The sequence below is a fragment of the Camellia sinensis genome, chromosome 10, assembly GCF_055761805.1.
Source record: "Camellia sinensis isolate YWXY chromosome 10, ASM5576180v1, whole genome shotgun sequence".
In the NCBI taxonomy this organism is placed as follows: domain Eukaryota; kingdom Viridiplantae; phylum Streptophyta; class Magnoliopsida; order Ericales; family Theaceae; genus Camellia; species Camellia sinensis.
This window is the reverse complement of record NC_138970.1, coordinates 164,793,478-164,865,566: the sequence shown is the minus strand read 5'-3', so window position 1 is coordinate 164,865,566 and position 72,089 is coordinate 164,793,478. Positions and strand designations below refer to the sequence as shown.

Here is a 72,089-nt window from a genome sequence, read left to right as displayed (position 1 = left end):
ACACAGATATAATTTAGAAAAAAAATTGAACAGATAGATAGATAGATAAGAAGAAAAATTGAACAGAAAGTTAAAAAAATTTGAACAGATAGATATAAATTTGAACAGATAAACAAAAAACTTGAACAAATATACAAAAAAAAATATATACATATTGAAAATAATTTGAATTGATAGAAGAAAAATTTGAACAGATAAATAGAAATTTGATAGATAGTCAACGAAAAATCAAACAAATAAAACAAGTTAAAGGGTAAAATTAGAAACAAAATATCCTCCAGGACTTCTCACCAAACTATTTCACAAAGTGTGGATTTCTCACCAACAAAAAATATAGATTAAATCTAATGCCTTATACTCTTCTTAGATTGGATTTATCACCAATTTTCTCTACATATTAAACTTTAAAATAAAATATTATTTTTTATCTTATAGTATACCCTAATCACTTATATGTATTATTCACATTCAAGTCTCTTTATTTTCTTTCTCAAATTTTGATTATTTTCTCTTATTCTTCTTATTCTTCTTTCTTATTTCAAAACTCCAATCCACTCCACCTGTAGACACTCTATTTTTGACGGCCTTTCAAAACTTGGATGTTCTTACAGGTACATCTGATGACGAGTCTATTTTCTCGCCGAGCGCTCGAAGGCTTCAGTAGAACGCCACAACTTTGAGCCTTTTAAACCCTGCATCCATTTTGTCTCATTTTTGGACCATGCCTTAGTCTTTCTATCCTACAATCTCTGGGGGCCTGCCGGCCATCCTTAGAGGCTGCTGGCCGTCACTTAATGTCTGTCGGCCATTGACGTGCCTTGCCGGCCATCACTGATGGCCGGCCGGCCACCAGTGTTTTCTGCAGATATTTTATGCCAACTATGCTAGCTGTTTGCACAGATACTTGCATTTGTCCACACGTGGAGGACTGGATCTCCTTGTATAGATTTCATGTTTTCTATATATAAGGATCCCTTCTCTCATGTTTTGAGGTTAGAAAATTTTAGACTCAAAATTTTCCTTTCTCTCTAAAATTCTCTCTCTCTCTCTCTCTCTCTACAAGTTTCCTACACTTTTGCCTACAATTCCTGTACTCTTACCTATACACCTTTAACCAAATCCCCTAATCTCAGAGCTGAGGTGTTCTTAGGCTTGGTTTGAGCTTTAGAATGTGGTATTTGCTTGGTTTGTTTCCTAGAATTACTCTTCCCTTCAAGAGGTATAGCACTTGTCTTGTATACTTTATTTTGCATACTCATTTTGCTATATATTTCCCACTATTTTTGGCTGCTTTTGAACTGTAAAAAAACCTATTTTGGTGGACTAAAAGTGATGGTTTGAGACCATTTTAATTTAGGGGGTGCTTCACTCTTCTTTCTCTCTTATTTGAAAGGCTTTTACACTTTTGTTTTCCACTTTCAAACCAACTTTTTTTAGGCTTTTAACCACTGAATTTCAGAGTATTTTCAGTAGCAAAAAACATGTTTTGAAGTCCAAAATTGGAGGGGTTAGCCTTTCCTTCTTCTATCTTGTTTGCTAACCTAGTTAGTTCTATATGTTAGCATGATTTTCTAGCTTTTTGTAGCTATATTCCAACATGTTTTTTCCTTTGTTTTAGACTACTTTAGCTTTGTTTTGGGCTGTTTGGGTCAGTTAGGCCTTGTTTTCCATGGTTGTAGTGTAAAAGTCCTCACAAGCTTGACGTTTTAAGCCATTAGACACCCCTTGTTTGAGTTGATTGCATGTTTTGGTGTTGTTTTGCACTTCATTTCAGCACCTAAAGTTCTGCAACCTCCCTCATTTCTTGACTTTTTTTAATTTTCTTTGAGGGTTGTTTCAAACTTGAAATTCTTTAAGCTTGAGATTGAGGTCCATGCTTAATGGTTTAATCCTCTTTTGGGGGTTCATTACCAACGACATGAAACTTCTCTCACGCCTTAAACTACCCCTTGTTTGACGCTTCCTTTTCTTTAGAGGACTTTAACTTACCGTTTGGACTTAATTAAAGAATGGTTTGTGAAGTTAAAATAAGTAATTAAAACTTGGAACTAAAAGTGAGCCAAGATAAGAATTTGGTTGTGTTTTTGATGTGTTCAATCGGACGTTAATTGAACACGTGGAACTTTAACCATTTCGTACTTGTTAGTGACGAAATGATCCAAGTCTCCAAGATCAACTTCTTCCCTTGATATTTCATGAAAGGAAGGAGGTTTGTGTTTCATTTTGCATTTATTGAATTTGCACCTCTTGAATCACAAGTCATCATGCAATGAAATTGCTTAAGTTGGTGGTTTGAGGTTTAAGTTCATCATTCCGTTTGCTCATGAAAAGGAGCAATGGTTATGCAAACAATTTGTGGGAACACCCTCTTTTTGCTCTATTTGTTCTCTGTTGCAGTAAGTTTAACCAGTGCATCAGTGGCTGGTAGGCCACCATCCATGGTCGACACAGGTGGTCGACAGAGCACCATAGATGGTCGGCATGTGGCCGACAGTCTTTACCAGTGGCCGGCTGGCCACTGATGCAAACCTCAGCAGAATGTTGGTAAGGTGGAGGAAAATGGTTTTGGAAGTGTGAAACTTTGCAAATAGAGGCTTTTGAGAGCAAAACGGAGATCTTTTCGTGGTGATATCTGAGCATGTGCATCTTCCATTTCCCGAGGCGGACTAGTGGCAGCGTAGTTAGAGACTTTAATTACTAAGTTTGCTTACATTTGTGTTGTAACTTAATTAGTTAACTTTCTAGTTAGTTCATTCAATTGTTGTAATAATTAGTTAATTAGTTTAGCTATTTATTTCACTTGATTTGTAATAATTAGCTTAATTAGCTTAGCCCTAATTAGTTGGTAGTTAATTTTGCTTTATTCATTCAGACTCTTTTTCGTGAGAGCAAAATGTAATAATGTGTATGTCTTCCAACCCCACGTCTTTCTCACTTTTGTTTAATCGCTTTTGATGGTTAGATTAGGGGCATGTTTCAATTAGCATACCTTATGCTTACATACATTCATCTTGTCTTGCATGCACCGAGACTCGGTGCATCATTCAAACTGCATTGTCATTTTAATAATTCTTTGAATACGTATTTAACCGCATGTTATGAAATTGCTTCATATCCCATATTAGTAGCCAAGCCTATTAAATTGCATTCTTTGCATGCGTTGCATTATATATCTTGTATAGATAGAAATCATGCATATTTTTCTAACTCATATTTTCTTAGCTTGGAGTACTAGGTGTGTTTTTAGTGCTTTAGCATATTTGCATGAGTGTGAGTGATTGTCATGACTAGCATGCTTGCCATGAGGCTAAATGCTTATTCGATAAAATTGTTTGCATGTGGATGAAGGCTTGTTGCTTGAATTGGGACGATTTAACGAATGTAAGCTTTAAGCCCACTTTGTTGAGTGGCAAATTAGTTTTAAGCCCACTATGTTTGGTGGCAAATTCGCAAACTTTAAGCCCACTTGAGGTGGCAAATTCAAACCATTTTTGCAAAAACAAACATGAATTTGAATCGTTCCAATTTGAGCAAACTAGTCTATACTTGCTTGTGTGCATCATATAGTAATGCTAGCCTAATAACCGGAACAAGAGCGCATAATGTTTATAAAAAATCATATCATGATTAGTAGAGGTCGATCTTGGATCGGGCGAGCGGGGGTGCTCAATTCATGACCTTCCCTTCTCGTACCCAAGTTCTCGAGCTAAGGTAACTTTGGTGATGACGGGCATGTGGCCTTTGGCACGAGTCATGGGTTTCCTAAATTTTTCAAAAATAAAATATTTAAGTGGCGACTCTGTAATTTTGGCATTTTTTATCCTAAAATCAATTTTCCAAACGATTTGTTGAATTTAGACTCTTTGGTGTTTATCAATTTCACATTGCACTTGTGAGATTAGATTCAGAATAACGGGTGTCCGAACTGTAGGGCTTTCTTTCAAACTTCCGAAAGGGGGAGCGAAAAAGCTGAGCTACAGTTTCTGGCGACTCCACTAGGGATGATGGAGAACTTGACTCGAACTCATGATATGTTATTTTATCTACACTTATGTGTTTCTTTGCTTTTGCATTTGCATTTGCATTGGTGCGCCTAAGTCACTGTGTTTGCCATCTGCTATTCCTGAACGGTTTGCTGGAGGCTTTCTTGGAAAAGCTTGCCAAAAGGCTGATCGGTTGCGGGCTCTGCCACGATGGGAACACAACCCTTGGATCTAGGCTACCACTGTACCGTTTGATCATCCTTTCACTTCTCAGTGTTAGGTGTGAGAAGTATATTAGGTAGTCTTGCTGAGGTACCCTTTTTGACCAATCGGCCTAGTTGCATATTGAAAGCCGTAGAGACTGTTCCAAACTAGGACAGGTTTCTTATCCGAATGCAGGATTGTGTGAAACCACTTTGCTTGAATAATTAACCCTAGCTCCTGACAAAACTAGGACAAGGTAACCCTACCCCATCATAGAGGTGTTTTGGCTCTCACTTAACTGGTATGTGCTTTTAGAATGAAATTTTACAAGAATGTATGTTTCAGTTGCAAGTTTGGGTATCAATTTTTGGGGGCAGAAATCAGTGTTTAGTGCAGTTCTGCAGCTTATGATTACAACTGTGTCTTGTTCACATCTGAGCTGAGGTGCTGCGCGGTTTCTGAGTTTTGCTTTCTTTTACTTTATTTCTCTTTGCAAGGTAGTTTATCACAATTGCTTCAGATGATTTTGTTACCCTCCCCCCCAAGCACTCTGGACTCGTGTAAGAAGGCTTTACCGATCAGGGGATCTTGTTAGAGGACAACCAGTGTTTGCTTCACTCCCACCGGTTACGAGACGGAGGAGGGTTAGGCATAATTCACCAGTCCAGCAGTCACCTTTTACTTCACCTGCGCCCAATGAGGCTCAGTCTTCTACTTCCACTCCAGTGAAAGATTATTCACCAGTTCTGATGGCTCAACATCCCCCGTTGGCATGGAAGACATGCTTCATCATCTCCGGCGGACCATCGAAACCATGTAGGTAGATGCTACCCGTCAAGCTGAGGTTACAGCCCATCAAACAGAAGTGATAAATAGGCTGCAGCAATAACAACCATCGCAAGCAGCGACTTCAGCTTCCCATGCACCTTCTGTGGGTATTCTAGCACCCAGAGTCATTGTCAATATTCAAGAGAATATGGGCATTCCAGTAGATCCGATCCCACCGCAAACCTCTAAGGTACCAGTGTACCAAACTGAGGCGCCATTTGAATTTGAGGTTGACTCCACTACACTAAAAATCAACAAGCTAGAAAAGTTTTTCAAGCAAACACAGGGTGTGAGCTCAATCCTTTACATTGAAGATGGATATACTGACTCAGCAGTGACTTTGTCGGACAGATTCACGATGCCATACATAGACCGGTTTGATGGCTCCGGGGATCCCATAGTCCATTTGCGATTATTCTCAGATATTTTGCGGCCAATGGGCCTCACCAGACTTCAAAAGCTGTCGCTTTTCAGCCGAACCTTGTCAGGGATAGCAGCTATCTGGTATGCAAAACTAGAAGACTCTGTCAAATGGAGCTGAGAGGAAATGGCTGAGGTCTTCATCGCATAGTACTCCTACAATACCCAGATTGAGGTCACAACCCGTGATCTTGAGGCAACTCGACAAGAGCCAAAGGATGGCTTCTCGAACTTTGTAACGAAATAGAGGGCTAAGGTCTCTATGATGACTATCAGGCCGTCCGAAAAGAATCAAATCAGAATGGTAGTTCGCAACCTGCAAAGGAGATTATTGCAGAAGATAATAGTCTTGCCATTGTTTACATTCGCCGAGCTCCATAAGATTGGGGTTCAAATTAAAGATGCAATGAAGCAAGGATTGATCGCCGATGAGAAGGAACAGCCCAAGAGGCCCTTTACATGTAGTTCCAATGCAACCACGAGTGGTAAAACCTCTACATGGCCTTCGGATGTGAGTATGGTCACCACCACACCCAAGACTGCCAACCTTTTTGCCAGTACATCCAATACAACTCCACAAACCTCAACCAGCCATGCTCGATCTCAAAGGGTCTTTACCCCGCTCTACATGACTTTATCCAAAGCCCTATGGGTCCTGATAAAAAAAGGGCATCTTAAGCCACTAAAGCCTCGCCCTCTACCCGATCATTTTCCTTCGAACCACAACCCGGCCAAATACTGTGCTTTTCACCAACAGCACGGTCATGACACTGATCAATGTTATAGGCTGCTTCATGAGATTCAAGATCTCATCGACAATAAGGCGATAACACCTTCCCAAAAACCCAATGTCACTACAAATCCTCTCCTACCACATAATCAAGTCCCTCCACCCCGGCATATAAACCTCATCCACACACTGGCCATCCCTTATGACCCTAGTATATATATCACCCCTTCTCACCTACCTAAACCGGCATTGCTCATCCCTGAGAGCACAGGCTTGTGCATGATGAACACGTCTACACTTCAACCTGAACCCGTGGTGGTGACAGTGGTAGATAAAGGGAGGTTGGCCTTGGTGGAAAATGTCAGTCCGTTACCCGAGGGCTCTAAGGACTTATTTGAAGGGGTGTATAACCCATACTGCTATATTGTGCCAATCAATCAAGCTAAGCCGAAAGTGGTGTTGCTAGCTGGGATGGAGGTCAGTGTAGTTCGAGAGGATGGCCCAAGTCAGGGATGAGATTATCTGGCCGACCTAGAGGAGGACATAGATAATTTACAGTTCTTTGATGAGCAAGATCAAGGGGATGTGCATATTGATTGGTTTGATCTGAACAGGTTGACAGACAATTCTAGGTGGTTAAATGATGAACCCGATAGAGATGAGGGAATTGAATTGAAGCCAGAAGAACAAAAAGTGGGAACTACTGCAATGGCCAGAATGACCGATGGGAAAAGTAAACTGTCAAAAAACACTGGTGTAGAACAATTGGCTCAAGAATTGGACATTGTTAGTACTATACATACAGAGCAAGAAGCCACACTGAAGCGTTTTGAGCAAGAAATTGGTGAAAACAACCAGAAAGTTGGAAAAGCCTAACACCCTGTGGGAGAGATTTGTGACGAGAAGATAATCCGAACGGAGCCGGACAAATGCTTGTCGGCTGCCAAAGGAATCTGGTAGGATGACGATGACCTACATCTGGCTCATACTGATGAGGATTAGGGTAAAGACCTTCCTAACAACACTTGGTATGTGGAAGAGGTCAACCATATGACGAGAAGTGGCCTATATTTCAAACCACCACAGCTGGACCAACCCGACACATCCGGGAAGGATAAAGAAGTCGAGAAGCAGAAAGAAAAATAGTTGGAAGAAGAGGCTGTGTTAAAACAGTTGAAGAAGATTCGAGGTGATATATCTATCTAGGGTCTGCTTATGGTTTCACAAGTGCACAGACAGGTTGTACTGTTAGTGATGGATAAAGCTAAATTGTCCATCGACACTACCCCGGAACAACTGGTAGGATTAGTCTTCCCGGGAGGCGCTGCGCCAACTCTAACCTTCTTGGACAAGGAACTACAGCCGGAAGGCTCTACACATAATAAGCCTCTATACATATCAATGGAGTGCCAAGAAAAGTAGGTACCAGTGGTATTGGTCGACATCGGGTCAGCAATCAACGTATGTCCTTGTCGTACTGCTTATGCTATTGGCTTGAGACCATCAGATTTCATACCTACAGCCTTGGCGATCCTGGCGTATGACAATACCAGCAGAGAGGTAAGGGGAATAGTACAGATCAAAGTACAGGTCGGCCTAGCTCAACAGGATATCGAGTTCCATGTCCTGGATGTTCTGGCCACTTTCAACTTACTACTTGGGCGACCCTGGCTGCACCAAGTGAAAGATGTCTCTTCCACCCTCCACTAAATGCTGAAGTACCCCCACGGGAAATGGGTGGCCATAGTCTTCAGGAATTCATCTATTCATCCTCTGCCAGAGGTCACTACACCTGTGCTAGAGATTGTGGCGAAGATGATGTTTTCTTTTCAAGGTTTACCTTGGTTGAGGCTCGGTAGTGCAGAATATCTTGGCTGTTGATGAGGGCTTGTATGTCAGTGCCCAATCAATCTATTTCATGAACAAGCTCCAACATATGCCAGGAATGGAACTGGAAAGAAGTGACCGAAAAGGCATCACTGCATTAGCCGATGTGCTACATAATCTACATGCCTTTGGCCTTGGCTATATGCCCACCAAAGAATACTAGATTAGAAAAGGGAAAGAGATGGTAGGAAGAGCTAGAGCTAAGCAAACCGGTAAGTGCTATGAACTTGTGCATAGACCAATCCGGGGAACCCAGAATGGTTATTTTGTTTGGGAGGGAGAAGACTTCCCATTTTGTAGTTTCCTCGAACCCTGGTTCAATTCTGAGAGGCAACGAGTTCCTAGCTTTGAAATTTTCTTTGACTTGCAGCTGCAAGATAGTGATACGGAGGAAATAGTTGAACCGACTGTTGAAGCTGCGAGGAGCATAGAAAATGATTTCGACCGTAACGAGCTTGAAGTAGGAGCAGCACTGGTATATCTCCTTTCGGATCCTCCGATCAACTCAAAGAGCTTGGGGGATAACCACCGCTTCCATGATCGGGGACTAACTGGGTGCAAACCTTTCTAGCAGCATCTTGGATGCATCTGATGTACCATCCCTTATTTGGCAGCTAAATGAGGGCTACCTATCTAGTAGTTCTGAGTCGGGTAATGAACCAGAATCTGATTCCACAGTGTCTGTAGAGTCAGAATCAAATTCCGGTTCTTCTGAGTCTAGGTTCAGTATTCTTGGGGTTGATTACCCGAATGCCAAGGTTTTTTCCAGGTCGTCATTTTCTTTTTCCTTTGAGTTGGTTGTAACCGAAGAATTGGATGAGTTTGACTTTGTGAATGAGAATGTCACTGTAGATTCTGAGTATTAATCTGTGCCGCTTATTTATTGCATTGATCAGTACTTTCAAAATTTTAATAAAAACGATAAGGAAAGAATTCCTCTGGTTTTGAAAATTTTGATTAATCGAGAGAATGAGAGATTTGCAAAACCCCTTGCTGATGAAATCATTGCTTTTAATGTGGGTACTAAGAAGGATCTGTGTCTAGTCCAGATTGGGTCCACGTTGTCTTCGGAGGAGCGCGAGCGCTTCATCGCTTTATTAAAAGATTTCAAAGATGTTTTCACGTGGTCCTACGAAGACATGCCTGGAATCGATCTTGAGATTGTACAACATCAGATCCCTCTTGACCCTGAGGCCCAACCCATCAAACAAAAGTTGCGAAGAATATGCCCGGATTGGGCTCTGAAGATTAAAGAGGAGGTCACCAAGCAGATAGACACAGGGTTTTTGCTAGTATCTGAGTATCCAACTTGGTTGGCCAACATTGTCCTAGTACCGAAGAAAGATGGCAGAATTCGGATGTGTGTGGATTTCAGAGATCTAAACAGAGCCAATCTGAAGGATGACTTTCCATTGTTGCATATCGACGAATTAATGGACTTCTGCGGGTCATGCATTACTCTCCTTCATTGATGGATTTTTTGGGTATAACCAGATTCTAATGGCACACGAGAACAAAGAAAAAATCTCCTTCACCACACCGTGGGGAACCTACTGCTATCGAGTGATGCCGTTTAGGCTGAAGAATGCTGGGGCTACCTATCAAAGGACTGGAACCACAATTCTGCATGATATGATCCATAAAGAGGTCAAGGTGTACGTAGACGACATGATTGTCAAATCCAAAGAAAGAGAGGGCCACTACACCGCCTTGAAGAAATTCTTTTAACGGATCAGAGAATACAAACTGATGTTGAATCCCCAAAAATGTACTTTCGGCGTAACAGCAAGGAAAATGCTGGGTTTCTTGATCACACAGAGGGGCATCGAGGTAGATCCTTCCAAAATCAAGGCCATCCTAGAAATACCACCACCAAGGACTAAAAAGGAGGTGTGAGGCTTTCTAGGTAAAGTGCAATTCATAAGACGGTTTATCTCTACATTATCTTTGACTTGTGAACCACTATTTGATCTCCTGAAGAAAGGAAAGAAGTTTCGATGGGATGATCGATGTCAATTCGCTTTTGAGCAGATCAAACAGTACCTTCAGAATCCACATGTGTTGTCGCCGCCAGAGTTGGGGAAGCCTTTGATTTTGTATCTGTCAGTAACGGACACAACGATGTGATGCATGCTTGCTTAGGAATCCGATGATAGGGTGGAGAAAGCCATCTATTACCTGAGCAAGAAAATGCTGGATTATGAGACCTGTTACACCCTACTGGAAAAAGCTTGCCTAGCCTTGGTATGGGTTACCAGGAAGTTGAGGCACTACTTGTTAGCTCACTCCGTAATTCTGGTTTTGGGATTAGATCCCCATCAAATATCTCTTTGAGAAACCAACGCTTACGGGTAGGCTAGTCTGTTGGTTGCTTCTTCTCTCTGAATTTGATTTGAGGTATGTCACTCGCAAGTCGGTCAAGAGGAGAGCAGTAGCGAAGTTCCTGGAAGATCACCCAGTGGAAGGGGATGAAGCGGTAGAATACCGGTTCCTAGATGAAGCTATTCTGCAAGTTAGGGAAGAGATTTGGACAATGTACTTTGACGGAGTGTCTAATCAATACAGTTATGAGATAAGGTGTTGCTAATAACACTTGACAATTCCCATATACCCTTAGCCTTCAAACTCCGGTTCAAGGTATCCAATAACGATGCAAAATACGAGGCATGTATCGCTGGTTTGGAAGCCGCCCTGGAACCAGGGGCAAAGAGGTTGGATGTCATTGGAGACTCGAACCTAGTTGTGTCTCAAGCAAATGGAGACTGGAAGGTCAAAGAAGAAAAGATGAAGATCTATCACCAAACCCTGGACGTTCTGATTCCTAGGTTTGAGAAGCTGACGTTCACGCATCTACTAAGAGAGAACAACAGATTCGCTGACGCCTTATCAACTCTATCATCTATGATAGACATCCCGCTTGGAGTCCAGATGCGTTCGATCATCATTAAGCAAAGGCATACGCTGGCCTACAAGACTATTGCCGCAATAGATGAAGCACAAGAATCAAAACCCTTGGTTCTATGATATCTGGAACTTCTTGGAAAATGAGGTTTATCTGCCAAGGGAAAATGCCAAAGATAAGAGGGCAATATGGTAGATAGCCATTCAATTTATCATTTGCAGAGGTAAACTGTATAAGAGAGGTTATCTGGGAATGCATAAGTTATGTGTCGACGCAGAGGAATCAAAACGCCTGATGGACACCATCCATGGAGGAGAGTGTGGAGTGCACATGAACGGAGTAATCTTAGCCCGGAAGATTTTCAGGCAAGGTTACTACTAGTCTACTATGAAGGAGGATTGTATTGGTTTTGTTCGGCGATGCCACAAATGCCAAATTCATGCCAATAGCATAAACATCCCGCTATCGAAGATGTACACCATGACTTCACCATGGCCTTTCTCAGTCTGGGGAATCGACGTCATCAACGCAGTCACACCGAAAGGGTCGAATGTGCATGAATACATTCTGGTGGCAATTAACTAATTTACAAAGTGGGTGGAAGCTTAGTCTTATGCAATGTTAAAAGTAGCACATGTGGCTAAGTTTATCCGAAGTAACATCATTTGTCGATATGGAGTCCCAAATGAGATCATTTCAGATAATGGCTCTCACTTCAAGAAAGAAGTGATAAACTTGTTGGAGAAATACAATGTGGCTTTTCATAAGTCATCTACATACCGGTCGCAAACTAACAGAGCTATTGAGGCCAACAAGAACATCAGGCATATTCTACAGAAGATGGTTGAGACTTACAGGGATTGGCTAGACAAATTGTCATTTGCACTATAGGGCTATAGAACTTCAATCCGGATATCTACTAGGGTAACTCCTTGTTCTCTTGTCTATGGGATAGAAGTTGTTCTGCCAGTTAAAATAGAAGTCCCGTCGCTGCGGGTTATGGCTGAGTGTCAAATAGCAGAGGCGGATTGGCAATAGAGCAGGTTTGAAGAACTGATGTTGTTTGATGAGAGAAGGCTGAAAGCATTATACCATGTTCAGGGTTATCAACGTAGGATTGCTAGGGCTTTTAATAAGAAGGTTAAGTCCTGGAATCTCAAAAAAGGGGATTTGGTGCTAAAAAATAATCGAGCTCCCATCTATGATCCTAGAGGCAAGTTTAGACCCAATTGGACTGGTCCTTAAATCATCAAAACTATCTGGTCGGGTGGAGCTGTTATTCTTATGGACTTGGATGGCCTAGAATTTTCCCAACTGATCAACATGGACAAGTTGAAGAAATAATATCTCTGAGAAGCTCGCTAGGCCGAAAACTCGGAAGGGCGACCTAAGCAAAGGTCAGAGCACAAAAAAAATTAGAAATAAAGAAAAACTAAGCTCGCAAGGTTGAAAACCCTAACGGGCTGCCTTGGCAAAAGTTAGAGCGCAAAAGGAGAGTGTTAATACTCGAGTGAACCCAAATCAAACTACGTAAGGCTTGATTCCCATTTTCGGGATATGTAGGCAACTTCATCCTGAAGTTCGACCGCAAACACCTCCAACTCAACCGTCCTATTCATGTGTTTGATCAGGTCATCTTTGTCTATTCTTTATCTGAATGTTCGGTTGTGATCTTCTCTGAAAACTGGTTACAGTGCTGAGCAATGTTATTCGAACAAGGGGCAATTTGTGATCTTTGCATTCAGGGTTGTACATCTCGAGGGTTGATTCCGTGTGTGTCAAGTGGTGATCCTTATCGAAAATGGTTTTGAAAAGTTTTGATAAAAGTTGATTTTTGTTCAAATTTTACCTTTTATAACTTAGACCATTTTTGGACCAAAAGGAAAATTTTTAGTGCTCACAACTTTAATTTCATTGATTTCAATACAAAGGTCTCTAACTCTAGATACAAATCAAAGTTGCTTTTATTACATTCATAAAACTTGAAAAGTAAGATCAAAGCAATAAACTAGGGGCATAGATAAGTCAGGTGTTCCTGCGTCCCCCGCTTGTGCTTGTGCTTGTGGAAGTTTCCAATGCCAAAGTGGGCCCAATTTGTGCCTTATCTTCAAGCCAAGTTAGGCATTCGCCAGAAAAGGCATAGTTAAAACTAGAGGTAGCAGCTAGAAGCTCTCTCATCCTCCAAGCAGTGAGGTACCTAGCCAAATGTGAACCTTGGGCGGGGAATGAAACCGGGTACTCTACCCCCTCCTCTGGGCAAGTCTAATTATGTCCAAACTGATGCCTGAACCAGAATGGAAAATAAAATACACAGTGTGTCAGGCCAATCAGCTCAATGCCAGGTTGCCCAGTCATGCTGTAGCTCATTTCGGTCAGATTAAGCCAGGGGCAATACTAAACAATGTCAGCAGCAGACCTATTGTACATCCAGTGGCACCATCATCTTTCATTCGGGAAATCTACTAGCTGTTGGTGGAAAAAATGTGCCCGAGTTGAGTATGCAAGGCAAGAGTCTACTACCTTCATCTTATCCATTAGCCACACCTAGAGAGGTATTAAAAAAAAAAAAAAACAGATTAAAGAATAGAGAGATGTATGTTGAGAGAAAAGTAAGAAAATGGCTTTGAGAGAAAAATGGAGCGTGAATGCCGAGTGATGTGAGAAACATATATTAGAAAGGGTGGGAAACATTACCTGAAGAAGTAGTGGACTCCCTGCGAATTTATTTGTCTCTCGTCGATGGAAGGCGTCTAAGCCCATCAAAGTCTCGGCCAACACTAAAGCAATACAACTCTTGCCCTCTTTCAAACCTTGGGCCACTTCAATTAGTCGAATACTAGACCCGTCGAAACTAAGGGCAAGAAGGAAATGAGCCAACATTCACAAACAAATGGCGTGTTGCCGAAAACCCTGCCAAAGAATATTACCTCGGTCGCCAACCTCAGAAAATCGATGAATTAGGCTGGGAATATCCAGCTCTCCGTTATGAACCAAAGATCGAACCTCATGTGGAGTAAGCCCGCACATCCGTCCCAAAGCTTGGATGTGGTCGAAACGGGGCTGACGTATGATTTCCTCATCGCGCCAGGATTTCATTAGCACTTGAAATTCTTTGATTGTCGGGCATATTTCTTGTCCCCCGAAGTTAAAGATGTATGTAATCGGGTTCTAACATCTAGCTGCGATGTGAAGGAACAGAAAACAAAGCAGAGAACGACTCAACGGGAATAGTGCATTTTACGCCGAAACCCCAGAAATTTACCTTTTCCCAACCATCCAAAGTCGCAATCCAATTCGAAAGTTTTTCGGCAAAAAATGGCTCCATTTGTGAAGAATTTGCAGCTGAAATGAAGAACCTACGAGGCTCAACCTTTTGTAGAAGATAAGGCAGTGAGTGGAAGCCAGCTATCAACAATCTGGAGGTCCTGTACATTGATGACCGGCAGGTGGCCGACAAGCTGCATTGATGATCGGCAAGCCACCCCTCATGGCCGGCATGTGGCCCACAACCTTTGTTTATGGCCAGTAGTCTCTCACTTTGACCTGTTGTCCCTCTTTGTGTTGAACAATGCTGAAAGCAAGTGTTTTGTTATGCTTTTAGTCTATTTTAAGGTCTTGTTCTCAGTCCTTTCAGCTTTATCAAGTTTGTTATTTTGTATTTCATTTGTTGTTGCGTTGTTTTGCTTATCGAGTTGTATGTTGTTCTGTTTATCGAGTTGTCATCGTTTTGTTTATCAAGTTGTTGTTGTGTTGATTATCAAGTTGTATATTGCTTTTTATTTCAGCTGTTGGTCAGTTCATTACCCAATTAAGAATGTTGTGCCAATACATCATTTCCATGCCAAGTGGTGCTTATGATGCAAAATACAACACTTTTTCATAAAAACTAGTTTTCATTCCGATCATGGTCGTTTTTACAAAAGTGCAGCACAAGTTTTTAAAGCAAATAAAGCCTATCTGAAGCTGTGCAATGTGCTAGAATTATAAACAAAAAGAAACTAAGCAAAAATAAAAAAAATCAGCGCTGGTCGCCTCAGGTTCAAGAAGCCCTCTTCGTCCTCTTCCTCAGAGAAGAGGATTGTGGGGCATTGTCTCCGTCGGTGCCACTGTCTGAACCTGGACCGAAACCCGAGCCAGTATCATCATCGCTCTCCGCCGTAGAGCTTGCCTTGGTATCGCCTCCACTCTCAGAACCTGAGCTAGCGTCATCACCTCCACTCTTAGATGACTCTGAATGCTGACTCACTGCCTCTTCAGAGTCGCTCGTCTCAGCATTATCATCACTCAGAATGGGCTTTGAAGGGCCGCTCTTAGCTCGGGTGCCCCTAGCTTTACCTCAGCCGCGTGCCAGAATCTGTCTCTCTCTTCTCCCTACTACTGGAAGAGGTACTACTGGTGTGGGCGCTGCAGCTGCCGCTGGTGCCATTGGTATGGGTGAAATGTGAAAAAGACAGTTGTTGCATATCAGTTATAGCATATGTATCAAATGCAAGCATAGGATGCAGAATGAGTATATGCAAAAGTCAGATACAATATGTGAATACAGTATGCAAGTGCAATGTGTCAGATGCGGTCTATTGACGCAATGTATCAGTGCAGTTTAGGAATTTTTCAGTTAAAATGTCAGTATTAGTGTGTTAATGGAAATTTGATGCCTAGAATGTAAAACTGAAGAAATTACCTGAATACCGTAGAGGCTGAACGGCGCCTCTCTCCTTTATGCCGTCCCCATCAGTGAGGTTATCAGCTCGAGGGTGCCTCTTGTGTACTCAATCGGTGCCTGAAAATGTATTTGAATGATTAGTATCTGCAAATGAACATATCTGAAATAAAACATGGAGTGCAAGTGCTAAAGTGTGGTTCATACCAGAGTCGGGCCTCGGATCTCGACAAGCTCATGACCAGCCGCTACAGGCTCGATCGGGACCTAGTAAGCATCTCCGATGTGTCTCTAGCAAGTTAGCGTTGTGGGAAGCTTTGGCCAATCAGCCCTCTGCCCCGCTCGAGAAGCCCCTCTACCATAGGCCCTGCTTGCCCGGGACACTCTGCGCCTTACTCTCGCGGCAGGAGCTCTCGCCTCCTCAGCTTCACAAATACCAGTCAGGGGCGGCATCAAGTGTGTCTAGATGAAAGCTGCATAGTCGGCCTCCGCTTGGAAGAAGTCGACGTTAAGGTCCACTATGAACTGGATGACCTCCTCAACAAATAGGCTCTCTGTGGACCGCATGGACTCTGGTAGAGCCATCGGGACGATCAGGTCGAGCAGGCCCATAATTTAGCGCACAAAGCGCTCACCCAAGAACCAAGCCTGGCAGACTGGGCCCTCAAGCAGAATGCAGTAGCGGGAGATGGCTTAGGCGCCGGCAAACTAGTCTCGGACCCCCTTGCATCAAGGCCCATGGCTGCTACGTGATCTGTAAACAGGAGTTGTACAAATTATTAGTTGCTATCAGTTGCTAAACGAACAATTTCAAAGCAAAAATGACTGTGTTTTAGAGTACCTCATAGGCCGCTACCATGTCGAAGTACTGCCTGAAGAATGTGAAAGGCTCACGGGTCCTATGGCAAAGTTGACCGTCATATATCTGCGAAAAGGGAACTATCAATGGAAGCTCCTTTACAGGCTTTGGGGCGAGAGTCGGAAAGTATGCGTATAGCCGTAGCTATAGGGAAAGTGTAGTGGTAAGTGATCAGAACAGTGTTCGAATAGATACAGAAAGTGCAAAACAGAAAGCACAGTATATGAACAGTGTTTGAGTAGATACAGAAATGCGAAGCAGAAAGCATGTGTTAAAATAGATGTAAAGCAGAAGCTGTAAAGAAACTATAAGGTACTAAAAAGAGAGAACTGAGATGTGTACCTCCCAGGCTCGCTAGTAGCCTCCAATCAAGTCTCCCCACAGACGGGAGGTAGAGCTCATATATCCGTACAGTGTGGTGAAGCCAGCTCCACCCCAGTCGTAGAAACGAACTCGAGGAAGGGTCACCAAGACACTCAGCAAATGTAGGCCTACGATGTTCCACCTGTTCGAAAACAAGGTGGTACCGAAGATGAACATCAGGAAGCCCCTGGCGTACTGCTCGATCTCCTCTATCGTCTCAGACTTGGTCCCTCTGAATCGCTCAGCAAACCAAGTGTATTTGACCATCCCCATCCGGTATATGGTTGGGTATGTCCCCAGCAGCTTGAACCAAGCCGCCTCTCACTTCTCTATATCCGTATCAAGAGGGATCGGATCGCCTCCTACGTCTAAGCCGGTGATCATGGCAAAGTCCTAAGGAGTCATTGTCATCTTCCCTGCGGTAGCAAAGTGGAATGAGTTGGTGGTATCCCACCACCTCTCTACCAGTGCTCCTAAGAGGGGACGGCTCGCGATGACCCAAGTCAAGCTAGAGTAGAAGAGGCCGAAGCCCGCCTCGTCAATGATGTCACGGACTCCAACTGGGAGCTCATCATACCAGTCTCGAGCAGTCGTAACACCGTAACCCCTGAAGGCACGAGACTCGCCCTGTGGCAGAAAACAAATGCAATCAGATATAAGACAGTGCATCAAATGCAATCAGATATAAGGCAGTGCATCAAATGCAATCAGATATAAGGCAGTGCATGAAATGCAGTCAGATATAAGGCAGTGTAGGAATTACAAACAATGAAAGGCAGAAATACATGAAAATAGAGGTCCTACCTCAACGGCAATGGCTGGCAAGTGAGAATCCGGCTCTCTCAGCAAAAGGTTATCCGATGCACCGCAGGCGAACTCAGTGAAGCGTCTGATGCCTCTGAAAGTGGGCAATATGTATGTCTATGGGTGATATCTCACCGAATCGAAAGGTTGTACCCTTAGTGGTAGTGGCTCTGGCTTGGCCTCAAGCTCGAACTCCGCCTCCAAGTCGGCCTCAAGGTCAACTATCGGTTCCTCTACCTCCGGCACAGGTAGAACTATTAAGGAAACCTCCGGAGGAGCTCCATCGTGAGGAATCTCGTCCGCCATCTGAAAATGGGTGTGAAGTGGGTGAAAAGTGAAGAAAAATGGTAAACTTGGAAAAAGTCAAACCCTAGGAGAGAGAAAATGGAGGAAAAAGTCAAAGCCAGGAAAAGTGCACAAAACTCAAGAGAAACTCGAGGGGAATGAGCCTAGAATGGTAGAAGTGAGGAAGGAAGCACCGAAATCAAGTTTCAATCGGTTCAAAGTGAAGGAAATAAAGAGATTTTAGAGAATCAACTTCGCGTGGGGTGTTGAAAAACGTGAAGAAAGAGCAAATCTAGAGAGAATGAATGTCTAGAGAGAGAGTGAGGAGGATTTCGGACTTGAGGGTGTGAGGAAATGAGCCCTAGTGGCTCATTTTTAAAGACCCAAACCGAAAAGTCAAGTTTGCCCTCGATCTGCCATCGATGGCCAACAAGGCTCATCGATGGCTGGCAAGGCACATTAGTAGCCGACACCTGGCCGGTGGCCTTCCCTTGTGGCCAGCAGCTTCCTTTGGGTTCTTGATGATGTTTTGAATATTTGGTTTTCAAGAATTGAAGGTGTAGTTCATTGTTGAGTTTAGAATGTCTCTACGAAAGCTCAAAACTGTGTTTTCGGTGCGCGATGATCGTCACTTGTCAACGTGAACGAGGTGTATTCTTTAAATACATTGTAATTTTCCCGAGAGGTGAATCGAAAGTTTCTATTGAATTTGTTTTCGTCAAATCATGCTTTGGTATCTTGCATAGAACATGTATTTCTTATTCATTGTTGCGTGGAACATGCATTTCACTTTGTGGCATAGAATATGCATTTCACATATGTTGTTGTAAGATGTGCATCTCACGGGAATTGCTTGCGCGTCTTGCATTTGCTCTTGAATCATGCATGGAATCTACATCCGCTTTCACGTATAGAATATGCTTCTGCTTCGAATTATGCATAGAATATGCTTATGCTTGTTTAGAACATGCCATTAACATTCTATCTCGATTGTTTATATTGCATAGAACATGCATTCCTACTGTATCGCACTTGTTAAGTCTCTTTCTTACACATGCACGATATTGTATGTACGGTTCATTCAGAGGAGTTCCAAGTTAAATCATTCGTGCCCTTTGAATCGCATCATTTTACCTCTTCCTCTTCTCGCGTGAGACGCGTTAGGATTGTTTCGGTTAAAAACATTCGGGTGTGTCCCGGTGTTCACACCACCTCTTTCTCCTCTTGCGTGAGACACGTTAGGATTGCTTCGGTTAAAAACATTCGGGTGCATCCCCGTGTTCACACCACCGCTTCGGTTAAAAACATTCAGGCACGTCCCGGTGTTCACACCACCCCTTCGGTTAAAAACATTCGGGCGCATCCCGGTGTTCACACCACCCCTTCGGTTAAAAACATTCGGGTGCATCCCGGTGCTCACACCACCCCTCTCGATTAAAAACATTTGGGTGCATCCCGGTGTTCACAGCACCCCCTCTCAGTTAAAAACATTCGGGTGCATCCCGGTGTTCACCTCACCCCCCTTCAGTTAAAAACATTTGGGTGTGTCCCGGTTTTCACATTACTAAACACCCTTCTCGGTTAAAAACATTCGGGTGTGTCCCAGTGTTTACACCACCCCTCTTGACTAAAAACATTCAGGTGCATCCCGTTGTTCACACCACTTTTCAGTTAAAAACATTCGGGTACGTCCCGATATTCACACCACATCTTTTCCTCTCGCGTGAGACGCATTAGGATTGTTTGCATCGGTTAAAAACATTCGGGTGTGTCCCAGTGTTCACACCATCATTTTTCTTCTTCCGCGTGCAACGCGTTAGAACCTCGGTTGAGACCTCAGGTGTGCCCGAACGTCGCCCTTCGCCTTTCCTACGGGTCGCGTAGGTAAGCTTTAATTTTCTTACATCCTTTCTGCATGAAATGTAGTTTGGGTTTGTGTTTTTCGCGCATGGCACATGGTTTTCTTTTCGTGATTGGAATTGTTGTGCCTTGTTTCAGTTTGTTTAACTGTGGCATTTTTTTGCATAACATTTGCATTTAAATGTTTTATTGCATAGCCTCATTGTATGATCATAAGTTATGTTCTTACATCTTGCATATCATTTACATTTTGCCCCAGAATTACGTTGGTTTGATTCTTTGCAAAGGGATACGTAGGCAGCCTGTGGGCGTAACCATTTTTCTTTCAGTTTTAATTATTTGTCTAAGTCTTACGGCCTTGTCAAAATGGGTCATCTCTGGGTTTTGACATTCACTCACGTCATTTCATGACTCCGAGTTCTGTCAAAGAGGGACAACTATAGGCACCCCATTTTTGACGTCCTTTCAAGACTTAGATGTTCTTGCAGGTACATCCGATGACAAGTCTGTTTGCTCGCAGAGCGCTCGAAGGCTTCAGCGGAACGCCACAACTTTAAGCCTTTCAAACCCTGCATCCATGTTGTCTCATTTTTCGACCATGCCTTGGTCTTTCCATCCTGCAATCACTAGTGGTCTGCCGACCATCCTTGGAGGCTGTCGGTCATCACTTAATGTCTGCCAGCCATTGATGTGCCTTGCCGGCCATCACTGATGGTCGGCCAGCCACCAGTGTTTTCTATAGATATTTTATGCCAACTGTACCAACTATTTGCACAAATGCTTGCAACTGTCCACACGTGGAGGGCTGGATCTCCTTATATAGATTTCATGTTTTCTATATATAGGGATCCCTTCTCTCATATTTTGAGGTTAGAAAATTTTAGACTCAAAATTTTCCTCTCTCTACAATTCTCTCTATCTCTCTCTCTCTCTCTCTCTCTCTACAAGTTTCCTACACTTTTGCCTATACACCTTTAACCAAATCCCCTAATCTCTGAGCTGAGGTGTTCTTAGACTTGGTTTGAGCTCTAGAAGATGGTATTTGCTTGGTTTGTTGCCTAAAATTACTCTTTCCTTCAAGAGGTATAACACTTGTCTTGTATACTTTGTTTTGCATACTCATTTTGCTATATTTTTTCACTGTTTTTGGGCTGCTTTTGAACTGTAAAAAAACCTGTTTTGGTGGACTAGAAGTGATGGTTTGAGACCATTTTAAGTTAGGGGGTGCTTCACCCTTCTTTTCTTTTATTTGAAAGGCTTTTGCACTTTTGTTTTCCACTTTCAAACCAACTTTTTTTGGGCTTTTAACCACTGAATTTCAGAGTATTTTTAGTGGCAAAAAACATGTGTTGAAGTCCAAAATTGGAGGGGTTAGCCTCTCCTCCTTGTGTCTTGTTTACTAGCTTAGTTAGTTCTATATGTTAGCATGATTTTCTAACTTTTTGTACCTATATTCCAGCATGTTTTTGTCTTTGTTTTAGCCCTGTTTTGGGCTGTTTGAGTTGATTACATGTTTTGGTGTTGTTTAGGGACATGTTTCAATTAGCATACTTTATGCTTGCATACATTCATCTTGTCTTGCATGCACTGAGACTCGACACATCATTCAAACTGCATTGTCATTTCAATAATTCTTTGAATACGTGTTTAACCGCATGTTATGAAATTGCTTCATATGTCATATTAGTAGTCGAGCCTATTAAATTGCATTCTTTGCATGCGTTGTATTAGACATCTTGTATAGATAGGAATCATGCATATTTTTCTAACTCATATATTCTTAGCTTGGAGTATTAGGTGAGTTTTTAGTGCTTTAGCATACTTGCATGAGTGTGAGTGATTGTCATGACTAGCATGCTTGCCATGAGGCTAAATGCTTATTCAATAAAACTATTTGAATGTCTGTGGATGAAAGCTTGTTGCTTGAATTGGAATGATTTAATGAATGTAAGTTTTAAGCCCACTTTGTTAAATGACAAATCAGTTTTAAGCTCACTATGTTTGGTGGCAAATTCGTAAACTTTAAGCCCACTTGAGGTGGCAAATTCAAACCCTTTTTGCAAAAACAAACATGAACTTGAATCGTTCCTATTTGAGCAAACTATTTTATACTTGCTTGTGTGCATTACATAGTGGTGCTAGCCTAATAACCGGAACAAGAGCACATAATGTTTATAAAAAATCATATCATGATTAGTAGAGGCCAATCTTGGATCGAACGAGCAGGGGTGCTCAATCCATGACCTTTCCCTCTAGTACCCAAGTTCTTGAGTCGAGGCAACTTTGATGATGACAGACATGTGGCCTTTGGCACGAGTCATGGGTTTCTTAAATTTTTTAAAAATAAAATATTTAGGTAGCAACTTTGTATCTGGTAAAGCAGTCCAATTTTGGCTTTTTTTATCCTAAAATCAATTTTTCAAACTATTTGCTGGATTTGGACTCTTTGGTGTTTATCAATTTTACATTGCACTTGTGAGATTAGATTCAGAATTGTGGGAGTCCGAACTGTAGGGTTTTCTTTCAAACTTCCGAAAGAGGGCGCGAAAAAGTCGAGCTACACCCAAAATTTCATTGTTTCTTACTGCGTTGTTACTTGCAAATAGAAGAAAATTTTGAACAAAATCAAATAATGGATGAGAATAATAATCAAAATTATTTTTTGAAATAACTCATCAAAGAAAATGTAAGTATTAACATAAATATTAAATTACAATTATTGATTTCAATGTTTTTTTAAAATTTTTTTTATTTTTACGTAAAAACAAATATTTAACCTATTTTACGTCAATAATGTTTGGACTTTCAAATATGAATAAATTCTCTTTGTTTGAATCTGAAAATCCGAACAAACTAATGTTATTTGGCACTGGATTGCCGAACGGCTTGATTATGTTCGACTTTATAAGTTTGAACAAGCTGAATATTTCAAATTAATTTTATATTTGGGTGTATCATAAAATTAACACATTATATTATTCAAAGATATTTTATAAAAATAGTATAAGGTGTATTGAGAATAAATTATATATTTAAATAGTTTAATAAAAAATGTTAAGAAATTGGGCATAGTTCAACAAAAAATGTTAAGAAATTGGGCGTACTAATTAGGTTGCAAGCCCATGAACTAAATGCTAAGATAAAGTCAATTTTCATATGTTGAGTAAATTAAAAATAGTGGCCACGTAAATTAAAAATTTGGTATCAAAAAGTGTCATTAACAAAAATGTGTACCATTGACTTGTAGGAAATTTTATTTTCACACACTTACTTATCTCTGTGTAAATATTTAATGATTTTTTTTTTAATTATAGTTTTGCCCTAAAATAAAATTATTAAAATGTCCTTATTTTCTCCACCAAAACCCTAATTTCTTAATCCTAAACCTAGTTACCGCCTGTCGTTATTGCCGCCGCCGCCATCAACTCCACTACAACTTCTTGGCCGCAAAACCGCCATCTCTCTCTCTCTCTCTCTCTCTCTCTCTCTCTCTCTCTCTCTCTCTCTCTCTCTCTCTCTCTCTCTCTCTCTCTCTCTCTCTCTCTCTCTCTCTCTCTCTCTCTCTCTGTGGTTTGTGTAGTTATGGTGCAAAACATACTTGTGACTAGTTGTGCTGGGTATATTGGAACCCACACGGTGCTTCAGTTGCTTTTGGATGGAAATGCATGGACAAAGACCTTTTACTATGCCCTCTTTCCACTTAATTGAAGTGGTGGTAATTTTTGTTGTTCCTTCATCGAGAAAGGTAAAAACCTTCGCGAGCTTTGTTTATTCAAAGTAAGGATTGAGGCTAAAATTCTAATGACTATATAACAAAAAAAATTAATAACTTATATAAATCCATAATTAAACCATAGCTCTAACCAACATGTCATTTATAGTGCCTCAATGTAACAAAAAAAAAAAAATTTAAATGAATGAAAATTCTTTTCAAGACCACGGCAGGTAGGGACGGAACCAAGATTTCATTATCGGAGAGGCCAAAAGAAAAATAATTTTTTTCACCATATACACAAAACACATATGTATGTATAATATGATATATATATATATATAAATATGAATTATATATACATAAAAAAAATTTAAATACCATAGAAACAATTTCTAATAAGATGAATAAGTTTTTTTGGTGTAAAATAGAAAGAGAATTCAAAATGGAAGAAAAATAACATATATTTTTTTTTATATTGGGAGCCATTTTATGTATAAAATGATATATATATTTTTAAAATTTTATGGTAAATAATAATTTTCACAGAAACAGAGGGCCTATGACCCCTCATAGTCTTCTCTTGGTTTCGTCCCTGAAAGCAGGAGAGAAGAAACAACACTAACAAATGTAATAATGTAACCCGAGTTGTATGGCCCAAATCTTACACTTTCCATAAGGTTCGTATATATATGTATCCTATGTGGGTGTTTAGGAAGATAGTTGAGTTTTTTTGTGGTTGGATGTGATGTTTGTGAGAGAAAAAGTGAAATGATTATAGGGTTTGATGTGATATTTTGTTTGGATTTGTTTTTTTTTTGGTTTTATAACCAATTTGTCTTTTAGTGAAAAAAAATCAAAAAATCAAATTCCCAAACAATGCCTATGTGTTTGTGTGTATGTCTGTGTGAGGGTTTGATGTTAGAAGTTTGGATTTTTTTTAGTTTAGAGAATGACTAGCAAAGGGGTAGAGGGAATGGCGGAGGCAGAGGCAGCGACAACGGTAAAAGGGGTTGAAAAGGGCTAACTCAGAGCTGCCGCCATCATCGATGCATGGTCATGGACGGCAATAGGCGACAAGTGACAATGGGTGTTGGTTTAGGGTTTCAATGTTAAAGAGAGATATTTTTGACAAAAAGGGTTGTACATTGAGCAAAATTACAAAATTCAAAATTAGTTAGTGTGTGTATTAAGAGAGGATGTGGAGTGAGATATTTTACTGTGTGGAAATAGAATTACCCTTGAGTTGTGTGAGATATCTATTTGAATTACGCTAATAGTCCTTATAGTTTGAGACTTGTGTCACTTTAATCTTTGACTTTTCAATTGTGATACATTTAACCTTAAATTTTGAATACTGTTTCAAATAACGACAATCAAAGATGATTCCTTTGCAAACGGTCCATTTCAAGGTTGTGTTAGTTAATTTGTATGTTGTTTGAAATGTAATTATTTTTTTTTTAATGAATAATGTTGAAACTTTATTAGTTATAAAATTCTGTTTGGTTTGATTTTCAAAATCTATTTTTAGAAAAAAAAATTTCTAAGAAATTAAAAATTAAATTGGTGAAAAAAAATTAAAAATACATTATTTTTATATAATTTTATCTTTTGGGATGATAGAAATAATTTTTTTAAATATATATATTTTTTTATTTTTTTAAAAGTCAAACATTGCGATAATTTTGATACTATTATTAAACCAATCCATTAAATTAAAAAATTCAAAATTGAAAATATTTCATATATTAAACATATCGATTACATATTAAAAACATAATAAGGATGCATTAAATGATAACCATAAAAAATAAAAAATAAAAATCAACAAAAACAACCACCCATTATATAATCATCATCCAAACACATACTAAAAATTAATTTGGTAAATAAATAAATAAATAAAAATGTAAAAGATTAATAATTTTTATATATTTTATCGTTGGTGGGGTAGAAATAATTTTTAGAAATTCAAAAATAATTTTTTGACATTTATTTGTCAAATAAATTTATATTTTATTAAATTCACGATTTTGCTCCTTAAATGGAGCAACAGTGTCTCAATTGTCCTTATTTAGAACAATATTTAAAATTTAAAGTCAAATATATCACAATTAAAAGGTAAGTGAAGACATCTCATTTTTTACCGCCCTTAAGATTTGGGCGCTACTGATGGTTTACTTGGTGTTGAAAGTTGTGCAGTGCAAAGGTTTGGTTTCTTTGGCAAGGAGAGTCAAATCCAAACCTTATACCCCATTTTTGGACCAAAACTATTTTGACCAAAGATTTTAGACCTTAAAACCCTCTCTTTCAAAATATTTTTGAAACAAAGTTCCTACAATGTTCTGACGCTCGCATTTCATTAAATGTTGCGCTTTTCGGTAAACCGAGTGAGGACAAAGTGGAAATGAATGAAAGAAAGATGAAATCATTGAAAAATATTTCAAAACACCTTGTTTAGGGGTTCAGAGTTGAAGAAAAGAGGAAATGAGAGAAGAAAACTAGTTTGGGAGAAGTTCGGCATGAATCCGAGAAGGATCAAAACTGAGCGTCTTCACCAAAACAAGAATAAATTTTTGCATAGTTTGAATTTTGATGCAAGGCTGCCACCATTGGAAAGCTTACTTCCGGGGCTTCAATTTGGACACAAGAATGACCTGAAAATGAGTCTAGATGAATGAGTTATGCCCATTTAAAGTTAGACTTGGAAAGTAGAATTTTCTTGCCAACCAGAAAAATGGGCTGCTGACCAGAAAAGTATCCAGTCGACCCAAAAAGGTGGTCGGACGACCAGAAAAGTGGTCTGCAGGTCCCAAACTCAGATTTTTTGAAGATATTTTCTCTCCACCTGTCTTCCACAACCTCTAGCTGTTCCATAGACAGATATTTCGAACCAACTCTTGCTTTTTGCTATATATGAGCCATATCTCCCATTTTGCAAAAAAAAGAACATTGAAGCAATTTTGGGAGCCTCTCTCTCTAAAAAATTTCTCTCTCACTAGAAATTCCAGAGCTAAATTTCAGCTTGTCTCTCTAGTTGGCTCTCCCTCTTGACCTTATGTGCATGCAAGAGATATGCTTGGAGATATACCTCTCCTTTGCCTAGGCATCCTTGATCAAACTTGTTTACCATTGGGATGAGATTCCTTGGAGCCTCCTTTGAGTCCTAGAAGTTGGTTTTACCTCAGAATTTTGGCTATTTTGCAGTTGTGCTTCAAGGGTAAGCATCTCCCTCTTTTAAACTCATTTTTGTACACTATCTTGGCCAACTTTGCATGCTTGTTTTGCCACCCTTTCAAACTGTTCTTGGCTTGTTTTTGAACTGAAAAAAACTCTATTTTTCAGTCCTCAAAGTGGTGGTTTAAGCCTTGTTTGGTTAGGGGGTGTTCCCTCCCTTTTGCTCCTTGGCTTGTAAAGCCTTTTGAGCCATCTTTCACCACCTTTCAAACCATCTTTGTTTGGCCTTTTAACCATTGAAATCCAGAGGAATTTCAATGGTGGAAAGGTAGTTTTGAGGCCCAAAATGGGAGGGGGTGGTTCCCCTCCTCTTGTCATGTTAGCATGTGTTATTGGCCTATCAAATGAACATGTATTTCTCCCTTCTTGAGGCTTAGTTTGAGCATATTTTTGTGACTTTTTGGGCCTGCTCTAACTCTATTTTAGGCTGGTTTGGTTGTTTCTTGCATGTTCCTTACACTTGTAGTGTAAACCTTGCTCACTAGCTTTATATGCTTTCTATTTTAGCCTATAATTCTAGCATGTTTTGGCTCTACTCCAGCACAATTTTGGCCATTATTTAACATGCTTAAACTCTATTTTATGTTGTTTTGGTCATGCATGCCTTGCTTTGTATAGTCATAGTACATTCTAGCTCACTAGCTTTGTGTTTTGAGTCCACTAGCATGCATTACTTGGGCTATTCACATGATTTGGCATCATTTGATATGTGATTTCAGTGTATGTAGTGTGGCCATGCCCTCACATCTTTCACTCTTTCAATGCTTTGGAAGGTTGGTGCTTTATGCCTTAAATAATGAGCCAATGTGTATGTCTTCTTGCCTAAGCTTTTGAGCTATCATTTCGGTGTGTTTATGGTGTTATTTTGCCATGATACAACTCTGATTTTTGTTGGTAAAGTCATCTCATGCTTGGTTTTGGTAGGTGTAGGGTAATCATGCTCATTAGCCTAGCTTACTTGATGTTTTGGCTTACCATGCTAGCTTGTTTTGGCTACACTCCGTGCATGTTTTAGCCTTGATTTGACATGCTCTAGAACTGTTTTGGGTTGTCTTGGCCATATGGTTTATGTATTACATAGCTGTAGTGCAATGGGCTTGACTAGCCATGTGTTTTCATGCCTCTAACATGCCATACTTGTGATAGTTGCATGTCATGACATCATTTATCATGATATTTCAGAGCATATAGTATTGCCATGTTCTCACTTCTTTCACTCTTTGAGCGCTTTTAAGGGTTATGCATTTGTGCCTCATTTATGGGCCAATGCGTATGCATGCATGCCTAGACTTTTGAGCTCCCATCTCAGCATGTTTTGGCCTTTGTTTTGACTTACTTGAGCTCTGTCTACGGTTGATTCATTCATTTGTGCCATGTATTGCATGCCTCTAGTGTAGTCCTTTTTGGTAGCCTTGTGCCTTAAGCCTGCTAACATGCTATCTTTGAGCTATTTGGATGATTTGGCATCATTCCACACCTGATTTCGGAGCATATAGTGTTGTCACACTTCCATGTTTATCACTTCTTAATCATGTTTGAGAGTTGTGCTCTTATGCTTAGTTGATGGGCCAATGCATGAGCATACATTATCTTGCTTTTCATGCCATCATTTCAGAGTATTTTGGCCATTGTTATGGAGCCTCATAGGTCTGTCCATATTCGGTTTAAGTCCATTGAGCATCGTATTGAATGCCTTGTGTGTAACATGTTTTACTAGCTTTGATGCATTAGCTTTTAAACATGTCATACATGCATTATCCATATGATAGAATCTTGTGCATGCATTGTTTGCATGATAGAATCTTGCGCGTGCCATAATAGCATTGGTAGAATTGCATTTTGTTTGCATGTTGTTGTATTGCATTGTGTTTGCATGCCATTAGCATTGATAGGTTGATCATGCTTATGTTGTGTTGTATTGTGTTTGGATAAGGTATTAATCCAAACACGAGAAACGAGGGGCGTTTCATACTTGAAGTGATGAAACGTGCCTCATTTCTTGGTCGCCGACCCTCTTGATCAGGCATGATAGAGGTTAAGGCATTTATATGTTATTTGTACATTCATTTACATTGAATTGTGCAATCTTGGCTTCTCGGCCATCGTGCATTGCGATGCTCAGTTGGTGGCCCGAGAGTCGAGTACCGCACTCCCTTGAGCTTAAGAAATGATAGGGAGGGTGGTTGTGCACACATACCTTGCAAATACACTGTTGTGCCCCTTCTTGTTCTCTGTTGTAGCAAACTGGAGTTGGGCAGCATTTTCTGGTTGGCAGACCAGTAAAAGTGGCTGGCTGACCACTTTTTCTGGTCTGCAGCATGTGTAAGTGGTCTACAGGTGGTCTACACCACCATTAAGTGGTCGGCAACCTTCCTGGAGGTCTCCAAGTTAAAGTAGAAGCTATCTGGAGCTTTGTGCAGTGTTCTAAGATCAAATGCAAACAGAGGCAAGTTGGGGCATAGCGATGGATTTCCGAGCGAGGCGATCGAACATGCATACACTTCTCGCCCTAAGGCTCCTCTTTTACTGCTTTACTTAGCTTCTTTACTTGGCTAGCTAATGCTTTGGTTTTTTACTTAATTAGTTAATGCACTTAACTAATCAATTCGTATTGTAATAACTAAGTAGTTAACTAGGATTAGTTAATTAGTTTTGATTTGTAATAATTAGTTTAATTAGTTTTGATTTGTAATAATTAGTTTAATTAGCTTAGATTAGCTAGTTAGCTTATTATTCGGACCCTCTGTCGAGAGGGCGAATTTTGTAATAAGTGTGCGTGTGTGTAAATGTCTTCCAACCCCACGTCTTTCTCCCTTTTATTTATCAGCTTTTGATCGTTAGTTTTAGGGCATGTTTCAATTAGCATACTTATGTTTGCATGCGTGCATCATTCATTTTGTCTTGCATGCACCGAGCTCGGCGCATCATTCAAACTGCATTGTATTTCAATACACTTTACTTGAATACGTGTTTAACAGCATGTTATCAAGTGTTGCATTCATATGCCATTCTATATAGCCGAGCCTATTTTTGCTGCATTTTTGCGTGTGTTGCATTAAGCATTGTTAACATAGTTAGGATCATGCATTGATTACTAACTAGCTTCTGTTTTGGCTTGGAGTATACTGTGAGTGTTTATGCTTTAGTATCCTTGCATGTGTGTAAGTGACTGCCATGATAGCATGCTTACTACGAGGCTATGTGCTTAAATGATTAACTGCATGAATGCTTGTGGATGAAGGCTTCATTGCCTGAATTGGAACAACTCTATGATTGTGAGTCTTAAGCCCACTTGAAGTGGCAAAATCATGTTTTTTTAAGCCCACTTGAGAGTGGCAAATCCGCAACTTAGCCTACTTGCGAATAGCATTTTCAAACAACTTTCAAAAACAAACACGAGTTGTTTTGTTCCAATCCGCGTGATTGAGTCTATACTTGTATGTTGTGCGCATCACATAGTAAGATTAGCTAATAAATTGGAATAAGAACACATGTGTCTTCAAAAACAGCATATCATGTTAGTAAAGGCCAATCTTTGATCGGGCGAGCGGAAGTGCTCATTTCAGGACCTTCCCCTCTCGTACCCAAGTTCCCGAGCTGAGGCAACTTTGGTGATGACGGACACGTGGCCTTAGGCACGAGTCAGGGTTTCCTAAATTTCTCCAAAATAAAATATTTAGATGGCGACTCTAAAATCTGGCAAAGTAGTCTATGTTTGGCGCTTTTTTATTCAAAATTGATTTTCCAAAACCAATTTCCAGATTCGGACTCTTTGGTGATTTGTCAGTCTTACATTACACTTTGTGAGATTAGATTCAGAACCATGACAGGAATCCGAACTGTAGTAGCTAAAACTACAATTCGCGCCCTCGCGCGCGGAGCGGAGTTCAGGCGGTCTACAGTAAGGGACCAAAATAACAATGTGTCCCAAATTATAGGGACTGCTAGTGTAATTCACCCATAATAATAACAATCTATACTATTGTATATGTGAAAGGTAAAGCTAGTATTGACATCTCATAGTATAAATTTTTTAAAATACTCATGAAACTCAAAATTAAGACCTTGAATCTGATAATATGTGTGCGCCTTCCTTCTAGTAAGAATAAAAGACAAGTAAATGTCTTTAAATAATAATATTCTAATTGAATTAGGTTCTGTTTAATTGTGACTTAAAAAGTGATCTAAAATTAAAGTTCAATTCGGTTTGAGCCCATGACATACGTTGCGAAAGGAAATTAGGTTCATTATTCTCGACGTTCATTAAACTAGGTTCATAATTGAATTATGTTCATTATTCTCTAGATTTTGAAAAATATTAATTTTTTCATCTCATAAAAATATTTAAAAATAAAAAAAATCACTGAAAAAAAAAATCAAAGTTTCCAAACGGACAATATTGTGCTTAAAAATTGAAGGAACCAGAAGAACTGAAGCCAATCAACTATTTAATCTGCTTATTATTTTTTTATGTATGCATTAGAATCTAGTTAGTCATAGCAAACAGTACTAAGATTACAACCATTACATGGGATACATGGTAGCGTTTGAAGGAACACAACAAACCAGTACTAAAAGCCCACACCAAAGAAAGCGAGTTACACCACAAAAAACACTTATATGCAAAACACTGAAGTGTTCTGGATTTTAGTTTAAACCCATTTTAGTTTGGTTTGGTTTGTTTGGTTTTGATGGGGAGATTTTAAGGGCACTTGGTCTTGTTAGCATGAGTGGTCATGTCTGTGTAACAATTTCCACACAATTGTCTGTTGCCAGTAGTACAGGAGGGGTGATTACTCAGTATTATCGTTATATAGACGCGTGATATTTTATAAAATTTTAATTGATAGAAAGGGATAGGAATTTACGATTTATGTTAAGGGATCAAAAAACAACATAGGGGCTAAGTAATTGTGATTGACTTAGAATATAATTATGTAGTATTCCGAGATTATTAAATAATTTTTCAAAAAGGAGGGACACACTTACACCACTCGCAGCACGTGCCACATGCCCTGATGCACACGTTTGGCCTTGAATGCAACCTACACCTTTCCTTGCACAGCCCTTCACAGTCTGCCAAAACAAAAGCCACCATTTGCAAGGGAACCCCCCATTATGTGAAAATTTCGCTCCCAAAAAAAAAATAAAATTAGAAAAATTTGCTCACAAAAAACCCATATGTTAATTAGATGTATATATTAAGTTTGTATTATTTGTTAATTAGATGTATAATATATGGAAAATTTTAGTATACACGCCACTTGAAAATGGTGCACCATATGCACCCCTTGAAAGGAGTACACAATTATGTTATTTTCTTCTTAAGTGATGTCAATTTTTTTTTTTAATTATGACTTACAAGATTTTTGATTATGTGTCATGTGGTGTTTGGTTATGAATTTTATTTTATTTTATTTTAATTATGACTAAGAAAGTATAGAGTTGCATCATTTTATTCTTTAGTTATAAGGTGCATATGATACACAGCTTTAAAGTATATGTACCATAATTTTTCTCATAATATAAAATCTTTACAATTAAAAAGCAGCTACCTTTAAAAAAGACAAATTATATGGATGATATGATCATGTCAGAACCTTCCCTAACAAAAATATATAGGGTTGGTTTAGCATGAAGATTTGGTTTATGTTGTGATTATTTTAATCACAAAAAGATAGAATAAGTTTTTTTAACTTAATGAGACAAAATGTCACAGTCAAATTATAATCATTTCACTTATTTTCTCACAAAAATCAAAAAAGTTAAAAAGCTCATCTCAAACGAGACTTTTTAACCCCAGATTAAAATAACCAAAAAGTTAAAAAGTCAACCCATATCCTAAACGAAAGCATAACTTATTTTCACTAAAATAATTTGTAACATTTAATTACACAAATAATTTGTAATATTTATATTTTATTGTTTATAACATAACAAATGGTTTGTAATTTGTATTGTAGTGGGAGTGTACAATAGTTTTACACAATAGTTTCATCTATTGATAACTTTCACACAATAGTTTCTTTTATATGCACAGAAAGCAATCACAACACTGAATACAATCTCACATGAATATAAAATTCATCTAATATGAAAATGAAAATGTTGTGTCTGGCTCTATATTTAATTTTTATATTCTTAACTTTTCTTAGCACAAAGTGGCATAAACACTACACAGTAGCTAAAAATAGAGCATCTTTGTTGTCTATGAAATATACATATAGAGTGAATATATTAATTTGATAAAATTTAAAGGGCAAATTTCTTGAATAGTCCTATAATTTTGACCGAGTTTCGCTTTGGTCCTTATCGTTTTAAAGGGCAAATCATTTGAGATGGATCTCAAAACACCCCTCCATTTGGAGGGTCTGAAATGAAATGATTAAGAATAACTATTCACTTAGAATGGCGAATAATAATTTCATATAAATGTATTTTTTATTATTTTTTTAATCCGTCAAATATAAGAATAAATATTTTGATGAAATAATGATTCTCTATTTTCATTCTGTTCCTATGAACCAAACATTAATCGAATAAAATTAAATAGAATCATCATTCTATAAAAAAATTGCATTTCCATGTTTGGTTTGACTAAAAAGATAATAAAAAATGAAATCACCATTCTTCATCCTAAAAAAATAATCCTCCTATAAGAGAGACAAAGAAATAATCATTTTATTCAATTCCATCTTATTTTAGTGAACTAAATAGAGCAAAATCCCACCAGCTTCCTAATCAAGTCGAAGCTCAAACACACAGAGAGAGAGAGAGAGAGAGAGAGAGAGAGTACCCAGGAATGGCAAAAGCCTTCTGTTAGCTCCTTTCATCACCTGAAATTGAACCAAGTACACGAACATATATATATATAATAGAGATGTTTCAAAACACTATAAAAAAAACAAATATAGCTTAAGAAACAGTAGCAAACTAATTAAAATATGAAGAAGGTTGCAGTGGTTATGGAATGAAACCTGGGTTTGGAGGTGGTCTTCAATCTCAGCATCAGATGATACGTGCACTCACACAACACAGCACTCACCATTTTTAACTTAACAAACATGTACGGTTGAGATCTACAAAACTACAAAGCTCTATTTTTATATTTTATCAAGGGGTTGGGTTTGAGAAGCAAATAGAGAAAAGACTGGTTCTGGGTAGTGGATAGTCTCTTATACCTGGGTAATGCAGAAGAGTAAAACCGCCATTAGATAGAGCCAGCGTGACTCCATTCAACCACCACCACTTTCACAGACAGAGAGAGAGAACTACGTTGGGAGCTTCGGAAGCCCTCGTTTGAAAACAGGCTAATTTAATAATTTTTTAATTATTTAGCTAAAATATAAATTAAAAAAAATTAGTATATTTAAAATGACTTTTTACGAAAAGATGTGTAAAAAGTAGAGAGGAAAGAGAATCTTTGACTTTTTTTGTATGAATTGTTAATTTTTTGGCTAATTTAATAACTTTTTGAATTTTTAACTAAAAAGAAGGATTCCCAAACGAGGCCTAAGTTGACATCTTATTGGGTTTTGTTAACAAGTATTAAGGCCAGGTGTTAAAGAATACATTAAATCATATTAAGGGTTGGTTTGGAAAGTCTAAAAAAAAATTAATTCATGTTAGCAAAAATAAAATTAATTCATGTGGTTTTTAACAATCCAAACAAAATTAATTTTGGTCCAAAAATTAATTCATGTTAATTTAGTGTGGTTCCTTCAAGTTCAATGGGTTAATTTTTAAACAGCTCTGCTACAGAGCCCGAAAGGGTTTCGAGCCAAATTTGGCTCGAATTTGAGAAGGAGGAAGAAGAAGAAGAAGAAGAAGAAGAAGAGAATGAGGAAGAAGAGAAGGAGGAGCAGAACTGGAGGGGGCCCTAAAAATAGGGCTGGAGGCGGAAGCGGAGGGAGGCGGAGGTGGAGGCGGGTGGAGGCAGAGGCAGAGGCACAGGCAGAGGTGGAGGCGGAGGCAAAGGCGACGATCAGCCGACGACCGACGAGCTACGACGATTGGCCGACGACCGACGACGAGCTCCCACCTCTCCCCTCTGTTTCTCTCTCTCGCCTCTGCTTCTCAGGTTCAAAACAAAGAAGAAGAAGAAGAAAAGAAAGAAGAGGAAGGGAAAAAAAAAAAATCAAAACCCAAAACGACGTCGTTTTGGGTTTTGACCCACATTCGGGCCACTAATTTCGGGCCCTAAAACATTATTCATTTTTAAATCCCAAATAAAAATTTAAATTTAAATCTAACTTTGTGAAAGGGTTTATCTGCTTCTGTGTTGTCATCATGTCATCAATTTGACAAGATAGAAATAGGAATTCGAGATTTCACAAAAAATAAAAAAATAAAAATTATCAAGACCTCAGTTAACAGGAATTCGAGATTTCACAAAGATTATTAGAATTTGTGAAAGGGTCATCAGAACCTCAGTTTAACAAAAAAAAATTCAAAAAAAAAAAAAATAGCAGAATTTACAGAACCTCAGTTACAAAAAATTCACAAGTCCAAAAAAAATTATCAGAACTTCAGTTTCCCAAAAAAATAAAAACATGAAGGAGAATCAATTATAAAAATTATCAGAATTTGTAGTTTAAAATAATAAAAAAAATACATGGAGGTTTTTGGCGTAATTTCCATGGCAGAACAGTGGGTTTCTCATATGCCAAACAACAAATAAACATACAAAAAAATTGGAGGAAAATTTTTAAGCACCCACAATAATGGCTTTTATAGATGAACCCACCAGATCAGGTTGAAGGATACGGATTTACGCGCAAAAAAAATAAATAAAAACAAAACAGAAAAGCAACCAGTATTTGACGATCGGTGGTGTTTCAGACGGTGAGTTCTTCTTCGACGCCACAGATGTGCACTTTGGTGGCGTTCGGCTTTGGCAAGCTTCGCGAGTCTTCTTCGACGCCGATGATGTGTACTCCAGTGGTGATCGGCTTTGGCAAGCTTCGCGAGATATCTTCACTGTTCAACGTCAGCGAATCGCCTCCTTCGCTTCAGCGTGTCCATGTGCCCTAGAAAATTTCAGTGTTGTGTGTGGAGTGAGGCGATGCTGGTGTGAATCAGAGTGGGAGAGGGGATAGTTTGATAAATTTACCTTAGCTTGGGTTGTGTGTAAGCACCTGAATCAATTTTCTCTGGTAGTGGCTAGTTTAGCCTTTTTTGAACGGTAGTGACTAATTTATCCCAAACCCGTCTTCCGAGACGGTGCCTAATTGATTTCATTATAATAGAAACTTTAAAAAATTATAAATTTTATATCATTAGAGAATTACTTGTCATTTTCTATAATTGCATCTATTTTTATATAATTTTCATAATGAAATTTTATTAAATATTTTTTTATCATGACATTAAATGCACTTGATTTTTATAAATGACATAAATTACTTTTTCTTTAATTTTTAAATTTGTTTGGGGTGTCTTATATATGTACACTTTTTATCTTTTTATTTTTTTGGGTCATATCACCTCTCTACTTTTCTGCATATCTTTTTGTAAAAAGTTAAAAAGTGTACTTATTTAGATCATTCAAAAAGTATACTTTTTTGTAAAAATGAAAAATCAATATTAAAAATGAAGTGTAATAAAAATGAATCTAAAAATTATAAAAAAATATTTTAAAAAAATCAATATTAATCAGCAAAGGAATTTTATTTTTAAGCCTTTGTTTGTGATGTGGGTTGACTTTTTAACTATTAGCCTAGGGCTAAAAAGTTTCGTTTATGATAGACTTTTTGACTTTTTTAACTTTTGTGAGAGAAAAAATAAAATGATTATGATTTAAATGTGACATTTTGTTTTATCTGGCTAAAATAGCCAATTTTGTCCTATATGACTATTTTAGCCCATATGGGTATGCCAAACATAGCCTAAATAACATTTTTTAGATTTTTTTTTTAATTTTTAAATATCCTTTATTTTCTATTATAATTATATTATATGGTGTACGAAAAACGAATCTAGAAACTATAACAAATATAAAAAATAAAGGGTATTTAAAAAAAAATTTAAAAAATCAAGAAATGTCATTCAAAAATAAAAGGGCATTCACCTTTATAATAAAAAATGTTCAAAAAAATATTCCATTATTAAAAGTATACAAAAATATTAAAATAGAGAGAATTAAGAAAAGAATAGTTTGGTCTTTAACAATATAACATTTATAACATAAACAATTTTTTATGATAATGGGGTTAATTAAGATGATTTAATGCATCCCTAATAAGTGGCTTAATGGAACTAAGTGGTGATACATGCATCAATTAGTGTACTAATTAGTGTACCAACACTAGTTATGACATTACTATTGACTTTACTTATTATACAAATTACAAATATCAAAAATATCTTAAATTATTTTACATTATCAATTGGTATGCACTAATTGGTACATATAGCATTAATCTAACGGAACTTATTAACAAAATCCTAATTTATTTATAATCAATGAAAATAATATAGAAATCTACTTTCTAAATTCACTTTTTTATGTCTAGTGACGTATAAAAAAAAAAAGGACAATTTCATATAAGTGGTGTTAGTGAAAATTAATTAGATATTAATAAAAATAATTATAATTATATTTATTAATATTTATAATATTTCTTACCCTTCTGTAATTATTTTTCCTGACATCCACTCACAAATTATTTTCCCTAAAAAAAAAATAATTGACAAATTATTAGAAAATATATGAGAGATAGAGTTATTTTATATGAGATTTTTTTTTTTCAAATCCTTGATATTAAGATCTTATAAGATAAATGACGTGCAATATTTTTATAGTAGTTGGAGTCCTTCAACATTTTCATAAAGAAATTTCACCTTGACACAGAGAAATTTTAATTTTCACAAAGAAACTTTAAAAAACTTTATGATTTCACAGAAAAATTTATAAATTTCTCTAATACGATCACAGAAAAATTTTATCGAGGGATCTTTTCTAATAAAAAAAAAATTAGATCTCTCATACTATCCAAAATTGAAGAAAGATGTTTCACTAATTTTTTTTATTTTATATATTTTAATTTCTAATATATTGCCACATTATTAAATTTAAAAAATATGTATAATTTTTAGGGGTTTTTTTTTAAGGTCCCTGATATTAAGGTTGTATAGCATAAAAAACATTCAATATTTTCATAATGTCTAAGGTCCCTCAACAATATTTTCATAATGCCTAAAGTCCCTCAACTTTGATCTAGAGAAATTTCAGTCTAGAGAAAATTGGTCTAGAGAAATTTCAGTCCAGAGAAAATTGGTCTAGAGAAATTTCAGTCTAGAGAAATTTCAATCTAGAGAAATTTGGTCCAGAGAAACTTCAATCCAGAGAAAATTGGTCCAAAGAAATTTCAGACCAAATTTCTCTGGAAAGTTTAATTATTCTTAGAATTTCTCTGGCCCAATTCTTCCTAGAATTTCTCAGCATTTCTCTAATGCATTGGCTGAGTCCAGAGAAATTTTGAATTTCTCTGGTCCAATTCTTCTCAGATTTTTCTGGCCCAATCCTTCCTAGAATTTCTCTAATGCATTGACTGACTGGAGAAATGGTTGATGGAGAAAATTCAATCCAGAGAATTTCTCTCCAAAAAAATTTCTGAAAATTTCTTTGGATTTCGAAATTTCTCTCTAGAGAAATTCTCTGGATTCTCTGTCTGTGTTTTAACCAAATTTCTCTGGATTTCAAAATTTCTCTCCAGAGAAATTCTTATACCAAGGCTTCTAGATCTCAACAGTTACATCCAAGGCTTTAACTTACATCTGGAGAAATGGTCTTTAACTTACATGATTGATAACTTACATTCTCTGTAGTATCATGACTGGATTTCTCTCCATATGGTCTTTAACTTACATCCAAGGCTTCTAGATCTCAACAATTGAACCAAAAGGTACAGAGAAGAAAAAAAGTATCTAAAATCAAGGCTCTACCATAAATAAATATATATATATATATATATAATAGAAATTTCGAATAAGCAACAACAAAGAGAGAGAGAAAGAGAGAGAGAGAGACCTGGTGAGAGATAGCGTAACAGTGGAAAGAGAAGTGAGATCGGGAGCAGAAGGAGGAGATTGACACCGGCGGTGGCGATCTATCTTCTTGAGTAGATTTTAGAGCTTCATCGATGCAAACTTTCATCTGCAGAGTTCCAAACTAGGTTGGAGGAAGATAAAGAGGCAACTCTGTTTATAAACCACTCAGAAACCTCTCGCCAACGAAGCCGACTCCGTTCCCCAGGGCCACGAAAATGTCACTACTTTGATTGAGTTCTTCCAAGCAGACGGTAGGTGTAATATAAGGGTACAGGGTGAGGGACCTTAGACTACAACAGAACAGATTGTGGATCTAATCCATTACTAAAAGTTGGATAGGGACCTTAGACTGATTTTCCCTAATTTTTAAGCTATTGCAGCACTGTAAGTTAGTAGTGGGTATCAAAGCAAATATTTTTCCATGCCATTTTAAAAATGGACTGATTTATTGCAGTTTTTTTTTTTCTAATTAAAACTTAATATAAAAAGTTAAAAACATTCCCCTCGTAATAATTAATTTTGTTAGGTTATCTAAATTAGCATCATAAATGAAAATTGTATAAAAAATCCTACCCTGCCTCACCCTTGCAGTAGCATTCCACACCCTTCTCCGACTCCTGCAGCACCCTTCCAGAGGAAAGACGGGGTTCACAACTGATGTAGCATGTATCATTATACAATTTTTGGATCAAAGGATAGGCAAAGCAAAGGTAAATCACGGGTCGATTTTAGAATTGCATGAAATTTGGTAGGTTGATGAAAAACGTAATATTAAGCATGATCCATGGACACCAGTGGATTTTGGATTCCATCATTTGGGTGATCAATTTGGCGAATTTGTCGTTTTTGAAAAGATTTAAATCTTTCATTACTTCTAGCACAAGTCTCGGAATCTGATTCTGTAAAATCTACCATGATCGTGGAAACATATATTAGTGTTTCTTTATTTTATTGCAATATTTTTATTTTTGATAATTTTCGTTATATTTTCTTATTTTTGTATTGATCATAGCGAAATTGTCCATTCTAGTTGTTTCCTATTGTCTTTACTCATAAATATTGAATGGAAGCCTTAGGGTTCTTTAGGTTTTTAGTATTAATATATTTCGAGTCTTATACTATTTTAGTCTAACTTTGAGTATTCTTTGTGAATCAATCATTATTGAGCTTTTATTTTCGATATTTTTTTGTAGAAAATAGTCTTGTTTCTAGTACTGAATTTTTAATTAATAAATTTTAAAATTATTATTATTTCGCATTTCGCACCACATCAACAATGGTGGTAGTGGCTACTGGTGATGATGGTGGCTAGTGGTGTTACTGTTAATGTTTTGTTTTAATGTTTTATTGAGAAAAAAAAATAATAATAAATCTTTTTTAATCTAGTATTTCATTATAGAATGACTGATGCAAATGTTGATAAAAAAATATTAGAAATTTTAAAAATTCTATCAAAATTTTTACTAAATATCTTACATAGATGTAGGACTTACATGAGACCTACATGGTGTCGGTCCTACACTCATATAAATATTTAGTAAAAATTTTAATAAATTTTTTGAGATTTCTAACATTACGCAGGTTGATATCCAAACATGAATATCATGGCTGCTGTGATGCTAAGGAAAGGCATACAGACAGAGACTCCTCTCCTCCATTACTGAGTTGAGATCATCTCCTTGGATTTTTCCTTGCCCCCTTATTTGCAATGGTGGAGATGTATCTTAAGTTGATCAGAAAGAGTACACTACTACCAACTTACCAAGTACCAACAACCACCCCATCACATTCCTGGCTTGTTTAGAATTATCTAGATAAGTATATTTTTAACATTTTATAAAATAAAAAAAAAATGTAAAAACAATAAGAAGATGATATGATCCAAAAAAGATTTTAAAAAAAAATGTGCTTATATAGCACACCCCAAACAAGTTATAATTACTCCATATTCACCATCCATTAATGTCCATCCCAACTGTTATCCCCATTGATTAAAGACCATTTGGTTTGTGTTTTGAAGAAAAAAAATTTAAAAAAAAAATTGGAGAGAGAGTTTAGAAAAAAAATTTGGTTTGTTTAGTTGTATATTTTGAAAATAATTTTGGAGTTTGGGAGTTTAGAATGATTTGATATTTTGTTATAGTTGAGTAGAAGTGATGAGAGAAAAAGTGATTGAGAATGAGAGATGAGAGAAAAAGCGATTGATTGATGTGTAGGAGACAGAAAGTGATTTTGGAATTTTTTTTTAAAAAAATTTGAACCAAACAATATTTTGAAATTTTTTCTCGAAAATTGTATCTTAAGATACAAACCAAACAAGCCCTATAACTCTTTGCATTTATATGGAGAATTTGGTCAAAATTTTCTCATACTAAAATTTTAATACATTAATAATAAGTATAAATTTTTTTTAAAAAATTCAATATATATCACTATTATCAAAATATTTTTAGTGAGTAATTTAATATTTTAAATTTTAAAATGATATATAATTTTTGATCTATATGTCGGTTTTTAATAAAATTAACATTTTTAAAATTCTCTCATTAAGACCTATCAAATAAGATGCAGGTTGACGAAATTAACATAAACATTACATTTTACTCTATTTCACAATAAAATGTTACTAACTACCAGAGTAAATTTTTACCATCTTCTTAAACTGAGCATTAAAACAGAGTATAAACTAAAGCTCTACGAGTTCTTTCCTTACGAGTTTACAAGCAAATCAACAACAACTCAACATACGAGAAGGAAACTCTACATATAACAATCAATAATCAACAAACTCAACAAATTAATCAAAAAAACACTCGTAACAAATTTCTACCAAATATCTCATACGGACATGAGACTCACACAATGCGGGTCTCACATCCATGTAAGACATTTGGTAAAAAAATTTATAGAATTTTTTAACATTTTTGTAAATTAATATATACATTATATTGCAAATATACAGTTACGAATAATCTAGCTAGTATATATTTTCTTTGGGCGTGGCTTCTGTCCAGTCCTTAATCAGACTGGACCGTGTTGTTGGGCCCGTGGGGGTCCACCACGAGTCCCGTTTTGATAATCTGAACCGTTCAATGTGTAGAACTCGTCGAGTACTATATGCTTGTAAAAAATCACGTTAATCGAATATCGATAGTTATGTGATCAAATCAATTTTGTATATAAAAAATGGACGGCAAATAAATTAATGGTTGACAAAAATCTGTTTTGATCACATAGCTATTGATATCCGATCAACGTGATTTTTTACAGGCATATAGTACTCGACGAGTTCTACACATTGAATGGTTTAGATTATCAAAACGGGACCCATGATAAACCTCCATAGGTCCAACAACACAATCCAATCTGATTAAAGACGGGACTAAAGCCATTCCCATTTTGTTTATAGGTAACACTATCCTAAATTTATACAACGACAACGGCAGGATTGATTATTTTTAGATATAGATCTTTCTTTCTTTTTTTTTGGATAAAAATTCTCCCATAATAAAATTTTAATGTATTAAAGAAAAACGCAAAAAAAAAAAAAACTTAAAAAATCCATCACATATCATTATTATCAAAATATTAAACTTTAAAATAATATTACTTTTGATGTAGATGTCAATTTTTAATAAAATTAATATTTTTTTATAATTTTCTCATTAAAATCTATCAAATGTAATTCATGTTGACTATGAAATTCTTAAAATAAAAAAATATATATTATTATCGTCAAAATTGATGTAAATAGTAACAGTAACATGCGACTTTGTTTGATAATAATATATTACTCTAATTCATAATAGCATGTTACTCTGAAAATATTATTCAAAAAAAAATTTTAATATTTTACTTTATCCTTAATTATATTTTTTCTCCTTAAAAAATTTATGAAACAAAATAAATTGAACCGTCATTTTTACCAAATAAAGATCCAATAAAAAAATTTTAACTAAATTTCTCTTCCTCCCCCCCCCCCCCCCCTCCCCAAATCACATCTGTTAATAAATTAATGATTTTTCCTTAACACAGCTGGTTATTTTAGTGGATTTTGTTTGTTGTTATAATTTTAATAAGTTTTCGTGTTTGGTCCTTTGTTATTGTTATTGTTCTGTATGATGTCAACTTTTTTTTATATAATTGCTTTATAACTTTTCTCAATATATAGAACCAAACTGAATAATTTGAACAACCATCAGCTGATAATTGCTTTACATCATCAGCACGCTAAATGTAATAAAGATCAAAAACTAATTTTAACCTGCATCAATATCACTAAAAACAAAAAACAAAAAACAAAAAAAAAAAGCTATCATTGAGCTAACTACGATCTTTCACCGCCAAAATTTCTCGTGTTCTCTCAGTTGATGGATGCCAAATAATAAATTAACAAGGTAACACTAGCCCGAAGAAGAATGAAAAAAAAGAATAGCCTGGTTCCAACATATTGAATTCATTTCATTGAAACTGTTCAGAAAAAAACGCTGACTTCTTTTTCAGTCATCTCGTATACATGGTCTCTTGCATCTGTTAGAGCACTCTGCATGATATGTTCAACTTTATTTTAGATATAGCAGTACACTAAAATCATCACACCACCAAAGAAAAGAAGAAAAATGAAAAAACTCGACGAGCCATAATCCATATTCCAGCCACTTGGCCACGAGTATCTGTCGCCTCTAGCTCTACGCAATGGGGCATTTGGGTTTCTTTTCTTCTTTTCTTTTTTTCTTAAAAATAAAATAAAATTTCCCCAGGGGTGATAAGTGTCTCGGGCCAGGCTGGGAGGAGTTAAAAAATGACAAAAAGGGAAATGAACAAGGAAAAGCACGTCAAAAAAAAACAAAACAAAACAATACAAAACAAAACAGAAAAACCTGTCCCAATTTGGTAAGGAAGTTGCTGGCAAGATTTAGACTTGTGATTCTCACATCCTCATTAGCTTTCAGTGCTTGGGCAATGGCAAAGGCCCCTTCGTCCTGTATGCAGAACCGAAGTGAAAGGGTTTAACAAGCTAATTAATTTGAACAAAAAATTGAAAGGGTAAACAATTCCATACTCGTATTTCATTAAACCCTAAATTGAGGGTAGTCAAAGCTTCATTGACCACTTTCAAGCTTTGAGCCAGACGGATGGCACCCTGCAAAAACACACGAATCAGAGCAGTCAATATGTTGCGGATGTCGTTGAATGTTATACATCATTATCTACAGAAACAAACAACATCTCGAAGTCCATTGGCTCGCAAGTCCAGAGTTGATATGGTAGAGTTGTATTTCAGAGTGTCAGCTATGAACTCTGCACCCGTTGCTCCTATCTGCAAAATATTCCCATATCATATTCAGAAACTAATACAACACGATGCAGGCAGTCATAATCTAGAAATTACCTGACACCAACCAAGACTGAGGGTCTTTATATTTCCATGAAACTTAAGAACTTCAGATAAAGCTTTTGCTCCATTTGGTCCAATTGGATTGTAACCAATTTCCAACTGTCACAGAGAGAGAGAGAGAGCTGTTTACCGCTGTTTGCAAAAGTGAAATACAAGAAAAGGTAGAAAAAGCAGAATGCTATTGGAACACTCACACTGGTAATGACAGAATTATCTTTGAGAACTTGAGCTATGTCACTGGCCCCCTTTGCATGGATGTTGTTCCCCCCCTACAAAGTCCTCCCCATTCAGTGTTTTAGAAGTTGGGTCGTTGAATTTTATTTCTGAAAATCAAAAGTTTGCTTTCAATAAAGATGAAACCCTCAATTCTCACCAGATCTATGTTTGTTACTGTTCGGTTCTGCTTCAAAGCCTCAGCGATTTTCTCTGCTCCCTGAAGGATTTTAGGACAAAAAATCAATAAGCAAGTCACGCAAGTATTTGACTGAAGGCATGGGTCTAAAACTGAACTAATCCGACTAGCTAGACCATGACATTTACAAATATTTGATGAAGAACATGGGTCTGCAACAATTTGAGCAGTTTGGTTGAATCACTTCTATAGACACACAAATTTCATCCTGAGGAAATCTAAACTGACCACTTAAAAAAGGAGTGACCTCCATCTTACAATCCAATATAAAATACTTCAAAATTTTCAGTGCACAGTTTGCATGCTCAGAAGTTACGAAAGAAAAAATAATCAATAATTTAAAATGGCCTTTAATAGTATGATTTCAGTTTCTTTTCAGGAATACCACAATCTACTTGATCTCATTTGAAACTTAAGAAGCTAGGCAAGGAAAGGAAAATGCCCAAAATTGCGCCTAGAAAGGAAGCTACGGTAAGCATTGTCGAGAATTTTCCTAAGCATTCCTTGATCTTTCTAAGTACCCAACAAAGCCTTGATTAACCAATTGAAAACATAAAGAAAGACGAGGAAAATGTTGCCAAAGTATTTGGGCCAACTACATGAATCCTCTTTTGCCTTCCTACTCTATTGTATACCATACTTTCTTTTAAACAATAGGCTATCATGTATTTCCTCAATGCCTCAACCTGTCAATTTTGGCATTTCCCTTGTCTTATCAACAACCACAACTGGCAATGCAACCTAGAGACGTAAGCTAATTGGATTGGTATGTTAAGATTTGGGGGCTTCAGTACTTGTGGTTCCCCTGCTTTCTTTGGTATATAAATCTCATAAAACCAAGGTTGGTTCCTGTTCTTTTTTTCTTTTTACTCTTATTAAGAGAAAAGGAATCATAAAATCAGCAACACGTAAAAGTCGAATATACCTGTGGTACAATCTACTTAAGAGAACCAGATAAAAGTCCCAATTAAAGAGGACGATTTATTGTTTATCTTGATACATGACTGAATGGAACAAGACCCTCAAGTGAATTTGCAAACCAAAAAGAAGATCAAAGATAAAGGATTACTTTACAAAATTCATAATTATACTACAAAAGTGGTCAACAATGAGGATTGCAATACCTCATCTCCAATATCATTCATGTACATGTTCAACCATACTAAGCTCTTGGTTCTCTTGATATATTCAGCAACATGATAGGCACCTTTTGAGCTAATTGAATTGTTTCCAATGTCTAGGTGTTGAAGTCTCCCTAAAGAGCAGTTATGAATGTCAGATTAACTGCAATTTTTAGAAGCACAAATAATGACATTTGAAATGTCTTTACCAGAATGAAGTTCATACAAAGGCAAACCTTTATGTGAAGACAAACCAGACATAAGAGCGCGAACACCTTCATCTCCAATTGAATTTCCATGCAAAATGAGTTCCTGAACAAATAATTCAACAATAAATCTGACCTCCAATAGAATTTTCATGCAAAAAGCATTCCAGAATGTATAATTTATCAATAAATCCCACTAGTCATGAGAAGGGAACGACAAATTTATTTACTGTAAGCTCATAACTAGACAAGTTGTTTCTGTGGCACAAGCAGATCAGCAAGGGAAAATGTTGAAAAATGATAGCTTTAGTTAGTAAGACTGAGAAATACTGATGACAATTTCATGTTCTGTGACTGAAGAGAGTGCTTCCATCATCAATAAAATTTCAACATGATTTCTCAATTTTATGTTTCCAGAAATTACCATTAGTTTATCACTACGAACAGAAAGAGAAGAAAAATGCATACTGAATGCAAACTGTGGATAATGGAGGGTGGGTAAGCTGATTGTGAAGCCTTCTGGAAGAAATAGTAGGCACTGAGATGGCGAGAGATCACAGTGGTGGAAGGGGTGGGACTTGAAGCGGGAGAGAAGAGCACTGCAACTGCAAGCATAGAGGTAGGACCTCTTATTTATAGATAAATTAGACCATGGAGGCCAACTCACCTGAGTACACAATTAAACATGCTCGAGTGTGGACAAAAGGATCGGTGGCTCATCCTCTGTGGCCTAACATCTTGAAGGCAACAACTGCTATTGGAAATGGTGCTGAAAACTAGGGCTGATCAACGGATGCACCGACCCGCCCGACCCGGCCCGGCACGAGCCCCTTTGGATGGATGCGTGACACGTGGAGGGCGAGTGCGGGGCCATTTTTTAAGCTTTTCCCGGGTTCGGTTCGGGTTGCAGTTGACCCGCCTCTTTACCCAATAAACTCGACCCCCCCGTTTTTGTCCTTTTATATATATATATATATATATTTTTTATTTCCCCCCCTTCTTCTGATCTCACCACACTAACCTAACCTAACCTAACCTAATTCATTCATCTTCTTCGATACTCTCTCTCTCTCTCTCTCTCTCTCCCCCCCCCCCCTAGAACCCTACCCATACCGATGGCAACAACGATCAAGCAACGATCTACACTGAAAAAGCCATCGGCGATCGACGATTTGCCCCTTCTTTTTTGGGTTTGTACGCCCTCATCAGCCCTTTTTTGAGAATCTCATATTAAAACCCTAACCCATTGGCATTCTTCGACCTGAAAGAGGATCAGCGATCGTGGTGTGGTGGTGAGGTATTGTCTTCTCTTCTTCTTTCCTCTTCTTCTCTTAATTCTCCTCATTCTCTAATCTATTCGTTCTGTAATTTTCTTTTTTTTTCGGACTTCGACAACCTCTGAAGTTCTTATTTTCTACAATCTGTTCGTAATCTATTATGTAATTTTTTTTTTGTTCTGCAATCTGTTCGTTCTTATTTTTCCTTTTTTTTTTTTTTTTTTGGTTCTAGTTTGTTGCAGTTCTGAAGTGAAACCAGTGGAAGAGAGAGGTTCTACACAGTGTAAGTTTCCTCTTTTCTTTCACTCTCCATACAACAATTTTTTGTATTATGCAACATTGAATCTGTTTGCAATCTGAAGAAGCTCACAGAGAGGGAAAAATGGTGTAACTGAATCTGTTTTTGGTTTTTTTTTTGGTTTTTTTTTTTTTTTAACAATGTCAAGTGGATAAACTAGAAAAAATGGTGTAACTTTCCATTGTAGGCAATCTGTGTTGAATATTGAATTTGTTAACTGTGTTTGAATATTGAATTTGTAGATAAATTTGTGAATAAAAAATGGAAAAACTGAATGAAGCATGAGCTTATAATTATAGTTATTTTTATTTCTGGTTTTAATTATAATTATAGTTTTTGCTTAGCTTGATATTCATTATAGTTTTTGCTTAGAGGTTCTACACACAGTGTGAAGAAGCTTATAATTAAGTGGTGTTGAGATTGATTAGCTTGATATTCATTGTTGTATTTATTTTTTAACAGCTTAAATTGTTTAGAGAATTGGTGATTAAACATGGTCTCATAGCCCTAGTTCAAGGGGTCTTGGGTTTAATTTATGTCATTTAGTGCCCAAGATAATTTTAGGACTAAGGTTTGGCATGAAAATGAGGTTTTATTTTACTAGTATTTGAAAAATTAGAGCCTTTGGAGATATTCTTAGTGAGTCTTAAGTAACTAATTAAGTGACCTAATATTTATTCATATTTAACCTGTTTTTGAAAGAAAATCTGGTCAGTGGTCACATGTGAGGGAATATGTCGAGAATATAAATATTAAAATTACTCCTTCCTCTAACAACAAAACTGAATGAATTGCACATTATATGCCTAGTTTATCTTATTTCTCAATAGTTAAGCTTGGAGAGAATTGATAATCAAACAAACTTTATAACCAAGGGGTTTAATAGATTTTGATATGAAATTACAAGCCGAAAGTGACAGCAAATTTAAAGGGGTTATAACGTTTTCAATTGCAAGACACTCAGTTTGAAATTACTACACCTGATTCTGCTACCAATCTTGTCAATGCATGATCAATGTAACAAACTCAGTTACTAGATATAGAAGTCTGAATGAACTTTCAGTGTATAAAGTAGGCTTACTGAGTTAACATTGTATGAGTTGCTAAGTAGTTGCTAAGTAGTAATGTTTGACTTGTTATTCATTCTCTCTCCTGTTCTATGTTTGGTTTTTGGCAATTTATTTGATAATTTTTTGGTCATGGATCCTCCAAGTGGAAAAACATTTTTTGTTAATCCTAATGTTAAGCCTGAATCATCTTCTATTGACCCCTCTACCCAACCTATTGCTCCCCCTCCTAGACCACCCTTGGCCAAAAGTAGTAGTGGTGGGAGAACACAATCAAAGGCTTTGGGTCATTTTGAAAAGATTAGGGGTTGTTTGGGGTGTCCTAAATAAGTACACTTTTTATCTTTTTGGACTAAAAAATTGAGGAAAAAAATATCGATGTTTGGGTTAACTTTTTGACTTTTTATGGGAAAATGTGTATTAAAAAATTATATAAATTAGTGTGTAGGGGAAAATTAGGATTGAGAGTTGTGCAGCCGTAATTTTTGACTTTTGGTGAATAGTGATAACTTTTTAACTTTTTAGCTTTTTTCAGAGTTGCCAAACTTGGCCTAAGGGTATTGATGGGAAAGATAAGGCTATGTGCAAGTATTGTAAGAAAGAATATATGGCAAGCTCTAAAAGTCATGGAACAAGTAATTTATTAACTTATTTGAAAAATTGTACAAAGTATCCATACAGGGATACTCAAGGGCAACAAACATTAGAATTTAAACCAAAGCAAGTTGGTGGGGAGGGTGGTGTTGATGTTGTGGCTACATCATTTTCTGTAGAAGTTGGTAGGAGGTATCTTGCCGAGATGATAGTAATTAATGAATTGCCCTTTAAATTTGTGGATAGGGTTGGTTTTAAAAGGTTTTGTAATGTTATGCAACCCAAGTTCAAGATCCCATCTCAACATACTGTTGGCAGGGAAATTATAGACATATACACTAATGAAAGAGAGAGGTTGAAGAAACTTGTGAAGGGGCGTAGAATTTGCTTTACCACAGGCACATGGACTTCCATACAAAATTTGTGTTACATGTGTCTAACAACACATTTCATTGATGATGATTGGAAGTTATAAAAGAGGATCATTAATTTTTGTCAAGTTGAAGACCACAAAAGAGAAACTCTTGGGGAAAAAATTGAGGCACTCTTAAAAGAGTGGGACATTGATGGCCTTTTTACCTTAACTGTTGACAATGCGAGTTCTAATAATCTAACCATTAGATTCTTGAAACGAACCACAAAACTGTGGATGGGAACTGTCTTGGGTCATGAGTTTTTACATATGCGTTTTTGTGCGCATATTCTAAATCTCATTGTTAGTGATGGATTGAAGGATCTTGAGTCTTGCATAGCGAATGAAAAGGCATACAGTGAGATATGTGAGGTCTTCTCCAAACAGCCTTAACACTTTCAAAAAGTATGTGGAAAGTTTGAAAAATGATAAAGTAAGAGTCTCTTGTGCTTAGATGTGCCAACACGGTAGAATTCCACATATCTTACGTTGGAGGCGGCGGAAAAATTTGAGAGTACTTTTCAAAGAATGAGTGAGAAAGACTACAATTATAAACACTATTTTTTGAATAATGAAGGGGGTGAGAGGAGAGTGATGCCTACAACCGAGAATTGGGATAATTGCAGGGTATTTTTGAAATTTCTTAAAATGTTCTACAATGCAACAAAGAGATTTTCTGAGTCTTCATTTGTTACTTCAAATATATTCTACACGGAAATTTATGTCATTGAAAACATGATTGGACAATTAATCAAAGACAATGATCCTATTTTGTCTTCAATGGCAAAGAAAATGAAAGAGAAGTTTGACAAGTATTGGGGAAATGGAGATAAAATCAATCTCCTTTTGTATGTTGCGGTTGCGGTTGTGCTTGATCCTCGAAGGAAAATGACATACTTGCAATTTTATTTTTCAACAATTTTTGGTGGGGATGCGGTGAAAGTGAAAAAAATGTTAGACAAGGTGAAACATTGTTTGAGTCAATTGTATGATCATTATGCCACACTTGATTCAACAAATGTGCATGTCTCCGATGTAAATAAAACAATAGATACGGTGATAGATGAAAATGATCCACATTCTATTATGAACTCTCAATTTAACTCATTCTTGGAGGGGCAATTTTGTAATAGTGGGAGTATGTCGGAATTGGACAAGTATTTGGAGGATATTGAAAAAGGTGGGAAAAATGCTCAATTTGATATCTTAGAGTTAGGAATGGCAACGGGGCGGGGCAGGGCCGAGGATCCCACTCCCCGTCCCCGACCCCCGATGGCCAAAACTTCCCCGTCCCCGGCCCCGATCCCCGACGGGGAACCTATAACGGTCCCCGTCCCCACCCCCAACGGGGATCGGGCTTCCCCGACCCCGAAAGTTCCCCGATCCAAATCCGTTTCAACATTCAACACAGAGACATACTCACATGTATACATTCAACACAGAGACATTCAACAACATTCAACAAATACATACATACATACTCACATGTATACATTCACAAGCACACACATACATTATACATACACACAGAGACATACACATACATGTACACACAGAGAGAGAGGACGACGGTGGAGATCGGCGTAGATCGGCTGATCGGCGGCGACGAACAGCTGATCGGCGTAGATCGGACGAGATCAACACAGATCTGAGAGAGGGCAGCGATGGAGGTGGAGCGAACGAAAGAGTTGACGGAGGTGAAGGCTGCGCTGAGGAGGAGACGAATGGCGGAGACGACGGCAAGGTAGACAGCGACTCCGGCGTCGCGGACAGTGACAGCTGCGTTGAGGAGGCGGAGATGAGAGGTGCGATGCGAGAGTGAGAGAGAGGAGAGGTGCGAGACTGAGAGAGTGCAGAGGGAAGAGAGAGAGTGAGAGAGAGAGGGACAGAACAGAGGGTTGTATTATATATTAAACTATTAAGGGGCATATATATATATTAAGTTTGATTCGGGGGCTAACGGGGACGGGGTCGGGGCCGGGGTCGGGGGTGAAAAATATATCACCGTCCCCGGCCAGAAAATCATCGGGGATTTATTTTTGAGTACCATCCCCGGCCCGTAGGGGATATTTTTCGGGGGAAAACCGCTTTAATCGGGGTCGGGGGGTCGGGTCCCCGTCGGGCCGGTTTCAAATTGCCATCCCTACTTAGAGTGGTGGAAGGCCATGAAGCACGGACACGGACACGGACACGGACACGGACATGGGATACAGTAATTTCCAAAAAATGAGGACACGGACACGACCACGGCGGGGGACACGGCAAAATTTTTTTTTATAAATATTTTTATTTTAATACATATTAATTATTTAATTTATTTTTTAAATAATGTGTTTTTATTAATTTATTTTATTTTATTTTATATTATATATGTATTTTTTTTATTAATATGTATAAATATATAAAATACAAAATATGTGCTATAATATAAGTATTATATATTATATATATTATAAGTATCATATCTTATATGTTATAAGTTTTATATCTTATATGTTCTGTACACTTATATGTATAAGATAAGACAGAGGAGGCCAAAAGGCGAGAGAGAGAGAGAGAGAGAGAGAGAGCGAAGGCGAAAAGGCGAGAGAGAGAGAGGGAGAGAGAGCGAGAAGACGAAAAGGCGAGAGACGCAATCTGGTCGAAGAGGCGATCGAGTGAGAGACGCGACTGGATGGAGGTCATCGACTGGTTCGACTAGTTCGAAGGTCATCGAAGTCGACTGGTTCGACTGGTTCAAAGGTCATCGAAGTCGATTTTTTTTCTAGGTCATCGAAGTCGACTGGGTTCAAAGTCGCCGATCAGGATCCTCTCGCCGACCAGGTTTCTTTCTCTTCTCCTTTACTCTTCGTCTTCTCTTCTGTTTGTCCAGATTTGGACACGCGTGTCCAGATTTGGTGGACACGCATGTCCCCAGCATGTCGCCGTGACTGACACTGCCACGGCATCAAATTTGACGTGTCCATGCTTCATAGGCAGAAGGTTAATACAACAAAGTATAAAATATTATCACTTATAGCACGAGATGTGTTGGCAATGCCAATCTCCACTGTTGCTTCTGAGTCGGCTTTTAGCACAAGAGGTCGTATACTTGATCTATTTCGTAGTTCACTTGCTGCCAAGATGGTGGAGGTTCTTGTTTGTACACAAAATTGGCTTCAAAGTAACATTTCAATATGCCTTCGACAAGCAATGGATAATGTTGAAGAATTTGAACAACAATATGATTCGGATAATATATATATACAATGATTTATTTTGTTTTAAATTTCATTTATTTTGTATTATTCAAAATTCATTATCTTCACTTCACATATTTTTGTTGTATTATGTTTTATGTGTAGTTGTTTCGGAATCAAGTTCATGTTCAAGTCCAAATCCGAAAAGTAGTTATATTGAAGTTTAATATCATTAGTAAAATACTTCCCCTTTGTTATATTATGTTTACTTCACATGTTTTTGTTGTATTATTTACTTGTTTTAAGTTTAAAACTTTTTAGTATTTTCCTTATTAAATAATTTCATTTTTTTGTTATGCAGGTTGGGCTCATGGCTCATGGTTTAGCTCAAAGAAATCAATGGTTTTATTGTTTCTTTTTAAGTTGTTTTGAAAATATGACTATTGGTTGGTACTTTCTTTGGATGACTATAATACTTTATTTTGGATGATTGTATTAAGACATTTTAAATTTTTTGGATGACTGTAATATTTTATTTTGGATGATTGTAATACTTTATTTTGGATAGTTGTATGTTGAAAATTTATGCTGCGTTGTTGCGCCCACTGTCCAAGTTGTTTGTTTGTTTGAATTTGAATCTGAATCTGAATCTGAGCAGGTTGTTTTTGTATATGCACACACTGTTTGTTTGTCTTTGGCACACACACTGAGCAGGTTGTGCCCACCTATGTGCAATGCACACACTGTTTGTTTGTCTTTAGCGCACACAGCACACACACAGTATTGGCGGATTGATCAGCCCTGTCTATTATTATGCATGCACAACACACCAATTATGTTTGTTTGTTTTTGTTGTATATGACTATATGTGTTTGTTTTGCCCACTGCAGTGTTTATGTATGCATTGCACATAAGTGGTAGTTGAGGAATTAAGTGCACATTTATTTAGTTATTTTTTTAGGAAGTGCACATGTTAAATTATGTGAAAAATTAGTAAAACTTTAAACCGCCAAACCAATTCGCATCCATCCGTCAATCCGCTCAATCCGCATCCGTCGGATTGGCTGACGAATGCGGATGGATTTTCTCCAATCCACCAATCCGGCGGACGGATGGTGGATTAAAGGTTCCGTGGCCGCAACCAACCCACGACCACCCCTACTGAAAACCTCAAAGGCCATAATGACTGATAAATGCCTAGTCAAGGTTCAAGTCCCTGAACAGAATGTGACGAGCACCTTCATGAACCCTCAATTATAGCTGTTGAGCCACATATCCAAGAGGTCTTGTACAAAGGTCAGGGGATCAATCAGATGCCCCATTACCATGACACCAACCTGGAGAAGATTTCTAGGCCCCCGCTCCCAATCTAGGATGACGTGAGAGCAACAGGGTGCCTTTCGAAGATTGCATTGGAGATAAAGGATAGAGGTGTAGGAGGGACATACTCGAGTAGAGGATTGCTCGACAAGGCCAGGGGTTACCAAGCATGTCATTGTGAGCATGAAAGGTGATGCACTTGAGTAGAGATTCACTTGGCCAGGATGAGGGATGCTTTAACCTCATCTAACCAATGAAGCACGGACACCTCTCCGGAAGTAGCGTATAGGTGTTGGACACGGACATGTGCCGGACACGCTGCAGACATGTATCGGACACGCTAGGACACTTTGGGCATGCTGCGGACACGTTGGGACACGCTAAGGACACTCAAGGGACATGCTAAGTACTATTTTTTTCAAAAAAAAATTAAAATTTTTAATTTTTTTACTAAAATAGAATACCTAAGATTGATAAATTTGATAAAATTAAATGTTAAACATAAAATACATATTAAATATTTTAAAATATACATATAATAAAAATATAAAAATATATGTTTTGAATGTGTCCCCAACGTGTCGTGTCCTACATTTTTTTGAAAATTAACGTGTTCACGTGTCTGTATCGTGTCATGTGTTCGTGTTCGTGTTCGTGTTCGTGTCCGTGTCCATACTTCTTAGCATCTAGCAGACTAACTGGTGCCTCTGAGATTGTCCCTCAACACCTAGGCTCAAGGCTAAGGCACTGTGTACATTAGATTTGTCAGGCGTGGCTCAACCTTACAGGGGAGCACATGAAGATTTCTGATTGGTTCACATGTCACCTTATGAGGCTGACATGTAGGTCCCAATTTCACAGAGATGATGTTGTGGAGAAACAGGAAATCTAGACCCACATACCAACATACACATAATAAAAGATATAATTGAAATTATATGACATAGAGAACTTTCCAACCATGATGATAATGCTTATGAGAATATTCAGATGATCCAAGGAGTTCATCGAGAGAAGCTTCATTAGATCGTGAAAAAGTGTAACAAATCCCATTGAGGGAAATAATTAGGGTATGTTTGGTTTGGTTTTGAGAGAGTAGTTTTTAAAAATTGTTTTGGGAAGAGAGCTTAAAATTTTTTTTGATTTGTTTGGTTGTGTATTTTGAAAGTAATTTTGGAGTTTGGGAGTTTAGAATGATTTGATATTTTGTTGTAATTGAGTAGATGTGTGTGAGAGAAAAAGTGATTGAGAAGGAGAGAGGAGAGAGGAGAGAGAAAAAGTGATTGATTGGTGTGTAAGAGAGAGAAAGTGATTTTGAAAATTATTTTGGAAAAATTACAAACCAAGCAAGCTTTTTAAAAAAAATTTCCCAAAATCACTCTACAAAGCCAAACCAAACATACCCTTAATATCTCTCTTGACTACATATGGATATAAATGGTCTACAATAACATTGCTTTATATTGGAATAACTTAAATAAATTAAAGAAATGATGCCAAATTCTATGAAGTCACTGCAATATTTGCAACTATATGTTGTTAATGAAGAAACCATCTTCAATCTATCTATACTACTAAAGTAGAATTTTCAAATATTTATAGTCAAATGAAAACAAGAGATCAATTAGCACACCAAGCTTAAAGAGGTCACAAGGAACATCTATGTAATTAACTAATTAAGTTATCCTCTTATTAAGACTTAATTCAGCTTTAGCTTCCTTGATTTATGATATTTCTAGCTATAACTTAAGATACTTCTTGATACACTAGCTTTTTTCTCCAAAGAAAAATCCTCATTATAACATTCCCATTAGATGTATTTTACCAAGCTATAAGAACAGATTTTGCCCATCACGGTTACAAAGTAATCTGGAAAAATCTACGTGATACTTGAATTTTAATGCATGTAGAAAATAAAGACATGGGGAAAATATAAGTAAGAAATGTACCCTCAAAGATTTGTTTCTCTCCAGCCCTTTAGCCAGAGCAGCAGCCCCCAAAGCACCACCATAGTTGCCACTTAACAATAACAAAATGCCACATAAATACCACACACAAACAAACAAACAAACAAACAAACAAAAGAGAGAGGAAGGAAAGCACACTGCTAGAAGCAGAATCATATGTTTTGGGAGAAATTGTGTACAATATACAATGCCAATTCACACATAAGGTAATCACATAGGTACACCAAAGATTGCATCATCATAGAAGTAGAAAGAAGATACAAATATAGAACTTTTACTCACTTTAAAGACAGAATCTGTATAGTATTATTTTCCAGGAGTGCTCCAGCAATACTTGTAAATCCCTACCTCCATTTCCAAAATACAAAACAAAGTAGAATCAATTATGCAAATTGAGCTAATTTTAGGTGAAGCTTGAATAACATAAATTAAAATAGTCAAATTTGATCTGCATACAGAATAATCAATGACATTATTATTAAGTTCAAGAACGCGTAAACTTGAATTTTTCTTCAGCATCTCAGCAATAGCCTTCGCTCCCTGCACAGAAAAGTGAGCTGATTATTGAAGGCACTACCAAAGAGGGACGTTTGGATAATCCTCAAAATTTTGAAGGAATGTGATTGTAAGCAGCAGAGTACTACTTCAATTCAAAAAGTAAACTAACCTCATCACCCAAGTTTGTGCTGTTCAGCTGGAGCTTCTGAATCCCAGCATTATCTACCAGTGTGTCACATAGGCACTGTGAAGAAGAAAACCTTATATTACAAAAATAAGCCTCAAAATGTAAGGACTTGGTACAGTCAAAACAATTGAGAGATGAGAGACAATACAATTGCCAGCTCAAGAGGAATTTTAAAGTGACCAATTTTATTTTTAGCCAATGATCATGTGAAGGGGTAGATGGAACGGACAACAAAAGTTGAAGATGGAGACTGAATTATCTTCTACGCTATTAAGCATGAATACTTTGAAAAATATGCCGTACCCGTACCCGTACCCGTACCCACACCCGTACCAGGTACTTATCGGCATATGATATTTCATATGGTGCTTCTGCTGGTACACGAAACACGTACTCAATTTTTTTTTTTTTTTATTTTTGGCGTATCCATACATACCTAATATATACCCAAGTCATACCATACCTCAGTCAAAATAATATTTTTTTTCTACTACAAAGACAAAATTCCTTTCACTAGACTTCTTTTTTATTTTTAGTTTTATGCTTGGCATGATTTCAAAATTAAGCTATGGTTTGTAAGTTATTTAATATAATAATATTTAATTTTGACTTATACCTTTATTTTTGGCATTAAATGTTAATTGTAGATTGAATCTTAACAAATTAAACTATTTAATCAATTTTTGCATTAATCCAAATTAAAAGTAAATATTTTTGTACAAACATACCAAGTCATACCCGTACCCTACTTTTTTTGGATTTTCCGTATCGACATACACGTATCGTACTAGTACCAATACTCGTACCCGTACCTGTGCTTCATAGCTTCTAAGTTTGCCTCAGCTAAATTATTATACCAAGACTACCACTAAGCAACTTCCTACTTGATGCACATTTGTTAGGGAAACTCATGAACCATGTAAATCCATCAACAGTAAAGGAAAAACTCTGGATCTAACCCACCCACAGAAAGTGTAAGATCTGTATCTTCCAAAATAATGTCTATTTGAAACCATGTGTTTAAATCCTTATCTAGATTGCCTAGAAAATCCCTCGGAAGTAGGATCTTACAATTTTGGTGGCTAGATTGTGGAATCCTGATTTGGATTCCAATCCTACGTGAAGCATTTTTATTATTATTATTTATATTTTTATGTTTGTGGCATAAATAGCAATTATACACCAAGTCCAAACCAAACAAAAATAAGTCACATTGAATCAAATATGCTGATAAAAACAAATTAGAGCAACTGACATTCAAACATTGCAGCAATTCAGCAAAATTTGAGAATTGAAAAGATATAGATGCAATTTGAGCATCTCATCTCCATTTCCATCTCCCTATCTAACCCACTCCATTTTCCAAATACGCTTCATCAACCATCTCTCCTTCATTGCATAGTAGATCATTCAATAACATTTCCCCCTTTCTTTTCTCCATTTAATCGAAAGACCAAGATCTATTTATTTCTTCTATTCTCTTCTTTTCTCTTTTTCTACTAATGTTCCATTCTAATTTTCTTCCTCTCAAATTTTTTTTTTTTTTTCTTTTCATGTATCCTTTAACAATACATGGCGTTTATTTTCTTTTAAAGCGTATTCCAAAATTCGAAAACTCCGTTATTTATTTATTTATTTATTACCATTTGTTTTATTTTCTGCTATCGCATAATATAATTTTTTATTTATAATCAATTTTAGGATCTTGATTTTGACAACCTTGCTTGAAACCCAAGGGTAGTGTTTCAGTTTAACAATCACCAAGCAAGCATCCACTCACCATAACTTCATAAGCATTTGAGGAAATTGTATGCACACAACTCAAGCAGCATGGCATCTGACAATAGATATGTTAAAATTTCAGTCACTTGTATTGATTAAAACGAACAATGCATTGAAGCTGACCTTAACTCCCTCGTCTCCAATGGGGTTTCCAGATAGATCAAGAGTATTCAGTACAATGTTTGATTGAAGAACACCATCGAAGGCTTTCAATCCAGTAGCAGTTATTCCATTAGCAGCAAAATTTACTTCCTCTGCAGTCTGGAAAACAACATTTAAGAATATGTTTGGTACATTTGTAAGGGAACCAAGACAATCTGAACTCTCACAACATAGATGGGAAGCAGACATACAAAATTTATTTTTTTTATAGGTAAATCTTTTTTTTTTTAAAAAAAAAAAAAAAGCTGCCAAGGGGGCAGTGCCATATGGCCATATAAATATTTCTCCATTCGCACTTGTGCATAGCCCACCTGTACATGGCCCATATAGAATTCAGCTATTCAATGGTCTTAATAATATATATATATATTCTTACTGAAATTAATTGTCCAAAAAAATTACAAACAAATTAATAACAATAACATAAATGAAGTATCCATATTACTAACATCAAACAGGAGGGGGAAAAAATTTAAAAAGAAAAAGGCATAAAGAAAAAAAAAAAAAGAACCTGATTGTATGCCAAGCTCTCGGCAAGAAAAAATAGTCCTTCATCTCCAAAGTTAATACCTGCTAAAACCTTCTAGTATGGTCAACCCAAGCAGTTATTAGAAGACATGAACTTTTAAAACACATTACGGCCAGAAAGTAGCGATACTGCTTCGTATAAGTAGTAAAACATCTCACATGACAGTTTACTTCTCTGTTACCTGACATGTCAACACTTCGGAATGCTCTAAGTTCTTTGGCCAATTCATTGAGTCTTTGTCTGGACTCCCTCTCAACCTTTGCACCGAAACCTGATAATAAATTTGTGCCAGGAGAGAAGGACCACTTCATTCCTTGTGTAGAAGGTTTGTTTTCCAGAGACGAAGAACTTCGTGGTTTTGGAAGAAGGATTTTCTCCACCAATTTCCATAGAACTGTCACCTGAAGAAATAACTTAGTGCCCGCTGAGAATTTTTAATCTTTTCAGACAAGACACTTGTGCTTGCATTGACATAAAAAACAACCATTTTGCCACAGGCAATAACTGGGATGACAATGAATCAAAAATCTCCAGTGAAATGGAGTAGAAAATCAAGTTGATGGGTAGAAGCCAGTACAGACACACACTCGTAGAGGTGGAGCCACATGTAAATCAGTGGAGTCACGTGACCCCACCGGAATTCTAAAGAATAGTGGGGTGAAGTCACCATCTCTATCTAATATCTAAATTGGTAAGGTAGTTTCATAAAACATAAAGTAAGTTTCCAAGGATTTTTATTTATTTATTTTAAGGGGGGTTCCTAATAAAATTCAAAAAGCCCATTTATTTATTCTTTTTGTCTCTTGCATTTGAAGTTTCCCATTCTATTCCATGTCAATGGTGGTTATTAAAATGACCACAATCACCGTAGTGATCATCTTTCTTTCTTTATTATGAATACCAATAAAAAAAATAAAACAAAATTATTTTCTTCAAATGGATTCAATTAGTTCATACTTTCAATTGCTGGGTAGTAGAGAAAGGCAACGTATTAGTCTCATCAAATCAACTCTTCATTTACCATTTATAGTAGATTTGTTTCATGATTTTACTTTTTATACTTTTTTTCACTCATGTTAAATCTTTATTATGTGGTGAAGTTAATGTCAATGTAGAATTACTCACTAGTAGTTGTTGCTGACCCCATTGAGTGAAAATCCTAACTTTGCCACACACACACATGAAAAAAGGAGGATAGCAGCATGCTTAAGTAGACAACTTGCATTTCTTGACCAAAGTAAGACGAAAAATACTACAAGGAATTATCCCAAGGGAAGAAAGGAAGGAAGGGGCAAGGGGAGCCTAAAATGAAGTAATATTGTACAATGTCAAACAGCACACAATAACACAAGCAAGATGGTTACCGAGATAGAATCACTTATCATTTATATGTGTCATCCTTGCAAAGCATAAAATCATAGAAGAAATGGATAGAGATTTCTTAAAAATCAACCACTGATGTAGAAATATATGGCTAAAAGTAGTGAAATCTGTGGCAATATCACCACAAGACAATGAATTTTGTAAAAAGAATATTATCTATACGGATATCAATCGACACGCTATAGTGGATATGAGCTCAAGGACTCTGAAGGCTATGACCCTCAAAGACTTTCTCCATTTCCTGAGTGTGGTTTCCACAATATTTTGGGTTGACAATTCAGCCAAATAGTCAAGCAACCAATAAAGCAACATAAATGAGTTGTAGCTCCAATGAGGCTAATGGATTTCTCAAGCATATAAGCAAAACCTTAAAAATTCTATAAAACATCCTCTACAGTGAAGCAACATTCCTACATTGTGACCTCATTTGTAAGTGTGACAATTAAGCAAAGAAGAAGAAAAAAGTTTTCATTTCAATTATAATATTGGCCCATATTACTGTGTTCCCTTTTTCTACCCAACTCCCACAACAACATTGACATTGGCATCCCAATGCAAACTACATAATTGCAATATATTTTTAATCAATGACATATTAACCCAATTCACCCTGTAGTTTAAAAAATCCTTAATCTACTGAAAATCAATCAAAAAGGTATACTTCTTGTTCCTGATCATTCAGTTTCTCTACATTGAAAATGAAACAAAATTCAAGCTTCGGCATTGGCACGGGATTTAGAAATGCTTAGAAATAGAAACATGTAACTGCAAAAGTACTACCTTGTTTGGTGCAGCTTATGGTTTTTCTTATTTTGGAAATTTGAGCTAAAAGTGTTTCATGCATCATTAGTTTATGTGACAAAAATGGTTTACATTAACTAAAAAAAATTATTCTCTTGAAGTTGGAAAATTGATTCTTTTAGATTCTACTTACAGATTATCAGTTATCAGTTAGAATAAGTTTGCACCAAACAGAACCTATACATACAATACCTAAGTTGAATTCACCAGTAGCCACAATAAATAACCATTGAATTACTAAATTGAAGCGCTACAAACTCTTTCACCGTTCCTAAATCCTAAACCCTAAACCCGAAGGCTTCATTTGGTTCACTGGAATGAGTAAAAGTGGAATGGAATAATCATTCCTTAGGCTCTCATATGGAATAACCATTCCCTTGAAATGGTGAATGACAATTCCATTTGTAATGCATTTTGTCACTATTTTTGTAAGTCAAACCAAACATGGGAATAAACATTTTGATGGAACAATCATTCTCATTCCATTTCATTCCAGTAAACCATATACTACCTAAACTCTTTCACTGTTCTTGATCATTAAATTACTCTAAATTGCAAACACAAAACCAAACCAAACATAAATTTGTGAGATAGGAAATTGAAAACGTTATTAAAAGCGGCAAAAGCAATACCAAAAGTAATGGCAACAAAAGCTCCAGCTGGAACAATGAAGGAAGCAATCTCCTTTACAGGAAAAGAAGCTGCTTGGCTCTGAGACTGCTTGTAAACCCTCCGATTACTCGCCGGCCTTCGCGGACCACCGTCCGATCTTACAACTAAGCTTTTTGATCTCCAACACCTTCGTCTACTGATATATGGTGGAGTAGCAGGAAACAGCACCCCCGGCGCACAATAGTTCGTTGCGCCGCCCACAGCTTCGCGTGCGCGCTTCAGAGGCTGTGCAGGAAAGGAAATCTGAGGAATTAGAAACAACAATCAGCTTAGGGTTTCCGATATATGTATAAGTGTGTCAGTGTCTGTGTGTGTGTGTGTGTGTGTGTGTGAGAGAGAGAGAGAGAGAGAGAGAGAGAGTGTGTACTTTTGGATGAGAGTAGAGAGAGAGTGTGGAAGTAGAGCCCATAGGTAGAGAGAGAGAGTGAAGTTAGAAGAGCATAGACTGGTTATCTTCAGGGACTAATTGGAGAGTTGCGGAGAAGAGGGAAGGAAGAAGATAGAGAAAACGGCGATTGATTCTTCGTCTAATTCTGAACAGGAATGGAGTAATGGGCTTCTCGGTTTTCAGACATGACATTGGGTTGGGCTGCTTTGGGATTTTTTTTGAACAAGCCCAGCCCAATTACTACAAGGCAAAATCACGGGGTTATTTGGATGATCTAAATAAATATGTTTTTTGAATTTTTATGCAAAATATGTAGAAAAAATAGAGAGGTGATATGACTTAAAAAAGATAAAAAAATAAATAAGTGCACTTTTTTAGTGCATCCCAAATCACCTTTAACGCTCTGTTTGAGAATAGATTATTTTAGTTGACTTTTGACTATTTTAGTTTGACTGAAAATTTTTTGTTTGGAATGATAGTTTTTTTTTTTTTTAGTTAATTTGATGGTTGTGAAATTATCTTATTAGCTATGTTAGTTTATTTTAGGGAAAATTAGTCTAAGGTCTCTCTTTCATTTTTAGTAATGGAAGAGATCCACAATATTATTTTTTGATGTCAAAGGTCCTAAATCCACACCCACATATCAGATCAGAGAAATTTGACTCTCTCTCTCACTCAAATCTTCATTCTATCCAAACCAAATCCTCTCTTATTGTGCGCATTCTGATCTTTTCCAAACCCTCTCTCTTTGTGTTACTTGAATATTCCTAAGCAGATCTGAAGAAAGTTTGAATAGCAGACTCATCGATCATCTTTACGTTCTCATCATCAAAGACCAACCGGTGGTCATGGCTTTTCACAAGGCTAACATAGTGCCCGTGGTTTGGCCCACCACCAACATGAACAACGACAACAAATAAGGAGTGTTCAGAGTCGACATCTCTCTCTCTCTCTCTCTCTCTCTCTCTCTGAAGTTGCAGAAATGGTAGCTTCAGCCATCTCAACTCCACTAAGTTTCTCAATTGCTTCTCGCAATAGAGCTTCGCGTCTCTCATTTGCTTCTTATAGTTATTAAAATCTTTCTTTCCCTGCTAAATGTCTATACATAAAAGTAAAATTGTGAATTTATGGTTGGTTTGGTTTGTTTTCTTTTCTTGAATTTTGGCGTTTGTGATATTTCAATTATTGTTTTTACTCTTCAAAAGCAATCTTCTGTGCAGAAACTCAACAAACCCAGTCCTTACGGTGATTCCTTAACAATTGGTAATTATTATTATTATTATTTTCTCAATTTAATTTTCTCGAATATTTAGTTTTCCATTGAAATACAACTCTGAAAGTCAAATTCGAGTTTAGAACTCTTTTCGCTGTCACAATTTCGATTTCACGCAACCATGCCTTAATCTGAGTGCACTCTTCCTAATTTTGAAACCATTCACATTTTTTTTTCTTCTCCTTTTTGGGTCTGTGATTTTCTTGTGAATTGTGCTTTTCAGCTAGTATACTTGGATTGTCACGTAAATCTTCATAATAGCTCCCACAAAGGCTAATTCGGAGTTTCATTTAGCTGCACCATCCAACAAGGTAAGAACTAATCCTAGTGGAATTTTGAAAATTTGAGACTTGTTTTCCATTTAGTAGCATCTACCAAAATTGACTGGGTAGGTATCTAGTTTGTTCAAATTTCTTTGGTTGTTCAAATTTCTCTGGTAGGTCTCTACTTTGTTCAAATTTCTCTGATATTGGATTTTCTCTGCGTAAGAATTTCTCTGGTATTGGATTTCTCTAGTTGTTCAAATTTCTCTAATATTAGATTTCTCTGGTATAAGTAAACAACGTTAACTGAGTTAATTATTATTTTATCATCTTGCAATAGCTCATCTGATATTTACTGGACATTTTTAATTTTCCTTGAATTTCTGTGATTTGAATTTAGAGAAATTTCAATTTTCTCTAGTTTGGAGAGAATTTCTCTGGAACTAGAAATTCTCTGGTTCGGACCTCTTTTTCGTCTCCGTAAAACGCCATTGTCCTGCAGGTACACTGATGGCTTTGGGCCTGAGTTAGGGTTAGGATGAGAATGGATTGATATCAACGAAGAAATTGCATGCTTTGTTGAAGAGCTTGGGAGAGAATTGCTCGTTGAGAGATTGTTTGAAGATGATCAAGTCTGTTGAATTTCTCTGAGAAGTCCAGTCTAGAGAAATTTGGATTCCCAGAATTTCTCTAGAGTTGTGGCTGCGGTATTTTTTTTTTTTTTCTTCTTATTTCTTTCTGCAAGCTGTTGTTGACTCAAGTGAGATCATAGGTGGCTAGTTTGCAGTTGTTGTATCTGCTTGTTGTCCAGCTTATCATAGAAGGGTCAAATCGAGCTATTTGATGGGTGAAGTTGATACTGTTATTGCCTCATGCTACCTCTAGTTAATCATTTGTCTTGTTGTGCATTTGTATTGATGTTATCAAAGTGTTGTTGCTACTATGGCTTTCATGGGGCTACTACAGCTGTTTATTTGATGTAGAAAGAAGATGATGATGATGAAGGCCATCAAAGAATTTCTCTGGAGTGGTTTAAATTTTCTCTAGATGAGGTAAGAACAAAGTAGAGAAATTTTGAATTTCTCTGGAGTGGTTTGAATTTTCTCTGGATCGGGTAAGAACAAAGCAGAATTTTTTTGAAACTTTGTGAATGCACCCTGCAATAAGTGGCAAATGATTCTGCTGGTGGAGGCTCAGATGTGAATGTTACCAAATTGAATGTGGTGGAAATTGTGGAGACCAAATTTCGTAAAGCAAAAGAGAAAGGAGATGACACTGTGAGATGGTTGAGGACCTTTACATGGACGATGCTTTGTTATTGTCTCTTGACTTGCCTAGTAAATTTCTTGCAAGTAATTTATATTATTTATTTTTCTTGTAAACAATTGAATGAGTTTTCTCTGACTTGTTAGTATTTTGTTCTGATCAATTTATTTATTTATTTTGTTCTTGTGAACCATGGAACACATTTTTGCCTGAGGTTTATGATTTTCAACCATAAAAGATTGTAAGGGGGAATTTCTCTGAGTTAGAGAGGGGGATTTTCTCTAGTTTGAGTGAATTTCTCTAGGTTGGAAGGGGATTTTCTCTAGGTTTGAGTGAATTTCTCTGGGGTGTAGAGGGAATTTCTCTGGTTTTGAAGAATTTCTCTGAGTTGAAGTGTCCAGAGAAATTTCAAAGACCAAAAACATAATTAAAAAGGAACTTGATAAATATGCAAAGAGTTGGTTAATTGTAGATTTGACTAAGTTGGGTTTTTGGGATTGATGGATGAATGGATAATGCAGAGAGTTGTAGAGACATTCAATAATTCAAGCCATTGTTTTAGGTTGTTGTTGTTTTTTTTTTTTTTGGGGTGATGCAGAAAATTTCCCTGGTTTTAAAGAATTTCTCTCGATTGAATCCAAAGAAATTCTCTGGTGATGAGATTTTCTTTGTAAATATGTATCCAAGTCACTGAAGTCATCAAACTACAGACAACAAAAATGAAGTAAACTCTTGTGTAGAATTTGAAATAAATTCAGGAAGTTACAAAGGCTGAAATTTGGACCTGAAGCTCAAATGATTAAATGGCTTGCTATGTTTCCAGGTATGTTCTCATTGTTTGAAAGGGTTTACAAGTGAATTTCTCTAGTTGGAGGGGATTTTCTCTGGGGTTGAGTAAATTTCTCTGGGGTGGAGAAGGAAATTTCTGTAGGTTGAATCTAGAGAAATTTTCTGGTGAGATTTTCTTTGTGATGTGTCCAGAGAAATTTGGAATTTTTTCTATGATGTGTCTAAAGAAATTCTCTGAATCGAATTTTCTCTGAATCGATGTTGAGGAACCTTAGACATTATGAAAATATTAAGTGTCCTTTATGCTATAAAATCTTAATACAAGGGACCTTAAAAAAACTCCCCTTTATTTTATATTTATTAGTTATTTTAGCCCAAACCTAACATCCCAAACACTCCCTAGGACTCTGAGTATGATCAATTTGTTTGAAAAAAAAAAAAAAAAAAAAATAGTAAATCATTTTAGTATTAATGCCAACAAAATGAGAGTAAAAAAAATTCTATTTTAAAGGTGAAAAAAAATCCCAATTAAAGTGATAATAAGGCCACCATATTATCACAGCCATCTACTTTACAATCAATCATAGAAAAACATTTTTTACAAAAAAAAATATTTTTATACATAGTATTTTTTGTTGAACCAATGACGAAAATACTCTTTTAGCTGTAGGATAAAATCATTATGCCCTTTTGAATTATCATTGTATATCACTTTACTCTTTCAACTGAAAAATATTATGTTTTGTCACTTTAATTTATAAATTTATATCAATGTAAGTTGTCTCTTAATAATTTTTTTATATAAATAAATAAATAATTAACATATGTCACACATGACATCTCAAATATTATAAAATATCGATATATATATTTTGTTTTTTCCACTTTTTTTTTCTATTTAAGGCAACTACCGTGGTTGCCATAGTGTAGAAAGCTATGGCGGTTGACATGCGTAAGACAAATAAAGTAAAGTGAGAGAAAATAATGAAAAGGAACAATAAGATCTTTTAAGTAGGTCAGAAAATTTGAGATATCATTTGCAAATTGTATATTAATTTTTCATCCATACATGATGTAATGGAATCTTAATGGAAAGTTCACACTAATATAATTTGACAGTTCTAGATGAGAAAATGTAAATTTTTTCAGTTGACGGTAATAGAGTGATATTTGATAGTTTAAGAAGGTAAAATGTAATTTGTTCTTATAGCTTAAAGAGTACTTTTGTTATTAAGATTCAAATTTTAAAAAAATGTATATTAATAAATGAAGGAAATTCAGCGTTACAATTTTTAATTTAATAAAGTAATACATGACAATAATTATAATATACAAAAAATATATATTAATAATGTCTTTGATCTGGCCATATTTTCTAGGATAAATTATATAAGTGATCCCTGTAATTTATACGATATATCCATTTAGTTTATGTTGTTTTAATTGGTTTGATTTTGCCCCTTAATTTAACAAATTGTATCATTTTAATCCAGTAAATAACACTTGTTAAGTTTGGTAGACTGAAAGTCAAATGATGTGTCAATTTGGTCCTTGTATTTTACACAATGTGTCAATTTAGTTCTTATTATTTTAATTTGCTCAAATTTGACAGAGACCAAATTGATACATTGTGTAAACTACATGGACCAAATTAACACATAGTTTGACTTTTCGTCTATTAAACTTAACTGTTATTTATTAGACTAAAATGACACAATCCGTTAAATTAAGGGACAAAATCGAGCAAATTAAAACAATAGAGACCAAATTGAAATATAGTGTAAATTACAGGGACTATTTGTATAATTTCCCCTATTTTCTAACTACTCTCCTTTTTTTTTTAATAATTGATTTAACTTTACAAATTATGTTGAACCATGAAAACTCATCCCAAATTTTATCCCAAACGAGTTGCATGGTGTCAATCTAAAATTAGTCTTATATGAGTCGCACCTAAAATGATTGTGAGCCACATATTTGTTTTTCTGAGTATTTTTTTGAATTTATAACAATGTAATCCATGGACGTGTTTTTCTGAATATATTTTTAGGTTTGTAGCATTGTTGTAACTTTACTCTCTATGTTAACTCTTCATCCACTAGTCCAAAAAAAAAAAAAAAAAAGAAAAAACCTCTTCATCCAAATTAAAGTAACATGGCAAGCTAATGTTAGCGGTAGAGAACCCCAAGAGGTTATCTTAGTGGGTGCAACTTGGGATTTACTGGTGTTTTTCCTCTAAATATCAAGTTTAACTCTTTATTAGGAGCAATCCACTTCTTGGGATTATGTTTGCAGATTCTGTTTGAGATTTGTCCGATCCACGTGGAGGAAACACTTTGCGTGGATCCCAGAATTAGTCGAGGTATACATAAATTGACCAAAATACCCAGTCATAAAAAAAAAAAAAAAATGTTTGGGGTAGAGATGGAAAAAAATTCATCCAAATTATCTTTTCTCTCAATCTCAATCAAACCAAACCAATTACACCTCTAATCAGGACCTTAACCAAGAACCACTCCTCCATATTAATTTCAATTCATTTTCAGTCATTAAGCGTATAATGCATGATGAACACTTGCTTTGCCTTTCACGGCAAGCCCACAAAATTACAAACTACATGTCATAGGTTATAACGAATTCCAGCATTGTTCCCCCGCATTAAAATTAATGTCAATGGTTGACAATGTTTTCAATGGTCCCTACACTACAGCCCAATGTGTCCAACTGGCCAATGTAATTTAACCCATCACCATTATATATATATAGGTTCCAAACAAGTTATAGCAGCAAAGATTAATCAAATTTAAGACAATCCAAACATTCACTTGCTCATCATATATGGCTTCTCAGTTTTCATCTGCTATTTTTGTTGCCTGTTTCGCCATTTTGGCGATGTCTGTCGTCATCTATGAAGCACGGCTACTTAAAGAATGGTATTGTATGAGTATCGGGTGTTTACTGGGTGCGGGTACGCGTACTCATACGACGGTACGTGTACCGGGTGCATCGAATATATGCCGGGTACGACAAATATATTTGGGTACGCCGTGGGTATGGTATGGGCACATCGTGGGTATGGCATGGGTACGGCACCGATACAGCAAGGTTTATTTTTTATATTTAATTTTTTATTTTTTATTTTTATTTTTATTTTTTCTAGCTGCTAGAATTCATTGCATTCTTTATTATTTTTTTTTTCAATTTTGAAAATATCAAGTAATTTATTTCCAACACCCTTTACCCATGAGTTATGGATTTGCTATCTTTTGCATCCTGTTTAAACAATCAAAAAAGAAAAGAAAAGAAAAAAGAATTATATCAACTTGTTTGGTTTTGATTTTCAAGAAATACTTTTCAAAAAATTCTACTTTTTTATTTTTCGTATTTTTTTTTTCAATGATTTTTTTCAATATTTTAAGCAAATTTTTTAATTTTTAGATACACCTAACATAAATGCACTTAAAAAGTATAATATTTGTGAAAAAATCTTTAAAAAATTCACTAAATACTAAAAACATAATAAAAAAAAGAACAATTTAATACATTTTTCATATTTTTGTGTATTTGTTAATTTTTTAAAATATTTTTTCACAAATATTTTACTATTTAGATACATCTAAGTAAGGTGCATATAATAAATAAATAAATAAATTGCTTGAAATTTTAAAAATATTCACTAAAAACAAAAATACACAAAAAACAAAAAAACTCAATTTTCAGAAAACTGACTTCAAAAAATTAAAACCAAATACACTGTATAACTTTTTAGACAAGTTGTTTTCTTTTTAGTTTTGATATTGAAACTTATGATGTTGGATGTTTAGCTATAAATTTAAAATAAAAAAATTACAAAAAAATTAGGGTACTCCAATCATACCCATACCTTACATTTTTAAAAATTTACCATATCGGCGTACCAGTATCGTACTAATACCCGTATCCTTACCTGCAACTGTGCTTCATAAGTCGTGGCACATAACATGCCCAGAATGCCTGGTATGCCAACCCCGGCCCTTAGCCCTTCTCAAGGCACCTTCACTTCTCTTCCATCGACCGCGGCTGGAGTCCTTTCTTTGGTTGTGTCATTTTTCGTAATTAAGGAAAGGGTTTGAGTTTTCTATTTTTTTGTGTGTTGTTATGTTTGTTTTTTATGTTTATGTTTGTTTCTGGTCTTTACGTGTCATTTTAATCCTTAATATTTCTCACTACAATTTAATCTCTATCTATTTGGTTGTGTCCTACTCCTGATGTTTGGAAAGTTTAATATGTTTGATGTTTTATAATTACTGAAACTAATATTCTTTATTTACCTCCACTGTTTTTGTACTATGATGTTGTTTTACTAGTGGTTTAAATACATGAGATATGTGATCTATTTCAAACTCAGCGTAACCTAAATTCTAAATCCTAAGCCCAAAGGTTTCATTTGGTTCACTGGAATGAGTGAGAGTCGAATGGAATGATCATTCCTGTATACACCCTATTTTGACCGACCTTAAGATTTGGGTGCTTTCTTTTGATTACCTGATGATGACATTCAGAATATGTTTCTCACAAAATCTTCAATAAAAAAGATGAAATTTGAGCTTCAATCCCAACCTTCACATATTTTTTGGCCAAATTATTTTTCATCCAAATTTCACCCATCTCCACTACCAAAAGAATTTTGTCTTTTCAAATCTCCATTACCAAATTTTCTAATCATCAATTCCCACTCACCATCCACTTTCATAATTACACCCCACCATCCACACCCATCATCTACTTTCATAATCACATTCCATCATCTCCACCCACCACCCACTTTCATAATTACACCCCACTATCTCCACTCACTATCCACTTTCATAATTACACTTCGCCATCCCCACTCACCATCTACTTTCATAATCACATTCCACCATCCCTACTCATCATCTACTTTCATAAATATACCCCACTATTCCCACTCACCATCTACTTTCATAATTACACTCCACCATCCCCACTCACCATCCATTTTCCTAAATCACACACCACCATCACCGTTTATCATTTACCTCCATTATACATTATCCCCCATTAGTTCCATTATCTTCCCTAAATGCCCCGCTTTGTCCTCTACTTTGTCTTCCACCATTGCCCACTTGCATTGGCTATATAATGAGAGTTCTAGTCTTGAATTTGGGGATAGAATTTGAAAAAGAGAGGGTAGAGAGAGAATGCTAAAATTGTGTTAGAATTTGAAAGAAAAGAAAGTCTTAAAAACAAGAGAGTTGTCTTGGCAAACTAGTGAAGTTACATAGCCTCTTACATCTTCTCTTCCCTTGTCAAAAGCACTTGAAGCCTTAATCAAATAGAGAGTATTTTTGCCAAGAAAAGAGTGATCATACACTTGTTTAAAACCATCATTCTAAGCTCAAATTCCAAACTCTTGAATTGAGGATTAAAATCATAATTCACGACCTTGAGGTGATCAAGAGGAAGTTTGAAAATCAAGAAGTTTAATCTTTCTTTAGAATGTGAATTTTCAATTGTTTCATTTTTCGTGCATGTTCTATTTTGTATTTGTTTTCTTATGTTAGCTTCATATTAGTTTTGTTGTACTCTTACATGTTCTATCTTATATTTGTTTTCTTATTTTAGTTTCATATTAGCGTTGTTGTAATCTTGCATATTCTATCTTATATTTGTTTTCTTATTTTAGTTTCATATTAGTTTTGTTGTAATTGTGCATGTTCTATCTTATATTCGTTTTCTTGTTTTAGTTTCATAGTAATTGTGTTATAATCTTGCATTTCTTAGCTTATATTTGTCTTCTTGTATTAGTCTCATATTAGTTTTGTTCTAATCTTGCATGTTCCATCTTATATTTGTTTTCTTGTTTTAGGTTCATGTTAGTTTTATTGTAAGTTTGCACTTTCTATTTTATATTTATTGTCTTGTTTTAATCTAACTGGTAGTGGTTAGTTGAGTCACCTATATATTTTTTGTTTGTTCCTTTTCTTGGTTTTGCAATAAGACAGGTTTTGCTAGGCCTATTTGGTCGACCGACTAGTTAGCTTCTTTTGGACAAGATGG

The 72,089-nt window shown here is 36.5% G+C and overlaps 1 protein-coding gene and 2 long non-coding RNA genes across 6 annotated transcripts; all 3 read right to left on the bottom strand.

Moving 5' to 3' along the window:
- Positions 1-14,827: 14,827 nt before the first annotated feature.
- Positions 14,828-15,738, bottom strand: LOC145801417 (uncharacterized). Its single transcript, XR_014342856.1, has 2 exons — positions 15,636-15,738; positions 14,828-15,370 (listed from the first exon to the last, which is right to left on the bottom strand). It is a non-coding gene; the product is annotated as an uncharacterized LOC145801417 (long non-coding RNA).
- Positions 15,739-15,821: 83 nt separating this feature from the next.
- Positions 15,822-35,898, bottom strand: LOC114322173 (uncharacterized). Of its 3 annotated transcripts, XR_014342853.1 has the most exons (8): positions 35,548-35,898; positions 33,916-34,017; positions 33,712-33,821; positions 33,531-33,570; positions 31,724-31,810; positions 16,816-17,463; positions 16,456-16,539; positions 15,822-16,368 (listed from the first exon to the last, which is right to left on the bottom strand). It is a non-coding gene; the product is annotated as an uncharacterized LOC114322173 (long non-coding RNA). The 3 variants fall into 3 exon arrangements; XR_014342855.1 differs by lacking the exons at positions 16,456-16,539; positions 16,816-17,463 and having other exon boundaries at positions 16,245-16,368; XR_014342854.1 differs by lacking the exons at positions 15,822-16,368; positions 16,456-16,539; positions 16,816-17,463 and having other exon boundaries at positions 29,571-31,810.
- A 7,327-nt stretch (positions 35,899-43,225) lies between these two features.
- On the bottom strand, positions 43,226-62,625 carry EMB2004 (RNI-like superfamily protein). 2 transcript variants are annotated; one of them, XM_028269435.2, is made up of 18 exons: positions 62,418-62,625; positions 62,011-62,293; positions 59,376-59,588; positions 59,177-59,235; positions 58,627-58,764; positions 56,704-56,778; positions 56,493-56,576; positions 56,319-56,380; positions 56,019-56,088; positions 45,953-46,028; positions 45,720-45,850; positions 44,557-44,616; positions 44,378-44,452; positions 44,178-44,282; positions 44,010-44,105; positions 43,848-43,928; positions 43,666-43,767; positions 43,226-43,328 (listed from the first exon to the last, which is right to left on the bottom strand). In XM_028269435.2, the coding sequence occupies exons 1-18, from the start codon at positions 62,457-62,459 to the stop codon at positions 43,260-43,262; spliced, it is 1,821 nt and encodes a 606-aa protein (XP_028125236.2). In that variant the 5' UTR covers positions 62,460-62,625; the 3' UTR covers positions 43,226-43,259. The 2 variants fall into 2 exon arrangements, with proteins under 2 accessions (XP_028125236.2, XP_028125237.2); XM_028269436.2 differs by having other exon boundaries at positions 62,011-62,275; positions 62,418-62,595.
- Between the last annotated feature and the right edge of the window lie 9,464 nt (positions 62,626-72,089).

Bases quoted from the DNA above. Each gene is read 5' to 3' on its own strand.
- EMB2004 (XM_028269435.2), bottom strand. From the start codon at position 62,459: ATGGGCTCTACTTCCACACTCTCTCTCTACTCTCATCCAAAA. The intron at 58,765-59,176 runs GTTCTTTTTTTT...GTTGTTTTCCAG, and splicing joins AGAGCTTGGCATACAATCAG to ACTGCAGAGGAAGTAAATTT. The intron at 46,029-56,018 runs GTACATTTCTTA...TTATTTGTTCAG, and splicing joins AGAGAAACAAATCTTTGAGG to GAACTCATTTTGCATGGAAA.